This window comes from Sceloporus occidentalis, unplaced genomic scaffold (genome assembly GCF_023333645.1).
Source record: "Sceloporus occidentalis isolate IW3139 unplaced genomic scaffold, rSceOcc1.0.p SCAF_5, whole genome shotgun sequence".
Lineage (NCBI taxonomy): Eukaryota > Metazoa > Chordata > Lepidosauria > Squamata > Phrynosomatidae > Sceloporus > Sceloporus occidentalis.
Window position 1 is genome coordinate 85,642,009 of NW_028316985.1, and position 60,948 is coordinate 85,702,956.

Sequence of the window (60,948 nt, forward strand, 5' to 3'; positions counted from 1 at the left end):
CTATAATGTTGGATTTTTATATATTTATATATGAATAATGTCAATAAAATTATTTTTAAATAAAAAAATATATTGCAACATCAACATAAAACAAAAGCAAACAACAATGCCTCCAAGTAACAATACCATCAGAAGATAGAACTAGGATAGGAATTCTGTCAGTCTTCTTCTTTTTCAAGAACAGACCTATGGTTCCTCACCCCCACCCCCCATCACCATATGACCATTTCCAGAAAATACAGTGCGCCCGCGTTATACGCGGGCACACTTTACGCGGTCTTGAATGTACGTGCTCAAGCCACAGGGGGGTGTGCGGGGCGCAAGGGGTGGCGTGTCCCATTCAAATGAATGGGCATGCATGCCCGTGGCGCCCCGCACCCCGCCGTGCTGTCACGCCACCGCGCACGAGCCCCGTGGTTTCCAATGGGGCTTGAGCATAGGCGGGATTTGCCTTACGCAGGGTCCGAAACAGATCTCCGCACGGACTGTACTTTACAACTCCATGTCTTTCCTAGGACTAAGATGGGAGGCAAAATAAAAGATCAAGTAACGCAGTGATGCACAAGAAAGATTGAAAGCCTTTTCTCATTTGACAATTCATTCTCATCATAGAGATGCTTGCGTTCAATTGTTGTTTTTCACCCGCTACCTTGTGAATGAACTATTAGTTATCCACATCTCTGTGTGGCATGTGTGTGGCTTCCTAGCTTGAAGTGGTTTCCTTAGTCAGGAACACATTTCAGCATAAAACAGAAGCATCTGTCCAGAACCATGAATTCATCACTTTTAATTTATTATCTATTTTTCTTCTCACTTTTTGACTCAAATGTTAACTTATCTCTTTGGCTTTTAAACACACACACACACATGGATGTGTGTGAGTGCACACACTCACACACACCTACTACCCTAGCAAACAGTAGCGCTATGCTCTGTTGCTATAGCAATCGTTGTTTTCCTCCATCACGCTATCTCTAGCTGTTACTTGATAATCACGATTCCAGCATGCCAAGTCTTCACTTGAAATCATGAAAAGGTGGGAAAAGGCAGATGCAGGCAATATTATCCGGTGTGCATGATTGCTAGAGACTTCAGTAGTCACAGTTTCACACTGCATGAGCTGGCCCTCAAATTGTGACAAGAGACAGGTTATTATTAGGAGCAGAAAGAGAATACATTTTATATACAGGGGCCATTAAGTCAGTAGTCTGATAGTAGAGAAGGAACACTGGGTAATACAGCTTCAGGATTTTCCATCCACCTCATTGAGCAGGAGCCATGTCTGAGTACCAGGTTAATTGACAGTTTCTCTTTGCTCTGGCAAGCGAATGAGACAATAATGAAACTTTCAAGTTTTACCATTGTATGTGACAGATCAGCATGAATACAGTGATCAAGCAGAGGCAAGATACTTCTTTGTTTTTCCTTGCCTCCTTCATTCGTTTACTCAACTATTATTATTAAGTTTTTATAATTTTATTTTCCATTTTTTATAACTTATATAAATCCATGCTTATTATTTTATACTCTATATTTATTCTTTCTCTTTTTCGTTTTTCTTTCACTCCAGACTTAGATATAACTGAAACATAACATTTTCCTGTCTATGAATAACAGACCATTAGAAGAAAGTGGAAAGTTGAAAATAAGAGAGAGAAAGTGGAAAGGATAGAATATAGGGAAAGGATGAGAAGGCAGAAGGAGAAAGAGGAAGGAGAAAGGAGAAGAAAGTAGGGATGAGTGGGGAATGAAAAGACAAGGAGGTTATATTCAAATGTAAAGAGGTGAAAATGTATAAAAGTGTAAAAATGTGAATGTGATTGTTCATTTTATAAACTGTATTTACTGAATTGGTTGTCTGTTAAAGCAATAAACATAATTTAAAAAAAAAAAAAAACAGATAAGAGTTCCAGGTGTGACAATGTTCAATGTCTCACTCTCGTCATTGTTAAAAACTGGGGCACTGAAGGAAAATTTCATTGGGGAAACAGAATTCTTATTTGGCTTGATTTTCCTTTTTTTTTTTTAATTAAATCTTTATTAAATTTAAAAGAGAAGATTGATTTTCCTCTCCCATAGCTACATCCCTGGGCTGATCCCCTTTCCTCTTCCATCAATTTCACATATAAATGCCTCACATATTGTTGACAGACAGACAGACAGACAGACAGACAAATATAGTATTTCTATCTCATCTCATATCGTAAGATCTTTGGATGACTACAATAAATTTGCTCCCTCATTCATGTTACCATGGCGCATGCAGATTTGGGAACGTGCGTTTGTCAAGGTAATGTGTAGCAACATGTTCAGCTTCCCAGCAGTAAAATTGAAATCACAGTACCTTAACGAATGAAGCAGGTGTGAGGGCAAAAGCAGAGGATGGTCATTACATATTAACTGATGTATAATGTTTAGTAATATTACTTTTGTTTGGTCTGAAGCCTAGCCTTTAGCTGACCCATGCCTGCTCTATGTCCTGAATACATATTACCACCTGTAGTTTTCTTATTCTAAGAAAAATGCGGTCTTTTAGATCATTGTACAGTGCAAGGGAACCTCTCTCTTCAGAAGAGGTAAAGAAAAAGAGGGGGGGAAACATATTGCATAGCTATAAGTATTGTTGATGACTGAGGCTCTTGGAGGTCTCTTGTTTAGAGGGTTGTTGTTGTTTGTCTTCAAGTATTTTCTGACTTATGGCAACCCTAAGGTGAACCTATTGGGCTGGTATATGCTGGCATGGAAACGCCATCCCTCTTTGCAGCGCAGTGTTGCCACAGCAACCAAACCACGGGGCAAAGCTGCACAGCAAAAAAGAAGTCGCCTAGAGCAGCTTCTTTTTTGCAGTGTCATAAGGGATGCGATGCAGCCCTAAGATGCTGCTTCCTGTAAGTGACATGTGGGCGCTCAGATACCCACATGTCATCTATATGCCCCCCATATGGGCGATGCCACTCTATAATGGCACTGTCTGCACATATGGCTCGGTAGCGTGTGGTTGGTGTGCGCTCCCAAGCCCTACTGTCGCCGCCTGGACACCGCTTCCTGGCAGTGTGTACTGCGCCATCATGGGGTTTTCTTGGCAAGTTTCTTCAGAGGGAGTTTGCCATTACAATCCACTGAGGCTGAGAATGTGACTTGCACACCAGTGGGTTTACTTGGCTAATCCAGGAATTGAACCCTGGTATCCAGACATAATCCAATGCTCAAACCACCATGCCATTCTCGGTCTCTCTATAAGCATTGTAGGGATGTAAACCTTTATGAATTTCATTCTCATAGGAAACTACAAACACATAGGCAGCTACTGAATAAATTTTGATTACTATTTGCAGTTTGGGACCTCTGTGCAAAATAAGTATTGTTTTTGTGCTGAAAATCATACTGTTTTCTGTGCAGGAAATTTGTTTTCTGTACAGAAACGTTAATGTACAGAAATGTTCTGCAAGAATCTTGTTTTTGTACAAAACATTTTGTATAAAACAAAAAAAAATGTGCAGAGAATGTGATTCTGTATTTAAAAAACCACACTAATTTTCATGTATAATATCTTAAGTCGCTAATTGTAAAGACTGAACCCTTTTACGATTCTTCTATCACTTTAGGATTTCCTATCATTTCTGAAACCCATTTTTAAACCATTTTTTAAATATTTTAAAAAACATTACTTCTATACCTTCTTGTGATACAATTTGATCAGTAAGAATGGAGTTACGTTAGTCATGTTTCTCAGTCACACTGATGCTAAGATGGGCTGCTGTAGGACTAATATATCCAGCTGGTTCTCAGACATTACCCATTCTTACATAATTATATGGCATGAAATATTAATTCAAATGTCCAAGCATACTACTTACATGCACCTTCCATTTCTGTTCAACCCACTTGCATTCCTAACTCAACAAATGCCTTTGTTGCAGAGATGTGGTAATGCTCAGTCCCAGTTTTGTTGCATACTTCTCAATTTCCCATTTATTCCTGTCCCATCTCCTTTTAGTCTCATTTTGCTTACTCTATCTATATGGAAATACAGATGTGTTTCCCATAATATATGCATTCATTTAGGCAATTATCCAATTTATATATTTTTTGAAGTCTGAACAATGTACACACATCTTCTTTGTAGAATGACGTGTTTCCTCCATATTTTTCCGTTGTAACTATTTTAAATATTTTCATTTTAAAAATGTATGTATTATCATGTGAGTTCAGAATGTATCACAAGCCTCACAAATGTGTGAATTTCTGAGGCAAGGTGAGCTTTAAATCCCAACAAGATTTGGGAGATGTTTGCTGTGTAAATTCAGCAAAAATCTCAAACCCACTTAATTCCCTTCCCCTTTCCATCCTCACTTATTTTTTTCTGCCATTTATATTGATGGAGCAGCACACCAAGGCAAACCATCTATGAACCTTCTTGCCTATATCCTTACTAATTCTCTCATGCACCATCTCACTCTAAATTAGAGATCATCAGACCTGATTTTCTTTTTATTAGTATAATGAGGTCCACCATGTGGCGACAGCAGAAATATGCAGAAGTGAAAGAGCAGACTTATACTAAGAATTCCAGGAAGGAGTGCTTTTGAACACATGCTTACCCTAGAGTCTGGAGATGGCAGAAATACATTTTTGGACTATATTCCCAAAATCTACCAGCAAGCCATGATGGCTGGGGAATTCTGTAAACTGTAGGTGGTTGAAAAAATAGTTTCAAGTCCAAAGTAAATTTACAAGTCCTTTCACAGAGTAAACTAAATTCAGTAAAAATGACAATTTTCCCAAGTGTTCTTTTTCAGCAGCCCTGTTTAGGAACTTTTTTTTTACCATGTATAGTGAGACAAATGCCACTACAAACCACCCAGAATCCACCAGAAGATCAGGGATTGGCAGTTACCCACCCTACCCATATGCCACATTGGCTCAATACAGCACACTGGTTGCCATTTTTGTGCTGGTTTGTGGCCTAAAAAAAAAAACACAGCTTAAGCCACAGACTGTACTCAAGAGCTCTGAGGGATGTATTTTTTTAATGTTTTTTTTCTGGTGAAAAACTACTGCACAGTCAGCAAAAAGGGTCAGCTTTTGGCACTGTTAGGCAATAATAATAAAACAAAACAAAAATGAAAGATAGCTCTACTGCTCCTTGAAAAAAAACAAAACACAACTTCAGCCATAATTTAGCAATACCGTTATTAGCACCTGTCAAAATGTGCCAGCTTTGGAATTGTCTAAGACTTGGCAAAGCTATGTGGTGCTGGAACATCTTACAATACAGTGGTATCTATCTACCACAAAGACAGGGTTTCCAGTCTTCAGCACCAATCAGTCCTAGCCATAATAGCCACTGGTAGAATTCAAAGACATAGCCATGTTAGTCTGGAAAATCGGTATGCAAAGTGATCTTGTTGCACCTTTGAGACTGAAAGAAAGAAGTTGGTAACATGAGCTTTCGTAGACCTGAGCCTACTTCTTTCCAAATGCAACATGCATCTGATGAAGTAAGCTCAAGTCTGCAAAAGCTCATGCTAGCAACATCTTTCTTTCAGTTAGTCTTAAAGGTACGATAAGATCCATTTGCACAATCATAGCCAATGATGAGGGATCATGGGAACTGCAAGCCAAAAGTACCTGGAAAGCCACAAATGTCCACCCCCTCCTCTAGAACATAACAGAGGTGCGGTACAGACCGCCCAAAAAGGGCAGCCTGCTGGCCCCTGTTTTTCCACTGGAGGGAAGCCGCAGCCGCCAAACCACAAGGCTTCCCGCCGACGGACAAAGAACCTGCAAAAGCGGGTTCTTTTGAAACCGTGGCGGCAGTGTAACAAGTGCGCCACTGGTGCACTCGTTACATAAGTGCTGCATGGCGCTGTATGGATGCCGCATTGCAGTTAGGTAACAATGGTGGCACCCATGTATACAGGGTGCCACCATTGTTACGCCATCACGTGTAAGGGCTGCAGGGTGTGTGGGCGCTCTGCCCTCAGCCAACTACTAGCACGTGACGAGGGTGCCTAAAAGGCCCATATGTACCTGGCCAGAGACACTGCAAAAAGGGTAGTGGTAGATACAGGACCATTTACAAACCAAGCTGTTCTTCCATTTGTGTTCTGATGTGGCTTGGTACTGGGAAAGAGCTATTGCACATCCAAAAGAATATATTTGAAGCAGCTGTTAGATACATGTTTCCTATACTTTTTAAAGGGAAACATGCTCCCAAGATGCTAAAAAGTGCTGCCTCTTATTTTCTAAAAGGATTTTTGGGAAACAAATGACAACCCTTCCAGCACCCAGAGGCAGGTCTTCCTCTTCTTTGTGGATTTCATTGGATGCTCTCCAGCTTTTCTTTTCTTTTTGTATTCCCCCCCCCCCCGCTTCAAGCAACAGGGCTCCTTCTACAATCTGCACACTTTATTATTGGATCATGAACAGTGAAATATAATAATCTGCTAGTTAGGTTGTTAGCATTTTGAAAGGTATGTTAATTTAATTTGGGCCTTTAAACTTCATATTACCTGTCAGTTTCACTTATGCAGCCATTCATCTTAATAAATTACCCGACTTACTTCTTTTTTAAAGGGAAAAATCTAGAGATAGAAGGGGCTAATATTTGGCTGAAGAAAATACTGTAATGGTTAGTGTTGTGCTAGTGATATTGTATGCTTCTTTTGACAATAAAATGTGTGTTTCCTTCTCAGCCTCTTTTTATTCATGCTTTTCCAATTACCGCATGCTATTCCACAGTCATATGTATCTAATCTAAATCTGTACCACTGCTGGAACTTGAGAGATTCTTGGAAGATTTTTTGAATGTCAATGTCGTTTTGAATTTGCTTTCTTAGACTGAAATCTGGCACATAGTTATTCCAGTTGTAAAACAGAGTGAAAACATAAACCATGTTTTGCAAGATATGATTTGGTGTATCTATTGTCTTATAAGACATTGTCATGCAGAAACAGATACATAGATAAAGTTACTTTCATGTCTGTTACCCCTGATGCATGGGCAAAGTGTTGGTAATAAGACCGTGTCATACAAAAATACATGCATCAGTGGTAATAGACATGAAAGTAACTTTAAACATGTATCTCTTTCTGTCTGTGTATAATAATAATAATAATAATAATAATAACAACAATAATAATAATAATAATAGGTTTTATTTATATACTGCCCAATCACTGGGAATCTGAGCGGTTTACAACAGAGAGGATAATAGACAGTTCCCTGCCCTCAGGCTTACAATCTAAAAGACACGACACAAAAGGAGAAGGGAATGGTGGTGGTGGTGGTGGGGGGGGGTTGAGGGGATCAGGTCCAGCATTTCTTCTCTCCCTCTGAGGCCTGGACCAAGGCAGATGGACTGGAGGGAGGGCTCTTCTTCTTCAGGCTAGCCCTGATGGAGTTGGGCCAGCCTATTCTCCCCCTCAAAGGCCAAAGGATGACAATTGAGGAGGAAGGAGCCTTTTTCTTTAGGCTAGTCCCTGATGGAGCTGGGCCAGCCTACTCTCTCCCTCATAGGTCGGAAGATGACAGTTAAGGAGGAGGAGTCTCTTTCTTCAGGCTAGCCCCTGATGGAGCTGGGCCAGCCTACTCTCTCCCTCATAGTGTATGACAATGTCATATTACCAAAACTTTGCACTTTGCCTGGAAACTAATTGGCAGCTAGTGGAGTGATTTTAAGATGGATGTAATGTGTACCTGCCATATTCTGAACCAGCTGGAGCAGGGGTCGGCAACCTACAGCCCGCGGGCCGCATGCGACCCACTGAGGCCTAGGATCTGGCCCCAGCCCGGCCCTGCCGCAGATTGCCGCCGGGGGCTTTGGCCTCCGGCGCAAGCGCCCGGGGCTTTGGCCTCCGGTGCAAGTGCCCGGGGGCTTTGGCCTCCGGCGCAAGTGCGTGGGGCCTTTGGCCTCCGGCACAAGTGCCCGGGGGCCTTTGCGTGCGGGGTAAGTGGCAGGCAAGGGGGGCGAGGAGGAGCAAGCGGGGGCAAGCGGTGGGCAAGGGGGCAAGGAGGAGCAAGTGGGGGCAAGAGGCGGGCAAGGGGGAGCAAGGGGGGCAAGGGGGGCAAGGGGGGCAATTGTTTATAGAAGCCTCAGAAACATGCATTTATATTAACATTTTTTAAAAAATTAGCAGATTTTTTTGCGTGTCCTCCATTTTTTTTAATTAAAAAGTGTCCTCCATTTTAAATTTTTGTCCTACATTTGTCCCGGTTTATTTATTTATTTAATTTTTTAAAAAAATATTTAATTGTTTTTTTGGCTTCGGCCCCCCGAGTTGTCTGAGGGACAAGCAACCCGGCCCCCGGGTCAAAAAGGTTGCCTACCCCTGAGCTGGAGTTTCCAGACTTGGTACAAAGGTAGCCCATTGAATAGTGCATTGCAGAAGTCCAGTACTGAGATTATCAGTGTGTGCATTACCATCTTTAGGTCCTGCAGTTCTAGGAAGAGGTACAGTTGGCATATCAACAGATCTCTCAGACTGAATTATCAAGTTGGCAAGATGATGAACCTATTCTAGGGCAGGAGTTGTCAAAGGTTGTTGCGAAATGTGAAGAACTGAATTGGACTGAATCATCACACTGGCAAAATGCTGAACCTATTTTACAGACAGGGTTCAGAGTATTGGATAGCTCTTTTAAGGTTGACACTTGGAGTGGATTCACTGCTCCACTGACATGGGGGTTATCAGCTGCCACTTCCTAAAAGTAAATCCCACTGTGTTAAAAATTAAAATTACTTTGAGGTGAGGTATGTTCGCCTGAGAGATACACTCTTGTGCATCCATTGTGTTCACTCATTTGGAGGCTGCCACCACAGAGAAGCCAGTGCAACAAGATTGTAGAAATGATCTCTATGCTTAGTATGGGGTGTGGGTGGGGATATTAGTTTTGTTTTTGAAGGAGACTTTAAGGATGATATGAGGGATGGGGTACAGATAATCCACCCAACCCATGTCTTGAAGGTAATGGTCACCAAATCCCAGTGTCACAGCTATGAGTTTCCACACATTCCTCCTATTGATGACATTGCATTAGGGGAGTGGTGGTATTCCATCTGACCATTTGGCTTTCAGCAGCAGACATCCAGAGGGCTACTCAGTCACCGCCTGCTGCGCTTATCATCCAGGATTGCTGCCCATGCTGCCTGGTAAGATGCAGTCTCACAAGCGCTGCAAAGCTGTATAGTCTCTGTAACTTGATTTAAAGGTTGTTCATTTCTTCAATGTGATATAACTGATTAAAGTCTGACCAAAAATGTCTTTTTGTATCACATTCTCTTTCCTTTTCTACAGAGAAATAGTTGCCACTGTACATAGTCCTATCTGCAGTGGCCCATCTTCTGACTATGATACCTGAGCTAAAATAAATACATCTGTGAATAAATGGCATGTTGGATATATTAATATCTTTGAGAAAAGCCATGCTCATCAGACAGTATTCACAGAAAGAAGCAAATTGAATTCACAAATTGTGTCAAATTTTCTGCCAGGGATTGTTTTAAACACAGCTTGTGGCAGAATGGAGGTAGCTGAGAGTGATTCGTTGGAACTATTAAATCTTATTAGCAGAATTGTTTACAGACACTGGAGTTGGTGTCTATCTACAGCAGCTGTCCCGGATTTTGTTTGTTCAGATTTCAGTCTAAAATAATTGACTCTCTCTCTCTCTCTCTCCCCCATCTCTACTTCTTCCCTTCTTTCCTGTTTCCCTATAGTGAATCCATTAACCATTTTTTAAAAATGGAATTTATTTATGTGAAACTAAGCATTCTTCTGAAAATTTGTTTTCTCCAGCAGATTCTTAGAATGAAAAATAACTTAGAATGAAAAACAAGAATGTTCTATCTGTCTACTGAACTTCCTACTAATTGGTATATATACTATATAAGGTATATAAGATATGGGTGCTGGCTGATAATGGTGAGCCAACAAGGTGTAGTGGTTTGAGTGCTACGCAACGACTTTGGAGGCCAGGATTCAAACACCACTCACCCATTGAAACCCACCAGGTGACCCTGGCCCAGAGGAGAATAGTAGGCAGGGGAAGGGGGGAGTGGAATGAAACATTATTCTTTTTTCCCCTGTGAAATGGTGTATGTGATGATATAAAGGAGCCAGTTTAGTGTAGCGGTTTGAGCATTTGACTATGACTCTGCATTAGAATCCCTGCTCTGCCATGTAAACCCACTTGGTGACCTTTGGGCATGTCACATGCTCTCAACTTCAGGGGAAGGCAATGACAATCCTCCATTGACGAAACTTGCCAAGAAAATTGTGTGACTGATTCGCCTTAGGGTTGCCATAAGTTGGAAATGACTTGAAGGAATACAGCAGCAGCAACGGCAAAAGCATGGCATATATACCCCCACTATTTCTTGATCCTTTCCTTCAAAGCTTGTTATTAAGAAACTATGCCCTGATTAAGGCTCCAAACTGTGTCATGTTTAAATGGCCCATAGCATAACCACAATATATTCATTATTCTAATGTTGCAGGATAATAAATTATCTCTCTCTCCCTCTCCCTCCCTCTCTCTCTTACGCACACACACACACACACAGCTCAAAATCAGAGCTCTTAAATTGTAGCTTACTTAGCATGCATAAGATGGGTTCTGAGTGTGGCACTTGCTTTCTCAACATGTGAGATAATAACCCGTTGGTTGCTAGGCATGCAAATAGGTCAGTGAAGAGAGTGGGCTGCTCAGTTTACAAGGCCATTGATGTAATTCCTAAACAAGAGACAGGCTTGTTATTTCTTATAGCCTATATCAGAAAGATTTTGGGTAGCTCTGAATGAAGCTACACTGCAGTTATATCAGCTTGATGCCATTTTAACTGCCATGACTCTTCTCCTGTGATATCTTGAAATTTATACTTTGGTGAAGTGCTTAGAATTAGGGTTTCCAGATCTCAAGGCATCAGAGTCTTAGGCTCTGTCCTTTCCAGTACTCAGGCTGAGGACTCTAAGCACAAGAGTGCTACCTTGAAAGGGCAAGAGTGCTACCTTAAATGGGTGTATGTATCTCTCTGTGCAACTGTAATTGATGCTCAATGCTTAATGACACCACCAGGAGCAAAACCTTTTAACATCACTTTTGTATTATCACCATGGCCTTTACCTGTGATATTACAAGGAGCTGTTCCTAGGTCTTCAGTTTTGGCTTTCAAATCTCAGGGCATGGGATAATTCTAACCTGGCAATTTTACTTAGAATCCTCTGCTAGAGAACGTTAGTATAGTGCTTCTTAAGCTATCTGATGTGGGGGACCATCAGTGCTCCCCCCCCCCATTTGCCGGGGACTAGCACCATGAACTGCATGCTAGAACACTCTAGCAGAGAATTCCAAGGACATCATGAAGCTACAAATCTTAAGATTTCATAGGATGAAGCCATGGCAGTTAAAACCTGTCCCATATTGTTATAACTGCGTAGGGTACTGTACATGCACTGTGTATCTAAAGATAACTATAGAAGACCTAATGTTTTGGATCTCTCCAATAATTAAAATTTAAAATATAAAGGTTACAGAACAACACATAAAATTAAATAGGAAATGGTATAAAGTCCCACATCAGATTGCAATGATAAATAAAAAAAAAATGTTCTCCAAATTGCCGGCATAGATGTGGGCAAAAAGGAACCTATGTTCATATTTGGTAGGAGTGCCCCTATGTACAAAAAGTTTGGTTAGAAGTTATATAGGAGATAAACAGAATGATGGGGAGAAACCTTCAATTTGATAAGGAGAATTGTTTAACGCTGAATTTAAGAAAATTTGGATTGAATAAAACAGAAGATTACATAATACAAAATATTTTAAGAGGGGCACATGCTGTAATAGCATTGCTATCTGCTTTCATGGTGCTATTTGAAGTGTGACGGTTCACCCAACTGCATGACTGGATAAGACCTAGTAGCTGATCAGTTACTACTATATGCAGAATAAGTTTCAGCCAAAGATTCATCCAGACTCCTGCTCCTCAGAAATACAAGAAATTCCTCAAATATGAGTACAATGCGCCTGGGGCTTGGAGAAACAGTAGCCATTAAAAAAAAACAACCTACAGGCTGAGTCTCCCTTATACAGAATTCAGAAATCCAAAATATTCCAAAAATGGAAACATTTTCATGGGTAACTGATATAGCGACACCTTTGCTTTGTGATGTTTCATGCACAACATTATTAAAACTATTGTGTATAAAATTACCTTCAGGCTATGTGTATAAGGTGTATATGAAACATAAACGAAATTCATGTTCAGACTTCGGTTCCATCTCCAAGGTATCCTATTATGTATATGCAAATATTTCAAAATCTGAAAAACTGTGAAATCTCAAACACCTGTGGTCCCAAGCATTTTGAATAAGTGAATCTCAACCTGTAATGCTATGTCAGTCCAGGAATGAGAGTTGCGTAGCAAATTTCATATATAGTCTTTCACAAAACCTGGTAGACTTTTAGCCACTCTCTTGTATTTTTGGAGCTGGTGGAGCCCATGTTGAGGTTGGGGTGGTACCTTTATGCTTGTCCATTTACAATGTTTGTACTCTTCCATGGGGGGGGGGGGGGGGAGAGACCTGTCTGGTTTGATTAGTACTGGTCACTCAGGTCCAAAACACACTGCAGAAATAATCCAGTTTGAGACTGCTTTAACTGCCCTGGCTCAATCCTAGGGAATTCAGGGAACTGTAGTTTTGTGAGACATTTAGCCTTCTCTGTCAGAGAGTTCTGGTGCCAAAATAAACTACAATTCTCAGGATTCCATAGCACTCAGCCAGGGCAGTTACAGTGGTCTCAAACTGGATTATTTCTGCGGTGTGTTTTGGACTTCAGAGACCTTGCTAAGGAATACATAAACCCTAAGCACTCTTTTAGCTTCATCCATGAGGGATAAAAGTAAAGACACGGAGCTGCATGTATGTTTCACTGTCATTTTGCTATGCTTCTCTGCTGAGTTTTTCAACTCCCTTTATAAAGGGTGATTTTATTTCTATTCACTTGAAAATGAACAGAATACTATGGGCAATGCACCCTGATAAAAGTTTGTGATCTGCAACTACTACTGTACTTACATCTGAATATTCACAAGATCCTTACCCCCAGACCTCCTTGTTTAATGAGGGAGCTTATCACATGAACTTTCAAAGTGTTTCAAACCTCCTGGTCTGGAGCAAACCTCCTGGACACAGGATGGAGGTGGGGATTATCACATGCTAAATCGCCACTTAACTGCTGCCCGCCATCAGCCCAGGTCCCAATCGTGCTCCGCCTGCACTTTTTAGAAGTCGAAAAGCTTCCGACTTCAAACAAGTGTTGATGGAGCGCAGCTGGGATGGCTTGGACCTGGGCTGATGGCAGGTGGCAATTAGGCACCGATTTAGCATGTGATAATCCCAATTCCATCCCGCATCCTGGCTCCAGCCCAGGAGGCTTGAAACACTTTTGAAGTTCATGTGATGAGCTCTGAAGATAGTTTGAGGACCTCATTCCCACTACCTGTTAAACCGGATCACAAATCGGTTTGAACCAGTTCAAGCGACCTTGGTTTCCACTTAATCTGAAGTGCTGAAATGATTCCAGAAGGGGGGGCATGCTCCAGACCCATTTAACCCACATCTTTTTGATGCTGATTTTTTCAGCTTCTTTTCTGATAAATCGATTCCGCGCAAGACAAGTGTAAACCACAGGCAGATCGGAATCGATTCAAATTTCCCCTTCGGCCGGCTGGAACCAAATAATTTTGAATTGACTCATTTGTGAATGGGAACCACAAGTGGGTTATTTTGATGCCAGAAAATGACAGAAAATGCGATCGGGGCAAGTGTAGTGTAAACCATGATCCGATGTTGAATTGATCCATCGATTCGGATTACACACCGATTTATCTGTAAGTGGGAATGAGGCTGAAGAGTGAGGTGGCATGTACTGGGATGCTGGGGACAGGATCAGACACCTTCACATCAGCTCCTATTTCAACCATTCATTTGAAAAATAAACCACACATTTTTCCCTTTACTTATTGGTTCTCACAGTCCATCAAGTCCTCAAGTTGTAAATTGTGTTGCTGCAACATTATGTAAGAGCTTTACAAAATAGGCTTGTTTTTCTGATATTTTCTACTTATGTTTCAAGATCCTGATATTTTCTCCAACCGGCCAGTCGCACACTGCTCTGTAGACTACAGATTTAAATGGTGGTTCACTTTAAGATCCCAAGCTCCAGGCTCATTTAATTTAACACACTGAAAGCTGGGCTCTAAGGATGGTTAGCTCATTAACTGGGTTCCGCAAGGAGAAATAAAATGTTACAATCTATAGAAGGTAAGAGTTGGCCCTGCTGAACTCCTCACAAAAATCAATTTAAAGCCTTTCAAACGTTACACTGCTTTTGGCTCCTGAAAAGACAGAAATAACTTTTTACAACTCTATAGAATTTAGCACATGCATCTCTTGATGTAAGACAACAAATAGGTAATAAAGAGTGGCACCATAAAAGCTGACATAGTGCTGCAAAGCTTTTACAGACCACAGGTTGGGAGGTTTTCTTTTATTATTCTTGTCAAGAAAGCCTGGAGAATATGTCAGGGGCCAAATGCCAGTAGTGGGCAAAACCAGACCCCCAAATTAGGCATGGCCATGTTCTTCTGACTCCATTTTCACCACTGCTTCGGGGATAAGGAGCTTCAAAGATTGGGGAAAGCCAACCACTGTGCTGTTGATAAAGTAAAAGGAGCACATCACTATGTTAACAAGGCATCAAGATCCTTCCCTCTTCTGCCTGTGCAACAACCTGCAAATTGTTGAAAAACAGTGCAGGAGGGCAGGAAGTCACACACTTGCCTGGGTTACTCTGCTTCTCTTCCATTGCTGTGTTACGACTTACTTCTTTGGTGGCTGTGAGTTCTAAATGGACACCTGGACAGCCAGAGGCATATTTCTCACGTCACAATCCAGTATTGCTCTCGAGTGTTGATGCTGTAGTATTTTATTAACACAGATATAATTATATCTGTATTCTCTACTAATACAGTGCCTTATAACTGAGGGTTATACTTCATGCAGATGAAGACAGCTCTGATGTCTGGAAGACTGCCAGGGAATGCTGCAAGACTGCTGTTTTTTTGTTGCTATTGTTGCTGCAAAAGCTAATACAGCTACCCAATGAGAATCTGTAAGAAATGTAAGATGTGGCTATAGCTTCCATGCCAGCACATCTCTTTCAGGATTCTATTGCTCAAAATAACATCAAATAAAGAAATATGAAAGGCAGAATTATGGAATGCAAAAGCAAAGACTCTTTTAAAACGAAAAGAATGTATGCGCATTTCTGCCAGTGTTTCAAGGCAATCAAGCCTCTGAGTGGAAAATATTATTATTATTATTATTATTATTATTACAGTGTTATTATGTTATTCATTTATACGCCACCTTTCTCCAAAAAGTGGGAGTCAAAGTGACTAACAACATTTAAAAAAAATAGAAAACTAAAAACTACATGAAGTCATTAAAGTATAAATATAAGAGTTATTTTAAAAGTTATTAGAAAATGTATAAAGTTATAACATTAAACATTAAAAGCATTAAAATTAATTTTAAAAGCCTATACAAACTTTAAAAACAGCACTGCACAGGATTAAAACCCCACCCCAGTCAGTTTGTAAGCCTGACAACATAAAATGTTTGCACTTGCTGACAGAAGAAAAGCAAGCAAGGAAGGGACCATCCTGAACTTTCTAGGGAGGGAGCTCCAAAGCCAGGGAGCAGCCACTGAAAAGGCCCTGTCCCTTGTTCCCACCAAATGAGCCTCAGAAGGTGATGGGACAGAGACAAAGGCCTCTCCAGATGATCACATTGCTGCAATGGGCTCTTAAAGGAAGATATACATTCCTACAAATAGCCTGGACCCAAGCTGTACAGGGCTTTATAGGACAAAAATAGTACTTTTAATTGTGCCCAGAAATGGGCCAGCAGCCAATGGACTTGTTGCAACAAGAAAGTTGTGTGCTCTATGTAGCCGGCCCCAGTTAACAATCTGGCTGAAGCTCTTTGGCCCAATTGAATTTTCTAAGTACTTTTCAAAGATAGCACCACATAGAGAGCATTACAGTATTTCAAATAGGATGTAACTGAGGCATGTAACACCATGGTCAGATGCAACTTCTCCAGGAACTGTTGCATTTGGCACATTAGCTTTAACTGTGCAAATGCACTCCTGGTCACTGCTGAAACCAGAGCCTCCAAGATCAAAAATGAATCCAGGAGTACTCCCAAACTATGACTACAACCCTGTCTAACACAGGCTGAATCCCTATTCCTAGATCTTTCTTTTGACTGAACAGGAACACCTCTGTTTTGTCTGGATTGAGCTTCAAATTGTTTGCCCTCATTCAGTCCATCACAGCTGCCAGGCATCAGTTTAATACAGAAACAGCTTCCTTGGAATTAGGTAGAAAGGAGTAATGGAGCTGGGTATCATCAGGGTACTGCTGAGATTTGACTCCAGAACTCTAGATCACCTCTTTCAGTTGTTTCAAGTAGCTGTTATATAGCATAGGTGACAAATCAGATCCCTGAGGTACCCTACAGACCAATGGCCAAGGAGTTAAGCAGGAATATCACAACACCATCCCAGGGACGTAGCTAGGATTTTAGGAAGGGAGGGGTCCAGACTAAGTTCCACCATTATAATGGGGCTTGAGTGCGGCGGCAGCGCAGCAGCACACACCATTCATTTTTCTAATGGAAGGGGGGGTCCGGACCCCCAGAACCCCCCCCCCCTTGGCTACGTCCTGACCATCCCCTGAGAGCACTCCTCAAAGAAAGAATGGAACCACTGTAAAACAATACTTCTGAGCAACATTCCAGATAAGCAACTGAGAAGGATGTCATAGTTGATGGTACTGAAAGCCTCTGAGAGGCCCAGAAGAATCTACTGGGACACACCTCCCCTGTCCAGGTTCCTGTGTAGGTTATCCACAAAAGCAACCAAAGCTGTCCCCATCCATTAACCAGACTGAAATGGTTCTAGATAATCCACCTCATCCAGGAACTCCTGGAATTGAAAAGCTACCACAAGCTCTAGTACTTTGCCCAAAAACTGGATGTTGGAGACTAGCCTATAGTTATCCAGATAGTAGGATCTAGGGAAGTTTTTTTCAGAAGAGGAATCCCTGCTTCAGGCTGGCCCTGTAGTTCCAACTCTTGTGCTTTGTTGTCACTCACTTTGTCCCCTTACTCCTCAAGATCCCTCCCTGGGGACTGGACACTTGTGGTTCTGTGGGTTCACTGTGGTAAGCATAACCAGAGTCTCTATCAAGCTTAATGAAAGCAGTAAAAAAAAAAAAAGTAGAAGTTTATTAAGACACATTTAGATAACACATGAACTCCTGAACTATTTAATCATTCGCAACTCCTCAAAACCCTATTCAGTTGTTCCCCTTGGCTGACTTCCCTAGATCAATTACAGCTTTTCTGTATCTCTGTGCCATCTTTATCTTATCACTTTGCACTTCATCTCCTTGTCTTGCCAGCTGCTGCATAGAGAATCCTGATGGGTAAAGCTGAGACAGATTAACAGTCTCCCCCCTACACACTTCATCCAACCAGGTCTCCGTAATACATGCCAGGTCAGCATGTTCCTCTGAGATCAAAATTAACAAAGAATTATATCCTTCATCTGCCTTGGACAGTACATCCCTTGACTGAGAGAGATGATGCATTTACTTCCTACTCTGGTATTTAACTACTCTAATATTAAACTTTTTGACATATCAGAGGTGATTGTCCATAAGAAAATTATAACACAGCCTTATCAAAAGCTACAAATCTGGCCTATGTAGGACTAGTGGTTTATCAGGGGAAGATATGGACTAATCTTGACCAATGGGAACAGCTGGAGGACAGTGACTGCATTAATGGCTTTTGCTCAGGTTCTTCCTCACTAGGAAGAAATCTCACAGGTAGATGGCTTACTTTCTTACCTCCTCGCCCTTCCTACCTCCTTGTGGCTCAGTCAGATGGGGTTTGTGCAGCAATTTTATTTACACAGTATATCTACACTCAGAATATATCTGTTCTCTGCAATATTATCATTTTGTGTCCACAATGAGGTACAGAGGAGTGGTATGTAGATACCAGGCATGCACTATTGGATCTATGAATTTTTAATCCTGTTTTCCAGTTGAATGTTTTACAATACAGATCTTCCACTCAGAGTATAGCTTATGTGGGTTGCAATCAATATGACCTATAAGAAGGCATAACCACAATTCCTTCTTACCTCATGGTTTCACTCATGGGAACAACTTGTGAGATCATTTTAAGTGACCAAAACCCATTACAGGGGGAAATATCCCTTAGTGAGCTATTATGTCAAAACAAATGGATACCAACTGAGTACTGTAATTAATGAACTCACACCAAACTGTGTCTCCTAAATGATTATATGGCCTGAGGTCACCAATGAGCATTTTAAGGCTTCATTACCTTTGCTTCTGTTCAAGTCTTCAGCCAAATTTTCAGCCAACAATGTGAGTGTCCAACATGGATTTAATTTTTCCCCCTGGCATTAGATAATTATAGGTCACCCACTTCTCAAAATGCTGTGCTGACATAAAACCTATTAAAATTATTGGAGCTTGCCACTATAGATTGCATGAAGGAACTTTTTGTGTGTAATTGGGTAGTTGTCAAATAGAATACATCAGTACTAGTCCAGTCTTAGGGCCTGACAGGACCAGAAATAACCTAATCCAAACTGCTGTTTGTGAGAAGTTAAGATACACTGTTCCCAAATATTCTCTGTAGGTAATAGCTGAGTTCATATCATTTATATTACAGTTGTCTCTACTCATTTGGGATACTTTAAAGTGTTTGGTAGAAATAATAGCAGGTAACTCTTTCCACGGGGGGTTTATTGCTTTAGTCATTTCCTTAGGGTCAGCAGTTGGTCTAGTTTCCAGTTGTCAAAGCAAGGGCAAAGAAGGGTGTTTCGAGAAAAATGCCTGTTGTGACAAAGGGACTTAACAGCTTTTGAATGCATCAATCTCTCTCTGATCTCAAAGTGGCCTTCCAGTGTTAGATGCTGGTGATACATAGAATGGGACCTTGTTGATAAAACTCAAGGATCAAAAGAGGGAAAGGAATAACTCTATGATGTGACTGTATTTGAAAAAAGAATCACATCAAAAGAGATGCTAATAAAAAGAGTCTGTCATTTCTGCAATTAAATTACCTTCCCTGGCCTTCTTTGTTGCTAATGAAATTTGTGTGAGAGCATGTTTGTGTGTGTAATATGCACACAGCTGGGGTCTGTCATAGGCTTTTATTTTAATACTTGTCTCGTGGAAATGAATACAAAACCACATAACAAATCTAGAAAACAAAATTTCCCAACTCAGTGCAGCTAGGCTGTTTTCTACTGCCAGTTCCTATTAGGAATGATTATATTTCTCAAGTGTTGAGAAACCTTGACAAAGATTCTTGACTGACAAGAATCTTTGCAATTCAGGACATATTTGGTGCAAAATTTTCATATGGGTTTTCTGTGCAAAAACATCAAAACACCAGACAACATGAGCAAATTTTGTACACAATAAACCCCCATATTACAACATTTCACAAATGCTGCTTTTTGCATGCACACACACATACATACACACAAAGTCAGATCCGTAGGCTAAGTTCCAAACTACACAGAGTGTTTGAGACTGCACAGTTTTCTCATAGTGGGAACAAAATTGCTCACATTAATCATAGTTTCCTTTCAGAATGAAATTAGTGAAGAATTACATTCATAGCTCCTACACATTTACGTACTAGGACTTCCTCCCAAGAAAAAATGCATAGGATTTCAACCTAGTTGTATGTAAAAATAAAACTTAAATGTACTTTTTCTTCTTGGTAACTGTATTTGGAGTGTGGGGAAGGTGGCTTCCCTTCTTATAAAGGGATCTGACTATGAAAAAATGACATTCTTGGCTCATAATTGAAACAGTTTCTTGGGTGTAAAGGAGCTGAAGCTTTTTCTCTGGTTGCTGGCAGAAATCAGAGAGCCACTGCTGATGTACAATAATAGATTCTTGATAGTAAGAAACAGATTGCTCTTCACATGCATCAAAATCTATTCCTTAAGGCCAGCAGCAGACACTAAGCAAGCTATCTGGAAAGAGAAGAAAACAGGGGCAGGATAACTCAATTGGCACTATCTCTTTGTTTAAATATGCAAGAGCAAATAAAAATCCTGAGTCTGTAATGGTTCTAAAGCTCCTGATTGTAACTCTGTACTCTCAAGCACATTCCAGATGGTTGACCTAACACTGGAAGAGTAAGAGCATTCAGCTGCTTCCTGAATGCTGTTGAATATAAGAAGAGTTTGTTTGTTTGTTTAATTATGCATATCCTCTCCTTTATCCAAAGATTTCAGGGCAGCTCTAAATAATCACAAAATGTTTAAAAATATATTAGTTTCTCAATTTAAAACCAGAAAATTTAAAACTGGTTAAAACACAATCTTGAATAATATAACCATAAAACATGTGCAGCCTGGAGAAAATCAATTTGACCTGAAGCCAGGCTTTAACTTAGCACCCAAATGATTCCAATGTTGGTGCCAATTGAGTTTACCGAGTGAGGGGATACAGCAATTGGGGTGCTACCACAGAAAAGCCCATCTCCCATGTGCTCCCACAATGTATTTACCCTACTTATCAGGACAAGGAGGGCCCTTCCATTAGATCTCATTTCTGGGGAAGGCATATACATATATATAGAGATGCTCCCTCGTGTGTTGCAGTCCCAAGCCATTTAGAACTTTAAATAGTACCTTGAATTTAGAATGGAAACATACTGGCAGCCAGTAAAATTCATTCAGAACAGGTTTCATATGAAATCTAATTTGAATCCCACTGATACAAAGAAAAACCCATCAGTAATACCTTTATCGCCAACCGAAATGCACAACCGCCTGGCCAGAAGGAGGAGGATCCTGCTTGCAAAAGATATCCTCCCCATCATAACATCTTTACTAAGGACTGAGACAATATGCAGGCATCTGACTAACATCTCCAATTGTTTTTTCCCTCCTGTTTGGTTTGTAACATCCTGCCTGATGAAGAAGCTCATGGAGCTTCTAAACCTTGCAACAAGTATATTGTGCATTTTGGTTGGCCAATAAAGGTATCACTGATGGATTTTTGTTTATATTTGTTAAATGGCCAACACCAACAGCAATACATGGACTACTGTGGTTAAGTTATCTCTGTCCAGGAAATGTTTTAGCTGAAGGACCAGTTAAACCTGGACCGAAGCACTCCAAGCCACCAAATCTAGCTCGGCCTCTAGTGACAAGGATGGATCTAGGAGTGCTCTCAGAATATGCTCCTGCTCGTTCAGGAGGAGTGCAACCCTATCTAGGATAGGTAACTTAACCAACTCCCAGATATGAGCCCTACCAATCTACAGATGCTCCATATTATTAGGTTTGAGCCTCAATTTATTCACCCTCAACCAGTCCATTACGACATCCAAGCACTGCTCCAAAACCTCTACAGCCTTCTGATGAGAAGGAGAAATAGAGCTGAGAGTCATTAGCAAATTCATGACACCCCAACCCCATTTTCCTAATGGCCTCTGCCAGCAGCATCATTTAGATGTTAAACATCAAGGGAAACAAGATTGAACCCCACAGAACAATGGCTGCTCTCTGGAACCTACGTCACTCTCTGGAACCAACCTTGCATATATGAGCAGAAACAGTGCCACCTATTCCCATTTGCCACAGCCAGTTCAGTAAGATGCAATGATCAATGGCATCAAAAACCATTGACATATCTAGGAGAATTAACAGGGTAGCACCCTCCCTTTCTTTCCCCCAGAGTAGGTTGTCAGTCAGAGCAACCAAGCTGTCTAGGTACGGTACCCTGGTCTGAAACCAGTCTGAAATGGGTCTAGACAATCCTGTGTCTTCCAAGAACATCTGAAGCTGTCCAACCATTACACACCTTGCCCTAATATGGAATATTAGATAAGGCAGTAGTTGTTACATACTTCTGAGTCGAGGGAGATCTTATTTAGGAGAGGGTGCACTACAACTTCCTTCAAGGCAGCAGGCACCCTGAGGCATTTACCACCTCTTTGACCCACTCAATCAATCCATGTCTGCTAGATCTTAAGAGCAAAGATGGACATAAGTAAAAAATAATACTGTGTGCCAGCACCATACATATTCAATGGGGCTTGAACATACACTTTTTTTGCCTTATGTGGGGGGAGGGGTCTGGAACAGGACCCCCGCGTAAGGTAAGGGTCCACTGTACACTTGGTGGGATAGACCATTTCAATGGTAGACCTCTAGATATTTCTGGGTTTACTGGGTTTCAGCTCCCATGATATCTCAACATTGACTATGTTATCCAGGGCTCTTGGAAGTTGAAGTCCAACATCTTTAATGCCACACATACCTCGGTCCTGATGCATACACACAGTGATGTGAATAGTGTGTTGTCACCCAGGCAAAAAGATTCTCCAGTTTTAGACAGGAGGAAACATAAAACTATGAATATGGTCTATGGTTATAGCAAATTTGGGGTCTATTGATTTCAGTGAGCTTTCACTAGCATTAGTAGGGCTAAGTGGCATATTGAGTTCAGTGGGACTTATTTCCAGTTACTGTCATCATATTTTAGCAAAAACACCTGGCTACATATAGGTTGGAAAGGCAAACAGTTTTATACACCGTAGTAGTCTTCAAGCAACATTACACAGCTATTACAGGTTGGACTGTGACCTTTTATTATTATTTATTATTATTTAACTTTATTTATATAGTGTTGTAGATTTACACAGCGCTGTACATACAATAAAAAATCGATAAAAATGAAACCTGCCAATGGTGTACATTCTACCGGTTAATAATAAAATACATATAAAACAATAGATAATAATACAAGATAGCATTAGATAAAATAAGCAAGCAACAAATTAAAAATATTGAATATCCCATATCAAGCAAATATCAAATAACAGTCAGATAACACCTAACACTGTCTGAGTGAAGCCACTGTTACAGGGCATAACACTGAGTCACTGGGATCCCAAGTGCCATGATGCACTAGAGAGCTCTAATTTTCTGCAGGGACAGGAAGATCAAGAACATCAGCAAAGGAGAGGTATCCAGCTTTTTAGCTGCTGCTGCTTCTCCCATTACCGGGTTGACCTACTTGTTGAAACTTTGTGACTTCTGGCTACATCTGCCTCCTTGTAGATCCAAGCCCTTGAAGTGGACTCAGTCTTTTCTACCAGCAAATTTCTGCCACCACAGCTGGAACAGTTGAGATTGTTGGTGGTTAAATGATAGAATACAGTGTGATTTTGTCTTCTTCTCAAATGTGTCTGCTTTGCTCCTTTAAAAGAAGCCACTTTGGAGATCACAAACTCTGATGTACTGATGTTCGAGAGAAGAGGGATGGTTTCGTACTGTATATATTGACTTAAAAGCTGTCTGGATCTAAGGATGTGTTTTCAAATGAAATGGGGAGATGCTGTGTCTCAAAAGGGAGGTTCTACAGTTATACAGGTCAGAGAGCTATATAGGAAGGACACAGTTTTGGATGATGCTGATGTTGCTGCTGCTGCTGATGACAGTGATGATAACTATATTGCAATATTCTTGATTTGTAAACTTCCTTGCATCCCAATCTTGAGGAAAAGGCAGGGTATAACTGAAGAAGAGGTAATCAGGGCAGCAGCTCTACCTTAAGATTAGCTCACCCTTGGGGAATCAGATCTTATCTCAAAGTATTGGCTGGGTTACACAGCCCTGGGATCATCCAGATTGTTTACTGATTTTAACTGGTTTTAATCATTAGATATGAATGATGGATTCTTAATGATGTACTTTATTATACGGTTTAATATGGGGGAGTTTTGTGGTCAAATTTCTATCTGTAATTTTGTTTTATGCTGTATTGTATTTTATTATTATCTTGTAAACCGCCGTGATCGAAGGAATGGCGGTATATAAATAAATCTCATTCATTCATTCATCCCTGTATATACCAAAGTTGGAGGCAAGAAGAACCACAGAGGCAAATCCTTAATGAATTGTATTTTATTTAAAAGGGGAAAACCAATACACACTCTTAACAATAACTTATGCAAACACACAAGAAATGAGAAATAAAGGTGTTAGGCTGGAACAGAAGAAGGCGTTCTGTTCCTGCTTGGATGTTGCTCCCCTTGGTGACTTTCTGGGATGGGAGAAAAAGGGAACTGAGAGCCTCTACATAATGGTCCAAAAGGCTGGCCTGTGGGTGGAGTCACGGCAGAGCTTGATGCTGTGACTCCTCCCCCAGTGTGCCATTTTGGCCTGCACCCATTTACATGGCACATGCCTTGATGATGCCACTCTGGCGCTGCATCTACAGAATACAGCACCAAAAGGGCATGATCACGCTGTGCCGCAGTGGATATGGCACCCTTTAGAGGGCGCAAGAAGGAGCTGCATTTTGCCACTTCTTTTTGCATCCTCCAAAGGCCAGATTGGGGCTGCAGTGTGCGGTCACCGCAGCCCCAATCCGGGGCAAAAAGGGGCGGTCTGTATAGCCCCTGAGTCACTCCAGAGGCCACCAGAGTTTAGCAAGTGAAAGAGTGGTCCAGCAAAGTACAAACTGGCAGCACTTCTGTCTGCAAACCAAGAAAATCCAACTAGCAAAGGAAAGGTCCCCTAATTTATAGGAAATCTATACTGTGGGACAAAATCCAGAGAGTTGATGTGCTCAAATGGTCCAAATCTTTGATATGCATAGATAACACTTTGAAACTGGGTCTTCCCAAGGTGTAACATGAGGGTGTGAATAGGTGTATTCCTGCAGCAGGGTAGCTTAAAGTGTCAGTTAGATAGAAGTGTTTACTCTGATTGGAACCATCCCATTGTTTTATGGCTAAGCTCTTCCTTACCTCCTCTGACATGTCCCAAACATAAATCTTCTTGGTGACTCCTAAGATAGCCTACGTGACCTGCTTGCTTCCATATAATGGCATCCATATTAGGATCATAGAGGCTGGATTGATAGCAATTCTGATATCAAAAGAGGCAGGGAAGGCTTAGGTATGCACAGGACTAACAAAGACGATGACAATATAGGCAGCAAAAGCAATTTTTATCTCTGATATTATTGCATCTGCAAAGAGCAAGCAAGCCAGCAGAACTCTACTGAGTGGTCAGGTTTGTTTGTTTGTTTGTTTGTTTGTTTTACATATGGGCCCACAAGAAGAGAATCTAAACCATTTGACAGGCTCCGGTGAATAACTTGCCCTGCATATTGCAAATAAAATCACCCAAATCCACTCTGATTTGGATGCTATAATTAATACAGATCCAATGGATCTAACTTTGGTTTCTGTTTATCGTGTGATAATAGATTGTAAGATTGTAAGACTGAAGGCAGGGAAGTGTTTTCTTGTTCCTCTACTTATAAAGTGCCAGGTACAGTGATGGTGCTATATCAAATGATAATGATAATAATAATAATAACAGACACTTCAGTTGTACAAACCAAGGATATGGATAGGATTCTTGGAGGGGTGAGAGCCACCATGAGTATGTTAAATGCTTATCCTCCTGGCTACTTTAAAAGGCCAGAAGGTAACTGGCTGAGTGGATAGAAGGATTGTTTAGTGCCACACTTAGGCTGCATTCACACTACAGAAATAATCCAGTTTGGCAACACTTTAACTGCCATGGTTCAATGCAATGGAATCCTGGGTAGTTTGTTGTGATACCAGAGCTCTCTGGCAGAGAAGGCTAAATGCCTCACAAAACTACAGATCCCAGACTTCTATAGCATTGAATCATGACAGTAAAAGCAGTGCCAAACTACATTAATTTTGCAGTGCAGATTAGACCTCAAATTGGAAGTGCAGCCATGAAGGAAATAGCTAAGATCTTTAAATGTAAAGTATAAATACAGTATCAAAGTCAAAATTGTCCAGGCGATTATATTTCCAATTTCTGTGTATGGTTGTGAAAGCTGGACAATGAAGATGATTCACTTTTATCAGCTCATTTGAAATATAGTGCTAGCAAAGAGTCTTGGGGGTATCATGGACTCCCCAAAAGATAAATAAATGCATCCAACAACAGACTGAGCAAGAATTCTCCCTAGAAGCCAAGATGACTAAACTGAAACTGCTGCACTTGGACTTACCATGAGAAAACATGACTCACCAGAAAAGAAAATAGTACTTGGTAAGACAGAAGGCAGCAGTAAAAGAGGAAGGCCCCATTACAAGGGGATAAACCCAGGATGTATCCACATTGCAGAATTAAAGCAGTTTAACACCACCTTAATGGCCATGCCTCTGTACTACATACTCCTGGAATTTGTAGTTTGGTGAGATATTCAGACTGATCTGTCAGAGAGCTCTGGTGCTTCATCAAAGTACAAATCCCAGGATTCTGCAAGAGAGACTCATGGCAGTTACAGTGGTATGAAACTGCTTTAAGTCTGCATTGCAGATTCATTCTCAGTCAAGATCTTGAGTTTGCAAGATCTGAGCAGGACAGTTGATGACCACTGATCCTGATGTTCTCTCATTCATAGGATCATCTTAAGACATTGATTTGGCAGCAAATAACAAGCACACCATGCACCCACTACTACTACTACTACCTTCCTCTGTGTTCATACCCCTCTTGCCCTTTACTTAAACTGTGCCCAAGCTGTGTGGGTGTGTGCCTGTGCCTTCCAATTACCTGCCCACATGTCCACTATTACCAGGGACAAAATGTGGAACAAATTCGAGACCAAACTGTAGGGCAACTGCAGGACAAAACTCAGCCCAAAATGTAGGACATTTAAGAAAAATGGAGGACCTTAAATGTCCTACATGTGGGGCTGAGTTTTGTCCTGCAGTTGTCCTACAGTGTGGTCTCGAATTTGTCCTACATTTTGTCCCTGGTAATAGTGGACAATGATGGCAACCCATGGCAGACCCATGAATGCAACAGGAGGCAGCCAGAGCAGCCAAAGTGGAATAGCAGTGCTATAAGAGTCTAGTGTGGAAATCTCCATAGTGCTGCTATTGCACATTAACTTCTCTGGCAGCTTCCTGTGGCATTCTGGGGCTTGTAGTTTAGTGAGGCGTAAACGCTCTCTGGCTAAATACCCCTCCCTCAACTTCAAATCCCAGAATGCCACAGGAGGCAGCCAGAGCAGACCAATGCGGAAAAAGAATGAAGGGAAGTGACAAAGGACGGAGTGGCAACAAAGTTCATGGGTGCACAGAGGGGTCCCCCCCCCCACACTCTGCCCTCAGGGAATTTTGGACTTCAGCTCCCAGGTTCCCAGACTATTGGCCAACGTGGCTGAGGCTTCTGGGAGCTGAAGTCCAAAAAACCCAACAAAAACGAATCTCTTCGAGGGCACAGTTTGGGAAGCACTGGCTGCAACAGTAGCCACTCAGGAGCCTTTTTTTCCCCATTTCCTTTCCTTCCCTCCCTCCCTTTTGCTACAACTACAGCCCTCCACCCCCTCCCCTTGGCACATGCGCAGAAGGCAGCTCTTCATCTCTCTCTCTCTCAGCCCCTCCCCACCCAAAATTCCCCAGACAGACAGCATCTGAGAGAGAGAGACTGAGAAGCGAGCCCTTTGCAAGGGGCACTTGGAAGGCACTCTCCAGCCAAGGAAGAAGAAGAAGAGGAGGAGGAGGAGGAGGAGGAGAAAAGGCTTTCCCTTCTGGACTCTGAGCCAACTGGAGCCACTGCTGCTGTTTCTGCTTCTTCTTCACCACCATTTCTGGGTCTTTTTTAGGGAAAAGAAGTCCAACCTTCTTTTTGGGGGGCAAAATTGGTCTCCCCCCACCCCTTTTTGTGGTGGTTGTTGTTGTTGGGGTGCTCCTTTTTCCTCCCCCCCTTCTCCCCCCTTCACCATGGGCTGCACCCTGAGCGCAGAGGACAAGGCGGCGGTGGAGAGGAGCAAGATGATCGACAGGAACCTGAGGGAGGATGGCGAGAAAGCAGCCCGGGAAGTCAAACTCCTGCTCTTGGGTAAGGGAGGGGTGGCTTTGTGGCTGTCCACACTGGAGAAATAACCCGGTTTGGCCCGATTTCACTCTTTCTTTGGCTCAAGGCTATGGAATTCTGGGAGTTGGAGTTTGTTGTGGGCCCTGGGCCCACAACAAACTCCAACTCCCAGAATTCCATAGCCTTGAGCCAAAGAAAGAGTGAAATCGGGCCAAACCAGGTTATTCAGAGAATGCTGACCTGGAAGAAAGTGAGTATATATATATATATATATATATACACTTGGGAAAGATCCATTCCAATGACATACTTTAATCCACTATGTTGCATTTTTTGGGGGGGGGGACGTAGCCATGTTAGTCTCTTGCAGCAGAAAAGGGAGGAAGGGAGGGGGAGGGAAAGGGGGGATATAATATAACAGCACTGTAAAAACCAGTTCGACTCCAAGATACTGCCACGTTCTTTGTTTTATTCCCCCTCCTGTCATCCTTTTCATGTCACTAAGCTTCAGTCATATCCCCCCCGAACAATACAAATGACAGAAGCAAATGCCAAAGGCTTTTTCTAGCACCTTTAGTGAACTTTGGAATGAGATGAGCTTTTCTAAAGGCGTTGGAAGAAGGCCTTATTCTGAAGTACACGTTGGCCTGTTGCAGACTGCCAAAATAAAGCTGCTTCGGGTCTCTTTGGAGGTATGCTATTTAAATGAAGCATGGGTCCTAAGAGTCCAGAGGTCGCGCCAAAGCCACACTCCATTCCTAAGCACTGGAGTGCAGCTTTGGTGCAGCTTCCGGATTCTTAGGATGCATGCATCATTTAAACAGCATACCTCCAAAGAGACCCGAAGCAGCTTTATTTTGGCAGTCTGTAACAGGCCATTGTGTATCTTAGCTGCAGTGTGTCATTTGGGGCCCTGTTGACTGCGAATGGTCATGTGCCGGGGCTGCTGATGGCAGAAGCCTAGCTCCACAGCCATAGAGGTGAAGCTGATAGCATGAAGGCTATGGTTAACTCCTCTCAGTGAGAGCAAACTGCTGAGGAATGCTGTAGGAATGTGTATAGGTTTGGACTATGTTTCTTAGGCTAGATGGTGTCAGGATATAAAGTGGTTCAGCAGTGTTTTCCACTTTCAAAATACACCCCCCCACTCCAACAGATCCCATATGTTTAGATGGAATTTACGTTAGAGGGAAATGGGAAAATCCATATCATGTGTGGCACATCTGGAAAAGGAACAGGCATTTATTGCATTATTAAAATCATATTGTGGTGTCTGATGTAGAAAGAGACACGAAGTGGAATTTTCCCTCAGTTCAAAGGGGAATTTTTTTTCTCCATCATGCATTAGACTGTTTTTAAAAAAGTATAATCTAATGTTATACAGTTATACAGTAGACCTATTAATGTCATATATTTCATGTGCCTCCCTGTTGGAAAAAATGCTAACTCCCACCATGTGGGACAAATAAGTTTGTGTTTATGCATTACAGCCCAATACCTCTTCATGGTACAATAAAGTTTCTATATTGGAACATTGCTATGGCTAGTGTAGTCCAGTTTTCTTTGTGAGTGTGCACATGGGATTTACAGCCTCACTTGGACATAAGTTGTGTGTAGCATATTTGAGTCACAAGGGAGTCCTACTTACTCTAGTGATGCTTAAACCTAGTTACATAGGAAACTGTCTAATCCTGAGTCAGACTGCCTAGCACAGGCCTGCCTGCAGTGTCTGCCAAGTATCTCTTTATGCTTTCACATGGGACTTGTTTTCAGGCCTGCAAGAAGATGCTGGGAATTGAATCATCTGCATGTAAAGAATGGGCTTAGCCATTAGGCTATGTTTTGTCCCTTTAGGTATAGGTAAATTGTATATGAGATTACTGCTTGAATTTCATGTTGACTGAGAAGTTAGGGCCAAAACAGACGGCCCTTTTGTGCTGCCTTCCGGGCGACTTGGGAGTGTGGCGTTTACATGCTGCAAGCTCCCAAGCTGCCTGGAAGCTGCCCAGCCATTTACATGGGGATGGTTTAATGACACACCACATGCCACCAGAGTGTCATGAAGCCAGTCTCTGGCCTCAGCAGGGCTGCAAAGCTGGCTTTTTGCCACCCAAAAGAGTGGCTCTTTGCTGTTCCTTTTTTGGGCGGCTTCAAGACTGATCGGAGACTGCTGCATGTGGTTGCTGCAGCCCCAATCCGCCTCTTCTAGCTGTCTATTTCAGCCCTTAGTCTCAAGTCTTCTTTGTGTGAGTGTGCACATGGGATTTACACTGTCACTTGGATGTAAATTGTACAGAATTCAGGAGAGCTGAGCAGAATCCTTGGACTTTAGCATTGAAATGCAGGTATGAGCTCACTCTCCTCGGTGCAGGAATCTTGCAACAACATTATCTCAGGCACATGATCATCTCCCCTCTCTTTAATGCTTACTAAGAAGGGAAGCACTGTACCTTTCAAGGCAACCTATTTATGATCAATCAGTTCTTGGCATTAGCTGAAATTCGTTACCTTGCAATTTCTACCCACTAGTTCTGTTCTCTGGAGTAACAGACAACAAGTCAGTTTGTCTTCAGCATGACAGTCCTTCAGATATTTGAAGACAACTGTCACATCCTCTTAATCTTCTCCTGTCCAGGATAAACTGACACAGCTTTTTGAAATATTTCTCATAGGATTTGGTTTCCAGAGCTCTTCCCATCCCACTTGGTTTTCTCTAAACATGCTCTTGACACTGCTTTAATTGCCATGGCACAATGCTATGGAATTCTGGGACTTGTAGTTTGGTGGGGCACCAGAACTTTCTGACAGAGAAGGTTAATTTCTCTCAAAACTACAAATCCTAGAAATCCATAGCATTGAGCCCTGGCAGTTAAAGTGGTGTCAAACTGCATTATTTCTACAGTGCAGATGCAGGCTGGGTTTGCATTTTTTTAGTCTTTTAAAAATATTACAATTGACCATGTGAGATGCTGATAAAAAAGCTTCAGAGTTGAAACTTAAGATACCTGTCTGTGGCAGTTGTGTTGGCATTGCTGTAAAACATGACAAAAATCCAAGAAACACATTATGGTGATACCAGCCCCAAGTACTGCATGGCCATCAAGAGGTCTCCCCTTCATCTGCATCATACCTTCCTCCACCATCATCTTACACTTAAACTAAGCTTTAACAACTTAAGAAAAATATAGGTCTATGACCCTCTATTATCACATTTTCCCTCTAAAATGATCTTTTACATCCATGCCTGATGAAGAGGCCTGTGAGCATGCACCTTTTGGTTGGCTTAATAAAGGTTTTCACCACAATGTGCTTTTTATTTTTGTTTGACATTTGCTGTGTAGAGTTGAAACTTGATTCATTTGGACCCCAATGGGGCTGCAAGCATGGGAAGAAGAAGAAGAGTGTGGCTGAGAACTGAATGTGCATTGCTGGATATCCATATTCCCTGGGTCCTTCAAATGTTTGTCAGTTCCTATTTAAAGTCAGTTTATTGATGGGCTTTTAAATAGTTTGCTTGGGCCAGAAAAAGCCTTCAGCATTTGCTTCTATCATTTGCATTGTTTGGGTAGATATGACTGAAGCATAGTGACATAAAAGGGATGACAGGAATGGGAATAAAAAAAGGAATGTGGCAATATCTTTGAGACTAACTGGTTTTTAGCTGTTTTAAGGTGCTGTTATATTCCCCCCTTTCCCTCTACTTCCCTGCCTCCCTCCCTCCCTCCCTTTTATGCTGCAAGAGACTAACATGGCTACTTCCCCAAAAACTGCAACATAGTGAATTAAAGTATTTATGTCATTGTAATGAATCATTTTTAAAAGTTTCATGTACTCTAATTATTTGTATCAGAGAAATCCCTCTCGTTTCAGAAGCTCACTTTTGGACATGTTTCAGAATCACTGCAAACAACTTTTCCTGTTTAACTGGATTTGGTTAAGACCATACAGAGAGGCGTGTGCTTTAAAAAACAGTGTTGATAATTTTAATGAAATACTTTCTGTCTTGCCAGTCTTTGGAACAGATGATAATAGATTGATGACAGGACTGTTTGTCTAGCTAACTCATAAAATGTTTTCCTTTTTACTGTGGGAGAAAATAGAGGAAGATCTAATTACATTTTTCTGAAAAATCTTGTGCACATCTTTGCAGTTAAAACAGCAAGATATACACCAGATATTGAGATATTAACACAATTTTGAAGAACTCTGTCTAGAAACGTATTCCCTGAAACTTTCCCCTTGAACAGTAAAACAAACTATATGGTACACAGAACCACATCCCACCCCCTGCACTCATTCCCAGATTTTAAATCTTAGGCATGACTTTTCTGTTCTCATGTAAAACATAAATGAGTCATAATAGTTCTAAACTCTATTTAGGAAGAGTTTATTTCTCATTTAAAATTCTGACTTGATGTAAAGATGTGGCTTTTAGGAATGTCACCCTCCTTTCTTGCTCAATAGGCCCATATGTTGTTTTTGGTAATCCTGAAGGCAGAATATCCTAAACAGAAATGTGAGTTTGTTTCAAGGTAACAGTATGAATAGTTCAAACTGTAATGAAAAGGAGAACACATGCATTTGAATCATACATAGAATCATAGATTTGTAAAGTTGGAAGAGATGACAAGGGCCATCCAATCCAACCCCCTGCCATGCAGGAACTCTCAATCAAAGCATCCCCGACAGATGGCCATCCAGCCTTTGTTTAAAGACCTCCAAGGAAGGAGACCCCCACTACATTCCGAGGGAGTTTGTTCCACTGTCGAACAGCCCTTACTGTCAGGAAGTCCCTCCTAATGTTGAGGTGGAATCTCTTTTCCTGGAGCTTGCATCCATTGTTCCGGGTCCTGTTCTCTGGAGCAGCAGAAAACAAGCTTGCTCCCTCTTCAATATGACACCCTTTCAAATGTTTAAACAGGGCTATCATATCACCTCTTAACCTTCTCTACTCCAGGCTAAACATCCCCAGCTCCCTAAGTCATTCATCATAGGGCATAGTTTCCAGACCCTTCACCATTTTGGTCACCCTCCTTAAGACACGCTCCAGTTTCTCAACATCCTTTCTGAACTGTGGTGCCCAGAACTGGACACAGTATTCCAGGTGGAGCCTGATCAAAGCACAATACAGTGGTACTATTACTTACCTTGAACTAGACACTATACTTATATTGATATAGCCTAAAATTGCATTGGCCTTTTTAGCTACCGCATCACACTGTTGACTCATGTTCAACTTGTGGTCTACTTGGATTTCTAGATCCCTTTCACATGGAGTCTCATTCAGCCAGGTGTCCCCCATCCTATATCTATGCATTTCGTTTTTTTGCCCTAAGTCCAGTAACTTAGATTTTTCGGTGTTGAATATCATTTTGTTAGCTTGGGCCCAGCTTTCTAATCTATTAAGATCATTTTGAATTTTGATCCTGTCCTCTGGGGTGTTAGCTATTCCTCCTAATTTGGTGATATCTGCAAATTTGATAATTATGCCCCTAATTCTGTCATCCAAATCATTGATAAAGATGTTGAATAGCACTGGGCCCAAGACAAAACCCTGTGGGACCCCACTGGTCACTTCTCTCCAGGATGAAACGGAACCATTGTTGAGCACCCATGTAACAGTTGCCTTGTCCGGCCCACATTTTACAAGCTTGTTTGCAAGAATGTCATGGGGAACCTTGTCAAAGGCCTTACTGAAATCAAGATATGCTATATCCACAGCATTCCCTTTATCTACCAAGCTGGTAGTTTTATCAAAAAAAAAAAAAAAAAAGAGAGATCAGATTTGTCTGGCATGACTTGTTTCTCTGAAACCCGTGTTGACTTTTTGTGCTTATGGCATTGCCTTCAAGATGTTCACAGACTCTCTGTTTTATGATGTTCTCTAGAATCCTTCCTGGTATTGATTTCAGACTAACTGGACAATAATTGTTGGAATCCTTTTTTTCCCCTTTTTGAAGATGGGGACGTTTGCCCTCCTCCAGTCTGCTGGGACTTCTCCTGTTCTCCAGGAGTTCTCAAAGATTACTGCCAATGGCTCTGATATTACATTTGCCAGTTCTTTTAATATTCTTATTTTTAATACTCTTGGATTCAAAGAAAAAAAATTAGTCAACTGAACAACTTAACTATTTAAGGGTGGTGGGACCCTGTATGATGTTCAGAGAACCAAATCAGTATATATGGGTCAAAAAGGATCAGATTTGAAGCTTGTATGAATGCTACATACAGTGAAAAGAATGAAAAGAAAAGAATTATATTCTGTGTAATTATTTAGGTAGCTAACATACCTATGGCGGGTTACAGACTGGCAAAAAGGGGTATGCTCATGACGTCATGAAGGTATAGCCTTTAGACGGCCCTTACCTGAATGCCGCCATGAACGTGCCGCCTGCACGCCCCAAGCGGGAAGAAGCGGCATTAAAAAGGTGCCGCTTTTTTCCGCTTCTTTTCTATATACTGCGCAGCTGCACATCTCCGTCTGTAAGCTGCTGCACCGGTACACCAGAATTGTTACGCTGCTAATTTAAGTTGCCCATTTAAAGGCTCCGAGTCAGCTGCGTCGCATAATGAGTTGGGGTCCTGGAACATGCGCAGTTTGCACCGAGGCTCTAATTAGAGCATCAGATGCCATGCAGATGTGGAAGCTGCAGCACAGCTGCACTCTATTTTAATGCTCGTAACCCTAACCCTAGAGCAACATGTACGCATGCGCTGCTAGAATTGTGGAAAGTTTGGAATTTAAAGTGAACCCTTACACACATTCCTGCACCATTTTCACCTAACAATAAAAAAACGCTAAAACTTTAAATATTTACATATGTACAAGGGAGGTGATGGGGGATGGCAGGGGGGCAGCGGTGGACGCAGCGACAGCTGTGGCTGTGCATTGCAGATTCAGCAAGAGCATGGGGACCAAAGGAGAGGAGGCATCCATGATGCTGGTGACACTGGCAATATGCAAGCGGACAAGGATGCCAACACCAGCTGATCACCAGCTGGCGGGAGGCCACCTTTGTTCTTGAGTAGGGTGGGGGAAAAAGTTTAAAGGGGCCTGGGCGCTTTAAATGTGCACATACGCTTTCTGCCGCCGGTGCTGACTGCCGCAGCTGCGCAGCTGCGCATCCACCAGCCGGCAAAAGAAAAAAAAAGCTGCGTTTTTGGCCACCCGTGCAGAAGCTGCCTCTCTCTTTGCAGCATCCTGCGAGGCGGCGGTATGGAAGCTGCGGGTAAGAAACGGCCCCAGGTGAGGCATCTTCACTACCCCCAGTGTGGAAGCCCCATCCACCTTAGCCATGCCCCCAGGGCGGGCAGTCTGGAGGCTCCGTATTCAGGGGAAGACACCTTCAAGACGTCTTCCTCTGCCTGTCTGTAACCCGCCAAAGTCATAGAAAGGAATTGCAGAATATTCATGTGGCCTTGGAGAACTATAGGTGCCTATTATGAAAGCGTGGATATTCTGTACATAGGGCCCACCATACTTTTTAAAATTATTTAAGGGATTTATATCTTGCCTTTCTCCCAAAATAGGATTCAAGGTGACTTACAATAATGTAAAAAGATAGAACTAAAACACTGATTACAAAAGTTAAAAAATAATTAAATATTACCAATATTAAAACATAAATTAAAAACAGTGCAGTTAAAACCAATAAAAACCATCAAAACAGCACACCACACTATACAGTAAAATTTATCTACCAAAAGCCTAGCTAAATGGAAATGCCTTCAGCTGCCGGCAAAGAGAGCAGATAGGGGGCCAACCTGATCTCCCATAGAAAGGAGTTCCACAGTCTGGGAGCAGCCACAGAGAAAGCTCTCTCCTGGGTTCTCACCAAACATGCCTGTGAATGTGTTGAGACTGAGAGAAAGCCCTCCACTGCCAATCTTAGCACTCGGGCTGGCTTTTAAAGGAAGATACGGTCCTTCAGATAGTCTGGACTCAAGCTGTTTAGGGCTTTAAAGATCAAAACCAGCACCTTGAAGTCTGCCCAGAAACAGACTGGTAGCCAGTCATATGATCCCTGTAGCCAGCCCCATTTTAGGCCTGCTGAAGTTTCCCAACAGTTTCCAAAGGCAGCCCCATGTAGAGTGTGTTTCAGTGGTCCAAACGGGGCATAATCAAGTCATGTATCACCATAGCCAGATGTGACTTCTCACTGAATGAGTATAGCTGGTGCATTAGTTTTAATTGCGCAAATGAATCCAGTAGCACACCCAAGCTGCAAAACCTGAGATTTCATGGGGAGTGCCACCCCATTCAACACAGGCTGGATACCTATTCCCTGGTCTGCTTTCTGACTGATGAGGTGCACCTCTGTCTTATCTTGATTAATTTTCAGTTTGGTTGCCCTCATCCAGTCCATTACTGACAGCAGACTCTGATTTAGTACAGAAACAGCTTCATTGGGGGTCTGAGGAAAGGAGAGATAGAGTTGGGTGTCATCAGCATACTGGTGACACTGAACCTCAAAACTCAGAATGACCTTTTCCAGCAGTTTCATGATGACATTGAACAGCATGGGGGAACAGAACTGAGCCCTAAGGGACACCACAGACTAGTGGCCAGAGTGTCAAGTAGGCATTCCCCCAGCACAACCCTGGAGGGTTTGCCCCTCCAAGAAGGACTGGAGCCACTGTAAGACAGTGCCCCCAAGCGCTATTTCAGAGAGGTAACCCAAAAGGATAGCATGGTTGATGCTATCAAAAGCTGCTGAAAGGTGTAGCAGAACCAACAGGAACGCACTCCTGTCCAGTTTCCTGCATATGTTATCCACCAGGGCAACCAAAGCTGTCTCTAACCCATAGCCAAGCCTGAAACCAGATTGAAATGGGTCTAGATAATCCATTTCAACCAAGAACCCCTGGAGCTAGGAAGCCATCACACAATCCAGCACCTTGCCAAAAAGGGGGGCATTTGAGACTGGCTGACAGTTCTCCAATCTGGTGGGATCTAGGGAAGGATTTTTTCAGTAATGGCCTCACCACAGTTCTCTTTTAGACATGCTGGAAACCTGCCTTACTGTAGTGAGGCATTTACTCCTCTTACCCAGTTGGCTAATCCCCCTCTGGCTGCTTTCAACAGCTAAGATGGGCATGGATCCAGGATGCACATGGTGTCTCTCATCTCTCCAAGGATTAAGTCCACATCTTCAGGTTGCACAAATTCTGTCCACATCCCCAAGTTGCCATATTAGTGGGCTAGCCTTCCACGGATTTGAGTGTCTGTGAATCACCCCACCCCATTATTATCCATGGCATCATGTGCATGCAGCCATGTCAACACGTCCATGTGCACATCACTGCCCATAACAGCTATAATGGGGCTTGACCATGTGCATGTTTTCTCATCTGCCGGGGAAGGGGGGGCAGAATCGAACTCCTTCAGATGTGAAGGGCGTACTATTAGTGGTGAAATATGGGATAGAGAATTTGGAATTCTGAATAGGATTGTGTCCCTCAGAATGCAGGGTCTGAGGATAAGTTAAAGTGACAGAAATAGTGCTAGATCAACAGTAGTAGTAAATTTAAAATTGGAGAGATAGAGAGAAAAATATAATTCTGTATGAAAGCAGAATGAAAGAATGTGACTTCAATAAATAATAAAAAGAAGATAGTTTATGCTATTTTTTCACTTGTCTGTTAAAACAAAGAGTTGTGATAACATTACTAGGTATTTCAATACATGTTTACTTGGTCTTGCAATGAAGCCCCAACCCATATCTTACAGGTTTTTATTAAAAAAGGTTTATTCCAAGTTATACCCTAGGCATATGCCACTTGGTCCCAGCTGCCCTGTGTAGGTTATCCTATGTATTTATTTACAGTTAGAGAATGAGAACATTGTAAATATAAGGACCTGAAACTTTGGAATGATGGCTCAGTAATGCCTAAGATAAAAACAGACTGTAATCCCCGCTTTCAAATATGGGATATTTTTTATTATGCCTGCATCAGATTGAGATCAGTCAGGTTCAGAACAACTTGGTGTGTGAAGCTGTTGTTGAGCTGCAATTTAATCCTACTTGCAGAGTAGCTAAAGAAAAATTATATATGTGTATACACACACACACACACACACACATCTGTATAAAAATTTCTTTAGTTACTTTGCAACTAGGATATATATTCACTATTCTTTTTTTACATTGATGGTTCCAAAAATGGTCATACACTAATAAATCATTTGGTTAATATTCTTATATTTGTGCACTGATACCAAATTTTGACAGGGATTGTCAGTGAATGATTAGTGACATATCCCTAGGAAAATGTCCCCTGATGAGTGTGTGAGTGCTGGATCACTTGCAAATGTTTCAGTGGAAAAATGTTTTGTTTTTCCCATAAGTGGGCCTGCAAAGGTGTATTAAGTGCTGGAAGTAAATGTGATAAGGAGATGGTGCTTAATTACTGTCATTTACAGGGCAATTATGTTGTACAGTATGCTATGTGGCAAGGAAATCTATAGAAGAAAGTACAACACATGTGAGACAGCATCACAAGGATATATTTTGCTATTTCCTGAACTGTTTTTATGACACCTTCCTCTCAGGGCATCTGAGGGTCAGTTTAATAGATAAGTCATTCGTATTTGCTTATTTCAGATTGGCTTCCCAAATGACTTCCAATTAAAATTCATAACAAGTTTCATATACTGTAATTAAGTATAAATTGGTCTGTGCCAAGAGGGGCAATGTTTTCTAATTCCCTATTAGACCTGTTTCCAGACTTTACTTCAGAGGAAAGAGGGGTACAGAAAGATCTATAGATGGACAGGCTGTTGAATGACAAAATTTCTAATCCACAAAAGCAATTATCTGTAGTCTTCTGGTCCCAGTGGTTGCAAGATAGGTTTCGTATTCTAACCTTTGAAGTAGACCTGCATTACAGTAATGTTTTGCAACATATTGCAAGGGATCTCTGTAACAAGTCCGTATAATTAGAGGATGAACATGGGATGTCCATCATCCTCATAAACATAAATTTCAGAGACATCACACTTCCTGCATATTTTTTGATACATTCACTCCATTTTTAACCTGCCCTATAACTTAAGATGTCTGGAGTATGTATAAATGTACAACAGTAAAATACAGAATAGTAATAAGGGATAAAGTTAAGCAATATGATCATTTCAGTCACATTTAAAAGATGAAAATCATCTGCAAGAGATACTAAAAGATTTAAAAGCACTAAATACAGTTGGCAAAATGCCTGCGGGGAAAATAGGTTTTCACCTCCTGCCAAAAAACAGCATAATCTAGATGCTAGGTGAATCTGTTTCTCTGTTCTTATTGATATAAAGACAGATTAAATAATAACCTCCACAGATTTTTTTTAAAAAATGATGAATGTATATGCGATACGTGCATATGTAATATATATAGTATATGAATATAAATGAAAAGTTGAAATGCTACTAACTCTTCCATGTCTGCACAGGCATGTTTGCTGGGATTGCATGTTAGAACATGGGAATTGTTATTCTGCCAATTGCTTGTCTTTCACAGCACTCTGTAGGACAGCAATCAGCCAAGTGCTTGGTGAGGGAGCATGAAGCTGATAGATAACTCTTTGGTTTTTTTGTTTGTTTGTTTGTTTGTTTGTTTGTTTCTGTCTTTGGATCCTGTATCTAAATGGAGGTGGTGTATTTCTGGCTAGCAGCCAGGTTAGAGTATTTAGGAAAAAATAGAAATGTATTGTAAACTAATCAGATTACACTATAAATATGAAAGATAATGTTCAGGAATGGTAACGTGAGATTTGGAGTAGGGTGTAATTTCAAGATGCATTTGGATATCAATTCAGTTTTTATATATGGTCGGAATATATATTTTAGAATCTCTTGAATGACACCTCTTTAACAGGAAAGCTGTGAATGTTATTGTTTGCTCCAACAGTGAAATGGGTTGTTAAGGCCTCAGCCTTGGAACCAAAACAAGTCCACACAGGAACAAGGCGAAAGGTGTCAGCAGACATGAGTGAGCTGTAAGATATGCAGAAATTGAAAATATTATTTCTAAAGAGCTCAGGCCCCCTCCAACCAGTCAAACAGGGATACCATCCTATAAGTGTGCTTGAAAACAATGAAATACTTAGTAACCATTATAAAAGAAAATCATCCCCAGGTGTGTAGAAAGGCATAGTCTGTTTGAATATCTTCTGCATATGTGTAGGGGAAGGGAGGCGACTGGCTGGATACAATGGCGCTTTACAGACCGCCCAAAAAGGGTGGTCTGCTGGTGCCGCTGGTTGCTGCGTCCGGGAACCGCAGCGGCCAAACCACGCGATTCCCGGACGCAACAACAAAGAAGCTGCAAAATGCAGCTTTTTCTTGCGCCGCAGAAATGGCACCGCAAGTCACCAATGGCGCACTCGCGGTGTCATTTCCACCGCATGACGTGCGGACTCTATGCGGATGCGACGTCAAAATGGCAGTGCCCATGTAGAACAAGTGCCGCCATTTTGTACGCGCCGAGTGCATACTAGGGTTAGGTGTGTCCAGAAAGGACGCCCCTTTCTAAGCCTAGTATGTGCTCGGCACGTACTTTCGGCGCATGTGTAACGCGCCAATGTAACTTTTTGTTCCAGGTCCACTTTGTATTTCCAATTTTCCATTTTTTTAATTTTGTTGTTCATTTCCAAATGAAGAAATTAAAAGTATAAGCAACTTAAACTTCCAAATGTAATTACACCAACTAAAAGCTATATTGATATCAAAAATAGCATTATCTCATTTTTAAATTCAAAGCTCATCTTGAATTCAGTAGAACAGAACAGACTTTCTACTGTTAAGGATTACTTTCATACAGATTTCTGAGTCATGCACAATATTCTGGAATATGTTGTTTGCATGGTATATTGACCTAAACAGCCCTCATGCTTAAATTGGGAGCACCCTAAAACAGAGGCATTCACAAGGTTGTCTAATGAATTTCTGGGTCATTTGCACCAGACCTCTCTAATTCTCAGTTGTTAAACAGTAATGATTTTTATGTCCAAATTAGGCTGTTCGAATCCCTGATGTATAGCAAATTTGAATTAGATTTGTATTGATGTATGTAGGTCATTCTAGTTGTCTGTTTATGAATTTCAGTAGGTACAGTAATTGGTTCTGCCACCTCTGAAACCATTTGTGTGTGGCTCCACTTCACAGATTTTGAGGTCCCAATAAAAAAAGTGGGTCCCACAAGCCTGGCATCTTCTGTTCCCTATCTCCCCTGGACAGGAATACACCTTCTGTATGCGTAGTCTTCTATATAAAAGGAATTAGTACTGACATTTCTTTCATTTGCAGAACCTCCAAGTCTTATGAGGTAGTATTGAAAGACATAGTTGTGTTAGTTTGGAAAATGGGTATGCAAAGGTATCTTGGAGCACCTTAACTGAAATAAAGAAGCTGATGGCATGAGCTTTCGTACACTTGAGCCTACTTCCTCAGATGCATAGGGTAGAATGGAGAGTCCAGAGACAGACCTATATAAGTTGGTTATGTGTGAGAAAGTCAGTTGAAATTCAAACCTGTGTAAATTAAGTGGCAAGTACAGTTTTAACAATGGTCATTGGGGAACAAAGGCACGAGAAAGAATGTTGCTAAAAGGCGGAGAGAGTGTGTATCCATATTGAGTATTGAAATGTAGTTTGGGAACCAGAGAGGAGATGGGGAATTCAAAGACACAGCCATGTCAGTCTGGAAAATCAGTACGCAAAGGAATCTTGTAGCACCTTTCAGACAAACTGAAAGAAAAGAGCGGGTAGTATGAGCTCTCATAGACTTTGTGGATACATTCCAATTCCACTATTTCTCTTTCCAATCTTCCTTTGTAGTTCTTTTGTTCAAGGACCACTGTTCTGAGGTCTGAGAACACGGAAATACAGTTTGTAAACAGTTGATGTATCATGTTTAAAACACAAAACAAATAGTATGTTTTCATTGTGGATGTTTCTGCTTTTTCTTAGGAGCTGGTGAATCAGGAAAGAGCACAATTGTAAAACAAATGAAGTAAGTTGTTTTAAAGAGTAACAGTATTAGGTTAATAAAGTTAATAAATGATAAGTAATCCAAAGATTTTTCTTTCTTCTTAGAATTATCCATGAAGCTGGTTATTCAGAAGAAGAATGTAAACAATACAAAGCTGTTGTCTACAGTAATACAATTCAGTCCATTATTGCTATAATTAGAGCAATGGGAAGACTGAAGATAGATTTTGGGGATTCTACCAGAGCGGTGAGTATTGATATAATGCTTTACTTAAGGTTCATGTTAAATGTTGCATTTAATTCTGAAAATGATTTACAAGAATTTGTTACCTTTGTTATTCACAATGTTTTTATTTTCTTTCATCTTCCTTAATTGATTCCCCAACGGGAAAAATCATATCTCAGCATTCTGGAATGGATGAGCATTAAACAAATGAATAAAACCTCCAGTTTAAGAGAAAAATGAATGGTTGTTGGAAATCTCCCTACTCTACCAGTTTATGCTCATCCTCCAAAGTGAGAGTAGATGAAATGTTTGTACAATGCTTCCAAAACAGTAGTATTTTAAAGAATTCTCATGAAATGATATTTTAACTGTCACATGCAGAAAGGTTCATATTTTTGCTTATATGTAATAATTTTCTTATATGACTATATAGATGTTCTATTCGGATATCAGTCAGTTATTTATCATATATACTTGTATACAAATCAACCTCGTGTATAAGTTGAGGGAGGGTTTCAGGGTCAAAATTATGGATTTTTATATGACCTGTGGATAATTTGAGGGTAAAACTTATGGGGGTATAACAAAGGATGGAAAGGGGGAAACACCACTTCTGTCCCTCCTTCTCTGGACCTCCTGACCACCTAACATCACTTCCCTGGTATTGGAGGAGAGGTTTTAACATCAGATTAGGGAAGGAAGGAAGTGGAGTTAAATGGGGTGCTTTTTTGATGGGACAAGAAGGCTTTAACATTGGATTGGGAAGGGAAGGAAATGAACCTAAAATAAGTGTTTCTTTTACAGGCAGAGAAAGCTTTCATGTTGGACTGGGAAGGGAAAGAAATTGAGCTAAAAGGGGTTTTTCTTTGATGAGCAGAGGCTTTTAGATCGGACTGGGGAATGAAAGAAATTGAGCTAGGAGGGGTGTTTCCTAGATGGGCAGAGAAGGCTTTCAGATTAGACTGGGAAAGGAAACAAGTGGAGCTAAAAGGGGTATTTCTTTGGATGGCAGAGAAGACTTTCACATTGGAATGGAAAGGCAAAGAAGTGGAGCTAAATTGGGTGCTTCTTTAATTGGAAGAGATAGCTTATGGATCAGACTGGAAACTTCTCTCTCTCACACACATACACAAAAACTCCTGCCTCAAGGCACAAAGAGTGGGGCATCAGGTGGAGCTTGTTTCAGGACCTTTATCAGCAGTATTAGTGTACTGATCCATATATAAGTCGACCCAGAATTTTAGGGTCAATTTTGTGGCATAAATTTCTCGACTTACAGTTGTGTATACAGTCATCCCTTTAGATTCACAGAGGATCCAATCTACACACACACACCCTCCGTGAATTTGAAATTTTGCAAATATTCAAATCCCATTGTCCCCAGTGGCAGTGTCTTGCAGCAGCTGACCAACACAAGGCCACGCTGAGCTGGAGAAGGCCATGCTGGGCTTGCGGTAGCCGGTGCAGCCAAGGCAAGGATGCTCTGGCCTTGTGTCAGCTGGTGCAACCAAGAGAAGGCCACGCTGGCCTGCAGAAGGCTGCAGCAGCCTTGTGTCAACTGGTGCAACAAATAGAAGGCTGTGATGGCCTAGAGAAGCCCATGCCGGCTTGGAGAAGGCCAGCACTGCCAAGAGAAGGCCGTGCAAGCCTGGAAAAGGCCGTGTTGGCTTTGTGGCAGCCGCCACAAGCAAGAAAAAGCTGCACTGGACTGGAAGAGAGTGTGTGGCTGCCACAAGGCCAGTACAGCCAAAAAAATGCTGTGCGGCCTGGCTGAGGGAACGCCAAGCCTGCCCCCTGGACTTAAAGAAGGCTCCCTCCAGGCCCCCAAGGCAAAGGTAAGCCTGGACGTAAGAAAGGGGGCAGGGAGGGAGGGAGCTGTGGGCTTGCCATTCATGAGTAATCAAAACCACAAATGGCAAGTCCACAGATACAGAGGGACAATTGTACATGGTACTATGGTGAGAGGATGGAGGTTCACTTATATCTCCTTGGGTTAACAAGAAGAAATATCATTTGAACACTCCTAGTGAAGAAACAAAAAGCCATCATCAGAAGACTGTGGTAAATACAAGCATGCAATGCATATTTGGGAATCTCTTGTTTGAGAAGTTTCAGTTGACCAAACCCTTCCCAGTTCTAGTGGATTTTTAAACAAATATAATGAATGAGCAAGCAATCACTTGCTAAAATGTATGTATGAATTATCCTGTCAGTTTCTTTTAGTAAGGGCATAACATCTTGGAAATATTTATTAAACCTAAGTGAAACATAGACATTGAGATTTTATTAATTTGGTTCATATTAGCCAACTTGAGCACCAGAGAAACCTTTTTTGAAACATAAAGTTACTTCCTCTCACTTCCTGTCATTAAAAAAGGCCTCTCATGGGCCTAACATGGTTTAGGTGGCCCTCAAAACATGGTGAAAATGTCCTACATGACCAAACAAACAAACAGGATTAAAAAAAAAATGCAGAGGGGCGCAATGAAGGATACAGTTATCTAAGGTCACCAGATGGACCAGATGGGCAACCTCCTATCCTTCCACAGTTACCTACTCCGACATAGATTGCTACCTTCCAAAACAATCTGAAGAAAATCATATTTTGCCATTAAGGCAGTTGAAAACTTGGAATGGCTGATTTGTTCCCTAACTGAATAAAGTTAGTTCAATTCCTAATCAGTTATATTTCTTTTTCAATAGGATGATGCCCGTCAACTCTTTGTTCTAGCAGGATCAGCAGAGGAGGGCTTCATGACAACAGAACTGGCTGGAGTTATCAAAAGATTATGGAAAGACAGTGGTGTTCAAGCTTGTTTTAACAGATCAAGAGAGTATCAACTTAATGACTCAGCAGCATAGTAAGCATAAAACAAGAATCATGGCATACTAGTAGTGCTATTGTAATACTTCAGTTACCAAATTCATGTCATTGTTGAAAAAAAGATGCATCAAATGAGAAACTGATTACAGAGATGAGGTCAAACTACAGCAACTAATGCTCTGTCAATTTACAATGAATTGTCATATTTTTTACCTCCTTGGGTCTAATAGACTTTCAGCTGGCATTCTGCTAGGGATGTACATGTGCACACACACATACATAAACAATTCCCTTACAGACATATATGTCCTTTTTTGGGCACTGCAGGAGTTATTCTTTTTCTTCTTGTGCCAAAACCCCCAGACCTATTAAAAGTGTCTGAAGCCTCCTGAAGGCCATTTCCTGATTTGTGAGGAGCCGGCAGGATCTCAGAAATATCTCCTCTTAGCCAATGACAAAATAATGACATCAGCACCATGCTCTTCTGGGGTCCTCCTGAGGTCTCAGCACTACTGTATTTGTTTTGCATCTCGTTATGAGTATTTAGCTAGGCATTTCTGTGATCCTTCCTGTCTGCTCTTCACAAAGCAGGGAAAGGCTGGGGGCGGGACTGGGCTTCAGAGACTGTTCAGCAAGTCATGGGGTGATCAGCTTTGCGTAGGTCGACATTCAGATCTGCTGTGCCATGCTGAGTCATACAGGATTGTAGCCCATGTTTGCAATACATATTTAAACTTTTCAGATAATGGAGTCTGTAAGATTCCACAGATGTCATGAGATTTATATCTGTCATCATAAAATTGCTTTGCCCAAATAGAAATATCAAACTGACTTGCAGGAGTGTGGGTGTGTCTCAGTAAAATCTTGTTTTTAATTTTTTAGAACTCAGTTCTGCACACATTCCTCAACTTTAATGAGGTCAGTTGCCTTAATCTCTAATACACTAAAGATTTTGGAATATTACAAGTGTGAGTGCCCTATTTATGCCATCCCAGCTTGTAATATTTTGTAATCCCCAGTGTATGTAATGGCCATATTGGAGTCATTTTTTACCCCACTGCATGGAATGAAAAATTGAAGATTGCATTTAAATATCCCTTCCTAAATAGCAAACCCATGGTTTCCATAGGTTGTGTCCATGGCAGTTAAAGTGGAATACAGTGCTATGACTGTGTTGTGTGAGTTGGTCCTGTGTTGTTATTCACATGCCTGCCTGATTTTGTCTGTCTTCATAGCTGTTGTTGCTGCTTGATGGTAAAGGGATGTGTTTCCAAAAGAAGGAGGGTGGTAAAGGAAGCAGTCACTAAAACTGTGGGGACCAGAAGGAAATATATAGGGGATGTCATATTACTATGAAGAGGAGAAGTGCAACAGAGTGCTGATTTTCCACAAACTGCCCTTTGATTCAGATGGCTTCAGAACACTGATGCCAAATACCAGGTTGATGAATGGACGAACAACAGTCCAGGCTAGACTTTACGTTGCACCAACAGGCTAGACTGGTCTGTATTAGAAATATGAGACTGAATGAAAGCAGAGGAAGGGAGCTCAGTTCTGCCTGTCTAGGTTTACTCTGCTGCAGAAGCCAAGACACTGGTGATAGGGAAGCAGAATGGGAGTGATCCATTGTAATTTCTGTTTTTCTCATTCTGTGCCCTATCCCAAATCTACCAGGTTTGATGTGTGTCAGGTATCATATGGTATAGAACAGGGATTCTGTTGCTGTTCCACTCTTCCTGTTTCAAAATGGTGTTGCTTCCTAGACTAGTCTCGGGGATGACTCTGAGGTTCCATTGGCTTGTGCTTGGACACTTCAATATTCATACAGGGAGCCCTGGTGGCGCAGTGGTTAAATGCCTGTACTGCAGCCATTCACTCAAAACCACAAGGTTGCGAGTTCAAGACCAGCAAAAGGGCCCAAGCTCGACTCAGGCTCGCATCCTTCCAAGGTCGCTAAAATGAGTACCCAGAGTGTTGGGGGCAAATTAGCTTACTTGCTAATTAGCTTACTTGCTGTTCACCACTATGATCTTTGGAATAGCGGTATATAAATAAAACAACAAATTATTATTATACAGAGGCCACCTTGTAAGGTCTGGTTCAGGACTTGACCATTAGTCTGTCCTAACTGGCATGTGGCCCTGCTTATTTGGTAGGCTGCACTCTGGGCCTGGTTTCTTTGCTAGATGGTATTTTAATATGGAGGAACAATATAGTACTGTTGTACTATACTGATCAGTGATCAGGTCCACTGCAAGCCTCTGCAGAGATTAGAATCAAGTTAAGATAGTTCACTCCAGGAGGCTAACTAATCTGTATGAGTTCCTCTTGAGTTTCCTATATCATCAGAAGATGTTTAAAAAAAACAACAACCCTCTATCCTAGCATAAAGTTGATGTTCCTTGTGCATGAAGATGTCCTATCATAGAGATTTATAAGTTAAGACTCCCTTATCCAAAATGCGTGGGACCAAAAGTATTTTGAATTTTGGATTTTTTTCAGATTTTGGAATATTTGCATATACATAATGAGTATCTTAATGATAAGACCCAATTCTAAACATGAAATTCATTTATGTTTTGTGTACACCTTATACACATAGCCTGAAGATCATTTTATACATTAATATTTTTAATAATTTTGCTCGTGAAACAAAATTTGTGTACACTGAGCTGTCAGAAAGGAATATGTCACTGTCTCAGCCACCCATGAACAAAGTTTTGGATTTTGGAGTATTTTAGATGTGAGAATCCCGGATAAGGAAAACTCAACCTGTAATGTTTTCCTGATACTTTTATCTATTTTAATCTGTTAATTTTATGTTTTCAGTTATTTGAATGACTTGGACAGGATAGCCCACACTAACTATATCCCAACACAGCAGGATGTTCTTCGGACTCGAGTGAAAACTACTGGAATAGTAGAAACTCATTTTACTTTCAAAGATCTCCATTTTAAGTAAGTAACTACATGAAATGTGAAATGTTTCCGTATTTTAATAGATTACTATTTTTTTATATCAACAGCTATAATAATAAAAGAAAATGTCTGTGTGTTTGTCTGTTTCAACCATAACCCATTAGGACAAAATGAAATTCCAAATTGGGAGGAAGGGACTTGGGACCTGCCATAATTCAGCAGGAAATAATTTTAAAAGGAGTTAGAAGACAGGAGAAGACTTTGAGTCATTGCTGCAAAGATTCCTGAAGGGTGGGGGGACAGAGAGGAGAGAGAGGCAGTAAAGAGGAGAGAGAGGCACTAAGGGCAGTAAAATGGGGTATGGTACTTTCAGGAACTGTTGATAAGATTCCTGTGGATAAAAAGTGGGTGTGGGGTTTAGTCATGACGCCTTGTGAACTCTTTTGTGCAATTACGAAGAGAGGCAGTGCTGCAGAAAATGTAAAATGCGTTTTTCAAATTACATTGAAAAACCAACAACCCATAATCTGAAGATAAAAGATAAACTGTTGTTGTGTGCTTCAAGTCACGCCTTCAAGGCAACCATAAACTGAATCGTATCACAGGTTTGTTTGTATTTTTTTTTTTTTTTGCAACTTTCTTCAAAGGTTGTCATCCTCTGAGGCTGAGAGAGTATGGTTTGCCTAAGGTTGTCTGGTGGATTTCTAGAGTCATAATCAAACCACTGCACCATGCTGGCTCTCCAAAGATATGCTACCTGTGTCTTTATTCAAACTCTTGTTCATGGCTTCCAGTGATAGTTCTTGTCTTCTTTGATTGGAAGTATCTCAAAATGTGCAAAGGGGACTTACCAGAGTCCTTCAAATATATTCTTGGCATCTTCTGTGGAGGATACTGTTAAGATTCTGAATTCATGTCCTAGGTTCTATCAGAATAAGTACCGTATTTTCTGGCGTATAAGACGACTGGGTGTATAAGACAGCCCCCAACTTTTCCAGTTAAAATATAGAGTTTGGGATATACTCACCATATAAGACTACCCCTCTTCCAATGCACACCAAATTAAAAAAAAAAACCATCAGATTTGATTTCAATATGGTAATTTTAATCCAAATGCTTATGACATGCAGGTACTTAGCAGGAACCTTGTTGTATACAAAGCCTGCTTGGATTGGTCAGCTCTCCCTGTCTCCAAGACTATCAGAGCGGTAGCTACTTTCATACGGTCGCTGCATATGGTGAGGATGCAGCTGCAGCCGTTTTTTAGCTCCCCCCACCATGTGCGGCGACCGCAGATTCTCCATTCCGGCTTGGAAGTTTGAGCACCTGCCTTATAAGATGACACCTGGCGTATAAGACGACCCCCAACTTTTGAGAAGATTTTCCTGGGTTAAAAAGTAGTCTTATACGCCAGAAAATACAGTAAGTCTTTTTCCAGACTCTAGTAATTGGCTGTGTTGGAGTCTACCAGAATTTAGCTTTTATTTATTATTTTGGGAAAGTACTTAGCAATGTTGGCATTCCCATTAGTGAGACCCAGTATGAAAGGCTGATGCTTGAACATATGAGATCTAAAATGATAAATATAGAAATTGATTGTACATACCAAGATTTAAGTACTACATGTATTGGGAAAAGGTTTTCATAAAACTATAGTTCCCTGCCTGAATAGTTCTGTTTCTATTATACGTGCATGAAATAAAGCTTTATAATAGCAATAGCAAGTACATTTCTATACTACTTATCAGTGAACTAAGCACTCCTTAAGCAGTTTATAATGTGTAAGCTAATTGCCCCCACAAGCTGGGTACTCATATTAGTGATCTATGGAAGGATGCAAGGCTAAGTGGACATTGGAGCTCCTGGGATCGAACTCACAACCATGTGGTTTCAGTACAGGCATTCAACCACTGCACCACCAGGTTTGCAGGCTTTGCTATTTTATACATAAATAGAGAACTCTGAAGCATTTTAAGAAATGTTGCTATTGAATTTGAGGAAATTGTTCCTATTATTTTAAGTGTTACTGGAAAAAAGTTGAAATCTTGTAAAAAAAATATGGAAATACTTTCTCAAAATACAGCTTTTCAAATTCTGCCCAACCCTTCATTTAATACCCCCTTTTCATTTTTTCCAGTTTACCTAATTGCTAAATCATCATCTTAATACTGCACCTTGGTATTAGTGGTTAATTAAATTAATCAGACGATTAATTTTATATAGGTTTCTGGAGTCACTTAAATTAAGAAACGGCAGCTGCGGTTATGAGATTTTGGAGGTCACACCTCCTTGCCCATGCTCTCACGTTGTTCTGTTTTGGGGGCCAAATATGTGTGTGCATGTGGGGGGGGGGTGTTGAGGGCCCCAGATATCTTAAAAGGACTTTGGAGATCAAATGTCCTTAAAACACACTTTCCCCACCCCTATCTTAAAAGTAGCATGAGAAACTTTATAAAGTTGTCAGAAATATTTTCATTTATCATTGAAGTTCTCCCAAACATTGGGAGAGATTCCATGGGACTTTTCCTCCTTGTGGCTTTCTATATATAGATTATTCAGAATACTTTAGATAATTATTTGTTTTAGGTGCCAATGAAAAATGATGCATTTCTAGTTAGCCCTGGTCCAGAAGACAAGCATACAGTATCCGTGCTGTTGTGACCCTGTATGAGGAATGAGCAGGATGCTGCTTGTGTGAGGTAGTCTTCTGTTTGTCCTCAGTGCACTACCCTGCTTTGCTCCCCTCCCCACCTTCTAAGAGTCTGAATCTTCTGGAACAGTGTGGGATGTAGTAAGGGATCATTGAAAATAGAAGGAGGATGCTGTGCACTAATGGAAGTGTATCATTGTTGTGTAAGAGCATGTTTGGATATTAACTGGTGTTTCTAATACTTGTAGATTTGAAATTATTTTTTTTTCTGCTGTTTTTAGGGTGAGGTCTAAAGGACTCCTTTGTCATCTTATTCCCAAGCATGCCTTATGGCAGTAAAAATTTGAATTGACTGACCCGTGTTTCCCAAACTTTGGTTCTCCAGATGTGTTTTGGGTTTTAGCTCTAAGATTTCATGACTGTTGGCCAAGCTGGCTGGGCTTCTGGAAGTCCAAAATACCTGGAGGTCCGAAGTTTGGGAACCATTGGACTAGAATGGTTTGAAAAACATAAATCAGTGTAGTGTTTTTTTCTGTGTGGGACCCTGAATATTGGGATTAATTCTGCAGTCCATAGTAAAATTGCAAGTGTAATTCTGCAGTGCAATGACTGTGGCACAGCAGAGAAAAGTAATACCTTTTTTGTATGTGTTATCTAAAGTCATGGTACTACCAGAATGCAGCAGTTTTTCACATCTGTGGGTTGTATTTTTCTATAGTATGAGTTAGCATACATGTTACATATCAAATCATAGAGAAGTGTTAGATTTATTAGGGGAGCTGTAATTCTTCAACATGCGTGCTTTTTCTCAGATTTCTTAAAAGATTATTCTGGCATTGTGAAGTTGTTTATATTGTAAGGGGATTTTAGTAATGTCACATTTTATTTTCATTTGCATTTTCAAAAAAGTTGAAGAAGCTTGTGAGGAAATATTAAACAAGACCAGCTTGAGGAAGCAGTGATTGTACTGATTTGTATATGTATGTATCTGAATGTATCTTGTGAACTAAGTTTTGTGTGGAGTAATTGCTGTATGAGTAATAATGTTTTAATGTATTGTATTATGACTGATTCCTTAATAAAAAATTTAAAAGAAAATTAAAGAATCAACTTTTCTGAAAGCCACTTTTGGATTTTTGCTGATGTGGCAGACTTTATTATTAACAAGTAACCTATTTATATGTATTTAGGGTATATATTTACTACCTATACTGGGAAATGTAATAAAACACTTTGGAGGGTTACAAACCGCCATTAAAGTACGCGCAGAGCGCGTACTAGGGTTAGGGAGGTGCGGTGCTTCCGCACCTCCCTAACCCTAATACGCGCTCCACGCGTAAAAAATGACGGCGGCCGTTCCAGACGGCCGCCATCATGAGGACGTCACGGCCGCGCCGCCTCTATATGGATTGATCGATGACAGGTCCAGACCTTACACATTGGAGCCAACCCTATGTTTGGTTTTGTTATTGTTTAATAAAGTTGTGGCCTTTTCTTGCCAACTATTGGTGTACGTGGTCTTTCTTGAGGCAGCTCCCCATGCATGGCAAACTGGATTATTTCTGCAGTGTATTTTGGACCTTAGGTACTAAAAAAAATAGGTTCAATAGTTACCAAAATCTTTTTTATTTTATTTTATAGAGGACAGTATTGTAGAAATACTTGTAGCTATTTTTTGTCCTCACTCTCCTTCCTTCCTTTATACAGGGTGTCTGAAAATTATCTTTACAATTTCAGCTATATAGAATATATATATATATATATATATTGAAATTGTAAATATAATTTTTCAGACACCCTCTATTTTGCTGCTATTTTGGATTGTTAGTCAATGCAACACAGAATTTAATCTCAAACAGGAGTGGTTCTTATATCAAAATGCTCAGAAGAATAACTCATTAAAATTACAGATCAGAACTGTCCAGATTTTCACCCCCGTAGGAAATTACGTGTCCTACTATGATGGGAATGCTTTGCACTCAGTGCAGAGTCATGGATAATCTGCACTAATGAGCATAGAAACCTGCAATTTAAAATGTTACATGGTTTAATTTTGCTTTCAGATAACACAAAGTGTTTGGAAGACCATTTTAATTTGCTTGAATTTTAACAGCCTTTGTTTTCAATAGATTTGGCCTAATTATAGGAAGTGTTCCTGTGTTTTCAGAATAATCCTTTTTTAATAATAACAATAATCATAATAATAATAAAATGCTAACTCTTGATTTTTCTGTTGCAGAATGTTTGATGTTGGGGGCCAAAGGTCAGAAAGGAAAAAATGGATTCACTGCTTTGAAGGAGTCACAGCCATAATTTTTTGTGTGGCACTTAGTGATTATGACTTGGTTCTTGCTGAAGATGAAGAAATGGCAAGTAAACCTTATTTGTAAACATTAATAGGTGTAGACACATGATGATGATGATGATGATGATGATGATGATGATGATGATGATAACAACATGTAGTCCCTAATCCACTGTTACTGTAGGAGCACATCCATTTAGTTCATGCAGAGGTGTGTTGAAGTTTTGAAAATATAAACATATCCTTTCATAAACTGGTAATAAAGCATGTGGATAAATTAACTTGTATTCATTATTCTAGAATAATAGTAAAGACTTATCTGTGATAGTTTAGATTAGAATGCAAAGGGATATTGTAGCAACTTTGAGACAAACTAGAAGAATTTAGTAGTATAAGCTTATTGTAGCATGATCATCATTTAGTAGTATAAGCTTATTGTAGCATGATCATCATTATGAAATATATCATTGGCACACACCAATTGTGGACTTCCAGGAATACAACAGTGAGATCAGTTGAATCAGATGGGAAGCAACCATCAGTACATCAGTGAAACCTCCAGAGGCCTTGGAAAACCTTTGGAGCAACATTACTGCAGCTCTGTGGGCTGATAAGGTGGGGAGGGAGGAAGCTGCAGTAACAGTATCATGCTAAATATAAGCCAATAGCTTCATAATTGTATTTTCTGTGCATTCTAGTCATGGTTTGTACTTCAAAATGTTACTTTCTATCCATATTGGCTCTGTTTTGCTGTAATGGCTTGTGCTTGAAAAAAACCTCTTTGTAGTTACAAAAAAAGTCCTCTGGCATCTTAAAGACCAACTGATTTATTGTAACATGGGCTTTCATGGACTACAGTCCCCTTGCATCTGATGGAATGGGCTATAGTCCATAAAGGTTTGTGCTATAATCTTAAAGTTGCCATATGAATTTGATTTTTTGTTTGTTTTTGCTGTAAAATTGTTACCAGTCGATATGTCTTGTGCTTTACATGCTTATCAGTTTTTTTTTCTGTCTTTATCATATATAACCCTTAAACACTGCTACCAAAGAGTTATGATCATATTCCACCACCAATCCTTCTTGATTTTCCAAGCTGTTTGCTTGGGAAGGGAAGATAGGCAAAGGAGGCTGCAGAGAATTTATCTCCATCCTGCAGGACACACACATACATATATTTCCCTGTCTTTCCTTTCTTTTGGTTTGCTAACTCAAAAGAAGTTGGGACAAATAGGAGAAAGAAAGAGGAAGGGATTGGATACTTACCTGCTATATCTTGCCCCACCTTTGCCTTTAGAGGCAAGAGAAATAGCCCCCAAAAGCAAAAGATTAGTAGTGGAAACACTCTAAGTGCTTTTCTGTTTTCAAAAGTGTCTGTATCAGAATGTTCATGAGGAAACCCTTTACTTTTATTTTCTCTCTATGTTCTAATTCTACAATTCCTTTCCTATTAGAATAATATGTGTAACTACAAACTCTTCATTTAAGCAGTAGAATAATCTGGGGTCTCCTTTTGACATTTTGGCTTAAATCTTATGGCTTGTCTAAATTTAGAGTAGATTTTTCCAATCACTGGGATACTGATTCACCATTCAGCAGTTGATTTAATATTGATCTTTTGTAGTTGAGAGTAACCTACAGGATTCAAGACTTATGTCACAGCATACAGTGAGCCCTTGGTATTTGCTTAGGTTTGGTTCCAGGATTCCCATGGATATCAAAATCTGTGGATACTCAAGTTCCATTATATATAATGGCATAGTAAAATGGTGTCCCTTATATAAAAGAGAAAAATCATAATTTGCCTATGGGAATTGGTATATTTTTAAAGTATTTTCAAGCCATGGATGCTTGAATAGATAAAAAATCTATGGGTAAGAAGGGCTGACTGTACTACTCCCATAGTACTTGTTACTTTGGCTAGTCTAGTCTCTATAAAGGGACTCTACAAGGTCAGGATTTCAGAATGGGAAGGACCTCTGCCATGGGTTATGCTGTATAGGTTGCCACAGTGCTACAGAAGGGGTGCACAATAACTGTTCCCATACCAACAAGAGTAAAGGAAAAAGGGCCTTGTTAGTGTCCTGAAGTTACTAAATTAACATTAAATTAAGTTAAATTAAAATGTATAATTTGTGGGCACATAGAGTCCGCTAGATAATTTTCAAGCGTAGTTACATGATGACTTGTTTGTTTTATAAATTTGCAAATGTATTGTCCCCAAAGTTGACCCTGAAGGCTAATCAGTGATGAAATGGAGAGAATTCCAATTATCCAGAAAATATTATTATGAGCATAATGGATTTAACATTATTGATTTTCATCAGATCATTATTAAGCAGTAAATAATAGAGTTAAGTGGGATAGATGGAGATGATTTTCTAAAATATATAATTATCCAAACAAAAATTTTGCTTGCCTTCAATCTGATATTTTGGCTATTGTCCTCTTGGGAAAATTAAATAATTTGGGGAATGTACTGATGTTCAAGGTTAAAAGAAATTGATATCTGCATGCTTGGCCTTACTGGTACTTGGTAATGAAGACTAAATTGATATATTATTGTTTCTTTTAACTGCAGAATAGAATGCATGAAAGCATGAAATTATTTGACAGCATCTGCAACAATAAATGGTTCACAGACACATCTATTATCCTATTTTTAAATAAGAAGGATCTCTTTGAAGAAAAAATCAAAAGGAGCCCTCTCACTATTTGTTACCCGGAATATCCAGGTATTTTTTATTTTTAATACAAAAAAAGAGGAATGAGAAGGAAAAGGAGAGACGGTGCTTTTGATCTGGAACTATTGAGTATAATAGGCATTCAGGGTGGGGTAGGGGGAGTATTTATCAGGAGTAAATACTCTGTAAGATTTAGAAGAACTATAACTGGGAGAGATTCATTGTGCAGCTTATGTGCGTTGCTCTGACAAGGTAGTATGATCTGTCAACTTGTAGTATTTCTGTCAGATTAACTGGATTTGTTTAATCTATATATGAATGGGGCTTGATTTTAATATAAGCTTGAAGATAGGGGCTGTGCTTTAACAGTGACTAGAAAGTCTAAGACTTGCCATTATTTTCTTCTGAAGAACCAAATTGTGACCACTTACTAACAGTTCAAAAGACGTTAGAGTAGTGGTCATAAAAGTGTCTTCCTTGAAACCCATGTTTCCTAGAAGTGAGAAGATCAGCAACACAGCCAGGCATCCTTGAAATAGAAGCTTGCAGTACATACTGATCTTCCCTTCTGGTATAGAGCTATAAGGTAGTGAGGCATATTTCAAATTTATGTGGAGTAATGACAAGCGTGGGAAGTCTGGCTAGTGGTCTTTCATAAGCTGTGTGTTCTCTAGAACATGGCTCAGAATTCCTTTCAACACAAAACACTTTCATGGCAGAGGCTTTGGGGTTGTTCAGCAAGTGAGTTACAAAGAAGAATATTTCCTGAAATAACATGTGGGCAGGAAAGCTCTTGGAAGAGGTGTAAAAGTAAGACATGGAATATTATGGTTAGCTTTTCTTATCAGAATCTACCTGCAATGTGGAGTCAATTTTGAAATAAATAAATAAATGGGAACAATTTCATCACCAAAATGTTTTGCAAATTAATTGCAATGGGATTCAGATGGGTTCTTCTTTCTATTCTGTAATAACTCATTAATCTCCCAAAACACAATGACTCAGTATGTGATGCTATGGAAACAGAAGAGCCACTTTGTTTCCCTGAGCACCACAGAGCAGGGTCAATACGAGTATTTTGTTCAGATTGATACCAAGCTTTTCTTCACTCTATTCTTTTCATTTAGTCAAGTGTTGCATTCTTCTGACCTCCTTAGAGAAAACCTAAGGAACCTGTGCACTGCATCTAAACAGAGGGTACTTCGGAGTGATTGTATTAGTCATCCTAGACACCTCCCCATTCTACTTGTCCATTCTACTTGTCCAAACGGCATTGCCAGATCTATTATTTGAGTAGTTACCCATCAGCTAACAGGCATTTTCTGGCTCTGTTAAGACTAATTTGATAGGCTTCCAACATTTGCATAGAGTAGGGTTCCCAAGACATGCAAGGCCTACTGGGTAGTCCACAATAATGGGGTTCTTTGAAACCTACTGAGCCAAAGATCTCTAGCAAACACTGTATAGGCAGGGGAGACACTGTAACTATGTTTGGAAAAGGTATTATTATTATTAACCTTTATTTATAAAGCGCTGTAAATTTACACAGCACTGTACATACAATCTTTATAATTAGACGGTTCCCTGCCCTCAGGCTTACAATCTAAAAAGACATGATACAAAAGGAGAAGGGAGTGGTGGAGGGGAAGGGGATGAGGTTCTTCTCTACCTCTGAGGTCTGGACCAAGGGAGATGGACTGGAGGGAGGGCTTGGCTTCTTAATGGATGGTTAATCTTCAACCAGGGAGGCCTGTTGGAGCTAGGGAGGTAGCAGGAAAAGTTATCTCCTCATTTCCCCAACACATTATTACATAATGTCTTTTTTTTAAAAAATTGTAAACTAGTTCATAACATGACTCAGATTATCCAGTTCTTTACCTATTAACAAAAGCAAAACCATGACCACTAAGAGTATGGTATTTTTAAAAATGTATAAAATCCATAAAGTCAGCAGAGGAAGTAGAATTGCTTACTAACAGCTTGCTTAGAAGATATGTACTTTGAGATTTTATTTGTGTATTTTTTTTCCCTGTAGGGTCAAATACATATGAAGAGGCAGCTGCATATATCCAGTGTCAGTTTGAGGACCTGAACAAAAGAAAAGACACAAAGGAAATTTATACTCACTTCACATGTGCCACAGATACTAAGAATGTACAATTTGTCTTTGATGCTGTAACTGATGTCATCATAAAGAATAATCTGAAAGACTGTGGCTTATTCTAAATATTTCACCACATTGTCCCTTTCCCCCATTTTTTTGTTGTTGTTGTTAACCAGATGGGTCACAACCATTTTTTAAAAAAATGTATATTTTTGATTTTCTTCTTATTTATGTAATCTGATCTTTCTTCTTTTGAGTTAGTTTGTACAATCAGTTCATAAAACTCAGATCTGTTGATTTATATAGTTACAAACAATGGCCAGATCAGTATAGTACTTGCTCCTTAAAACAATTTTATTTATGTTTGCTGTATAGATTTAAACAACGTTGGTCAGGACTCAAAACATTTTAATTCTATGTCTGCTTGTAATTGTATGTATTTTGTTTATAGAAACACTGAACACAGTATGTTAATAATGTGATGCATCCTGCCAAGTGTCCATGTTTTAAAAACATTTTTCTGTAAGACAGAAAATGCTATGGTTTTTGGATTTTTCATTACTGAAACAATTTCTTTAAAATAATTTCCAATATGGTGTTATTTTGCCTTTCCCCCCTTAGATTTTATTTACAGAGCTGTAGTTAGTATGGCAGGCTTTCTGTAGTATAAACTTTTTTTTTCTCTTCATTTGCTCAGGATTAAATGGGAAATGCTACCACTTATTTTTCCAAAATTTATTTTCCTCAAACCTTTCAAATTCCCTACTCTCCCATCTTGTGTTTTTCAGTGCCAGATATTTAAGAATTAGAAGCTGGAAGTTGGTGTGATCTAGTATGTGGAAGCAAGATACTTAATATATGTTGAAGTACATGACCCATACATGCATAGCAGAGAACATAACATTGGAAGTCCAGTGTATGTGTGATTGTCTGGATTATTGGGGGGGGGGGGCACGGTTATTGCTGTTTTGTATTTGCTTTGAGTGTGTGTTTTTAAGTGTGTAAGTATCTCAGATGTGTAATTCCATTCTTGCCAGCATTAGGTTGGGGATTCAGAATTAGTCCAGTTTTACCTCTCTTGATTTTCATTTCCCTTTCCCAGAGATGTTACCATTAACTGTTGTTCACATTCTATTGAACAAATCTTACAATTTAAATGTGTAGTATTTTTACTCAGGTCAATAGGTACCATATCCATTATAATCAAAATGTATTTGAAGCACAGGGAATTTGGTGGCACATGCACTTTTGGAATGGATTTTTCCATGGGGTATTATCACTGTGTTAGTAACTTTAACCCTGTGGCTTGGATCCAAAGAGGCCCATGCATGTGCGCAAAGCACTTCCATCCTCACACGGAGAAAAGATGTCTTGTCTTTCTAGCTGTAGTCTGGAGGGTCTCTGGCCTTCAGAGTTACTTTGGAGACTTTGGCGACGTTATAAGGGATAATCTTCAGAGAATGTGAAGTTATGCATACAGAACTTTGCATTTGGGCTTACGTAGATTCCATTGAGGTTTTCTCACCAATAGTTTCCATTTCCACTCCTGAAAAGGCAAGCAGCTTATTGAACAAGTGCAATTTTTGAGGAATGCAAACTTCTGTTACCAGTACATTCAGCTTCTCTGTGCTGTACTCCACTGGTACATAAAATGTTACTTCGATTTGCAGATGAAGTCTGTGTTACCTTAGGGTAGTACTGATTTACACACACACATGAAACAAGGACTTTTGTAAATCAATGTTCCACAGCCTAAAATATGAGCATAGCAAAATTGCAAATCTAGCTTATTTTGTGTATGTTGTAGCATACGTGTTAGCACTCTCTATTTTCCTTTCTTCTTTCAAAGCATGGAAGAATCCCTGAAACAACCCGTTTATTGTTGTATACAGTATTCTTCAGCCTTTCCAAACACAGTAACAGCCCTAATATTTTTTTTGCATTTATGTAAATTGTCACATTAAATTACTTCTTCTCTCAACCCCATCCCATTATTCTGAGCAATTGCCAATAATTATTTCATTTGCATCCTGCCCTCCCATGAAAAAACCCAGGGCAGTAAGCAGAAGTCTTTTTTAAGGGAAAAAAATGCTAAAGAAAATAATGACAAATGAATGAACAAATCTAAATAGTCTCTGTTTAAACTATTAGTTCTGGGAATTGATTTATGCGCTCTGGAACACTTAAGAGTTATGTAGCATAGTGTTTGCTTCATATTATTCTAACAGTTAAAGTAGTTGGTAGTTATTGTTTCTATATCCCTAGGTTTTGTATATCCCTGGCATTTTTTTAAGCAAGAAAACTAAACTACAAAAAGATTTCGATCTAAGTTATTTGTGCCTTGTCTGAAATAAATATTTTTTCATTAGAACACAAATGATGGAGATCCTTCTGTAATCATAAGTAAACGGCAAACAAAATAAAGTTTGAGTAAATTTGAACGCTTGTGTGGAAATACAAACATTATTGTGCCAGTCATTCAGTGAGTTCCAAAACTTGATTAATCATTACTGTTCTCTCTCCCACCCCAGATCTATCACCCAATATAGTACAATTGTAAAAATTACTGTCAATATGTTAATTAAACCTTACCTAAGTTATTATTTGAACCTATTAAAAATATCTTCACTGACTGCTTCCACCATTAAGCAACAGTACTAAACATGAAAATAAATTGAGAAGAGTAATACAGCAGGCCCTTCCCCTACGCTGGGGATCTGTTTTGGATGCCCCTGCATAAGGGGAAATCCGCGCATGCTTGCACCCCATTTCAAACAATGGGGCACATGTTTATGACTTGGGGCAGCGCGCACACCATGGGTGCACACACCACTTCTTTAATTGTTACGTGGCTTCTGTGTAAGCTTGAAGCCAATATAGCGCATCCACATTTGGCGGGAGCACACTGTAATCAGTGTAAGGATAATATATCTGGATGCCACCCAAATTTGTACAATCAGTTCTGAATTGAATTAAATCAAATCATTTGTTATTCCACTATTACATAATATGGTGGAAAAATGAATCATTTACTGTAGTTTTCACTGCAGAAGAAAAGCATTTCCACCCAATTCTTTCCCCTTATTTGAACGTTCTAAAGTATGCTAGAGATTTTTCAGTGCTGAAAAATGCTTGCACAATATGTTTTCTGTGTAGAAAGTGAGTTTCCGATGCAGGAAACATTGAGTAGGAAATGTATTTTGGCACGAAAAAAATCTGCCAT

General features: G+C 40.3%; 1 protein-coding gene across 1 annotated transcript; it reads left to right on the forward strand.

Annotated features, from left to right (window-relative positions):
- The first annotated feature begins 27,609 nt into the window (after positions 1-27,609).
- GNAI1 (G protein subunit alpha i1) lies at positions 27,610-60,130 on the forward strand. The gene is made up of 8 exons (XM_089524613.1): positions 27,610-28,057; positions 41,993-42,035; positions 42,119-42,260; positions 44,943-45,100; positions 47,893-48,021; positions 52,872-53,001; positions 55,519-55,672; positions 57,657-60,130. Exons 1-8 carry the CDS (start codon positions 27,940-27,942, stop codon positions 57,845-57,847), a joined length of 1,065 nt encoding a protein of 354 aa, XP_089380739.1. The 5' UTR covers positions 27,610-27,939; the 3' UTR covers positions 57,848-60,130.
- The last annotated feature ends 818 nt before the right edge of the window (positions 60,131-60,948 follow it).

Coding starts and splice junctions, on each gene's coding strand:
- GNAI1 (XM_089524613.1), top strand. CDS start 27,940: ATGGGCTGCACCCTGAGCGCAGAGGACAAGGCGGCGGTGGAGAGGAGC. Junction 42,036..42,118: donor ACAATTGTAAAACAAATGAA/GTAAGTTGTTTT, acceptor CTTTCTTCTTAG/AATTATCCATGAAGCTGGTT. Junction 55,673..57,656: donor TTGTTACCCGGAATATCCAG/GTATTTTTTATT, acceptor TTTTCCCTGTAG/GGTCAAATACATATGAAGAG.